Genomic DNA, 72,089 nt, shown 5'->3' with positions numbered 1-72,089 from the left:
GGTGGTATTGGGATGTGGTGGTGTTGGGATGTGGTGGTGTTGGAACGTGGTGGTATTGAAATGTGATGCTGTTGGGGTTTGGTGGTGTTGGGATGTGGTGGTGTTTGGATGTGATGTGTTTGGATGCTAAGGTGCTGGGGTGTGGTGGTGTTGGGGTTTGGTGGTGTTGGAGTGTGGTGGTGTTGGGATGTGATGTGTTTGGATGTTAAGGTGCTGGGGTGTTGTGGTGTTGGAGTGTGGTGGTGTTGGAGTGTGGTTGTGTTGGGATGTGATGTGTTTGGATGTTAAGGTGCTGGGGTGTGGTGGTGTTGGGGTGTGGTGGTGTTGGAATGTGGTGGTTTTGGGATGTGGTGTTTGGGTGTGATGTTGCTGGGATGTGGTGGTGTTGGGATGTGGTGGTTTTGGGATGTGGTGGTGTTGGAGTGTGGTGGTGTTGGGGTGTGGTTGTGTTGGATCGTGGTGGTGTTGGGATGTGGTGGTGTTGGAGTGTGGTGGTGTTGGAGTGTGGTGGTGTTGGGATGTGATGTGTTTGGATGCTAAGGTGCTGGGGTGTGGTGGTGTTGGGGTGTGGTTGTGTTGGAGTGTGGTGGTGTTGGAGTGTGGTGGTGTTGGAGTGTGGTGGTGTTGGAGTGTGGTGGTGTTGGGATGTGATGTGATGTGTTTGGATGCTAAGGTGCTGGGCTGTGGTGGTGTTGGGGTGTGGTTGTGTTGGAGTGTGGTGGTGTTGGGGTGTGGTGGTGTTGTGGTGTGGTGGTGTTGGAGTGTGGTGGTGTTGGGATGTGATGGTGTTGGGATGTGATGTGTTTGGATGTTAAGGTGCTGGGGTGTGGTGGTGTAGGAGTGTGGTGGTGTTGGAGTGTGGTGGTTTAGGATGTGGTGTTTGGGTGTGATGTTGCTGGGATGTGGTGGTGTTGGGATGTGGTGGTTTTGGGATGTGATGGTGTTGGGATGTGATGTGTTTGGATGTTAAGGTGCTGGGATGTGGTGGTGTTGGAGTGTGGTGGTGTTGAAGTGTGGTGGTGTTGGGATGTGATGTGTTTGGATGCTAAGGTGCTGGGGTGTGGTGGTGTTGGAGTGTGGTGGTGTTGGAGTGTTGTGGTGTTGGGATGTGATGTGTTTGGATGTTAAGGTGCTTGGGTGTGGTGGTGTTTGGGTGTGGTGGTGTTGGAGTGTGGTGGTGTTGGAGTGTGGTGGTGTTGGAGTGTGGTGGTGTTGGGATGTGATGTGTTTGGATGTTAAGGTGCTGGGGTGTGGTGGTGTTGGGGTGTGGTGGTGTTGGAGTGTGGTGGTGTTGGAGTGTGGTGGTGTTGGGATGTGATGTGTTTGGATGCTAAGGTGCTGGTGTGTGGTGGTGTTGGAGTGTGGTGGTGTTGGAGTGTGGTGGTGTTGGAGTGTGGTGGTGTTGGAGTGTGGTGGTGTTGGGATGTGATGGTGTTGGGATGTGATGTGTTTGGATGTTAAGGTGCTGGGGTGTGGTGGTGTTGGAGTGTGGTGGTGTTGGAGTGTGGTGGTGTTGGGATGTGATGTGTTTGGATGCTAAGGTGCTGGTGTGTCGTGGTGTTGGAGTGTGGTGGTGTTGGAGTGTGGTGGTTTTGGGATGTGGTGGTGTTGGAGTGTGGTGGTGTTGGGATGTGATGGTGTTGGGATGTGATGTGTTTGGATGTTAAGGTGCTGGGGTGTGGTGGTGTTGGGGTGTGGTGGTGTTGGAGTGTGGTGGTGTTGGGATGTGATGGTGTTGGGATGTGATGTGTTTGGATGTTAAGGTGCTGGGGTGTGGTGGTGTTGGAGTGTGGTGGTGTTGGAGTGTGGTGGTTTTGGGATGTAGTGTTTGGGTGTGATGTTGCTGGGATGTGGTGGTGTTGGGATGTGGTGGTTTTGGGATGTGATGGTGTTGGGATGTGATGTGTTTGGATGTTAAGGTGCTGGGATGTGGTGGTGTTGGAGTGTGGTGGTGTTGAAGTGTGGTGGTGTTGGGATGTGATGTATTTGGATGCTAAGGTGCTGGGGTGTGGTGGTGTTGGAGTGTGGTGGTGTTGGAGTGTTGTGGTGTTTGGATGTGATGTGTTTGGATGTTAAGGTGCTGGGGTGTGGTGGTGTTTGGGTGTGGTGGTGTTGGAGTGTGGTGGTTTTGGGATGTGGTGTTTGGGTGTGATGTTGCTCGGATGTGGTGGTATTGGGATGTGGTGGTGTTGGGATGTGGTGGTGTTGGAACGTGGTGGTATTGAAATGTGATGCTGTTGGGGTGTGGTGGTGTTGGGATGTGGTGGTGTTTGGATGTGATGTGTTTGGATGCTAAGGTGCTGGGGTGTGGTGGTGTTGGGGTTTGGTGGTGTTGGAGTGTGGTGGTGTTGGGATGTGATGTGTTTGGATGTTAAGGTGCTGGGGTGTGGTGGTGTTGGAGTGTGGTGGTGTTGGAGTGTGGTTGTGTTGGGATGTGATGTGTTTGGATGTTAAGGTGCTGGGGTGTGGTGGTGTTGGGGTGTGGTGGTGTTGGAATGTGGTGGTTTTGGGATGTGGTGTTTGGGTGTGATGTTGCTGGGATGTGGTGGTGTTGGGATGTGGTGGTTTTGGGATGTGGTGGTGTTGGAGTGTGGTGGTGTTGGGGTGTGGTTGTGTTGGATCGTGGTGGTGTTGGGATGTGGTGGTGTTGGAGTGTGGTGGTGTTGGAGTGTGGTGGTGTTGGGATGTGATGTGATGTGTTTGGATGCTAAGGTGCTGGGGTGTGGTGGTGTTGGGGTGTGGTTGTGTTGGAGTGTGGTGGTGTTGGAGTGTGGTGGTGTTGGAGTGTGGTGGTGTTGGGATGTGATGTGTTTGGATGCTAAGGTGCTGGGCTGTGGTGGTGTTGGGGTGTGGTTGTGTTGGAGTGTGGTGGTGTTGGGGTGTGGTGGTGTTGTGGTGTGGTGGTGTTGGAGTGTGGTGGTGTTGGGATGTGATGGTGTTGGGATGTGATGTGTTTTGATGTTAAGGTGCTGGGGTGTGGTGGTGTAGGAGTGTGGTGGTGTTTGAGTGTGGTGGTTTAGGATGTGGTGTTTGGGTGTGATGTTGCTGGGATGTGGTGGTGTTGGGATGTGGTGGTTTTGGGATGTGATGGTGTTGGGATGTGATGTGTTTGGATGTTAAGGTGCTGGGATGTGGTGGTGTTGGAGTGTGGTGGTGTTGAAGTGTGGTGGTGTTGGGATGTGATGTGTTTGGATGCTAAGGTGCTGGGGTGTGGTGGTGTTGGAGTGTGGTGGTGTTGGAGTGTTGTGGTGTTGGGATGTGATGTGTTTGGATGTTAAGGTGCTGGGGTGTGGTGGTGTTTGGGTGTGGTGGTGTTGGAGTGTGGTGGTGTTGGAGTGTGGTGGTGTTGGAGTGTGGTGGTGTTGGGATGTGATGTGTTTGGATGTTAAGGTGCTGGGGTGTGGTGGTGTTGGGGTGTGGTGGTGTTGGAGTGTGGTGGTGTTGGAGTGTGGTGGTGTTGGGATGTGATGTGTTTGGATGTTAAGGTGCTGGGGTGTGGTGGTGTTGGGGTGTGGTGGTGTTGGAATGTGGTGGTTTTGGGATGTGGTGTTTGGGTGTGATGTTGCTCGGATGTGGTGGTGTTGGGATGTGGTGGTGTTGGGATGTGGTGGTGTTGGAACGTGGTGGTATTGAAATGTGATGCTGTTGGGGTTTGGTGGTGTTGGGATGTGGTGGTGTTTGGATGTGATGTGTTTGGATGCTAAGGTGCTGGGGTGTGGTGGTGGTGGGGTTTGGTGGTGTTGGAGTGTGGTGGTGTTGGGATGTGATGTGTTTGGATGTTAAGGTGCTGGGGTGTGGTGGTGTTGGAGTGTGGTGGTGTTGGAGTGTGGTGGTGTTGGGATGTGATGTGTTTGGATGTTAAGGTGATGGGGTGTGGTGGTTTTGGGGTGTGGTGGTGTTGGAGTGTTGTGGTGTTGGAGTGTGGTGGTGTTGGAGTGTGGTGGTGTTGGAGCGTGGTGGTGTTGGGGTGTGGTGGTGTTGGAGTGTGGTGGTGTTGGGATGTGATGTGTTTGGATGCTAAGGTGCTGGGGTGTGGTGGTTTTCGGGTGTGGTGGTGTTGGAGTGTGGTGGTGTTGGAGTGTGGTGGTGTTGGACTGTGGTGGTGTTGGGATGTGATGTGTTTGGATGTTAAGGTGCTGGGGTGTGGTGGTTTTCGGGTGTGGTGGTGTTGGAGTGTGGTGGTGTTGGAGTGTGGTGGTGTTGGAGTGTGGTGGTGTTGGGAGGTGATGTGTTTGGATGCTAAGGTGCTGGGGTGTGGTGGTGTTGGGGTGTGGTTGTGTTGGAGTGTGGTGGTGTTGGGGTGTGGTGGTGTTGGAGTGTGGTGGTGTTGGAGTGTGGTGGTTTTGGGATGTGATGTGTTTGGATGCTAAGGTGCTGGGCTGTGGTGGTGTTTGGGTGTGGTTGTGTTGGAGTGTGGTGGTTTTGGGATGTGGTGGTGTTGGAGTGTGGTGGTGTTGGAGAGTGGTGGTGTTGGGATGTGATGTGTTTGGATGCTAAGGTGCTGGGATGTGGGGGTGTTGGGGTGTGGTGGTGTAGGAGTGTGGTTGTGTTGGGATGTGATGGTGTTGGAGTGTGGTGGTGTTGGGATTTGAAGGTGTTGGGATGAAATGTGTTTGGATGTTAAGGTCCTCGGGTGTGGTGGTGTTGGGGTGTGGTGGTGTTGGAGTGTGGTGGTTTTGGGATGTGGTGTTTGGGTGTGATGTTGCTCGGATGTGGTGGTGTTGGAACGTGGTGGTATGGAAATGTGATGCTGTTGGGGTTTGGTGGTGTTGGGATGTGGTGGTGTTTGGATGTGATGTGTTTGGATGCTAAGGTGCTGGGGTGTGGTGGTGTTGGGGTTTGGTGGTGTTGGGATGTGGTTGTGTTGGGATGTGATGTGTTTGGATGTTAAGGTGCTGGGGTGTGGTGGTGTTGGAGTCTGGTGGTGTTGGAGTGTGGTGGTGTCGGGATGTGATGTGTTTGGATGTTAAGGTGCCGGGTTGTGGTAGTGTTGGATTGTGGTGGTGTTGGAGTGTGGTGGTGTTGGGATGTGATGTGTTTGGATGCTAAGGTGCTGGGGTTTGGTAGTGTTGGAGTGTGGTGGTGTTGGAGTGTGGTGGTGTTGGGATGTGATGTGTTTGGATGCTAAGGTGCTGGGGTGTGGTGGTGTTGGAGTGTGATGGTGTTGGAGTGTGGTGGTGTTGGAGTGTGGTGGTGTTGGGGTGTGGTGGTGTTGGAGTGTGGTGGTGTTGGAGTGTGGTGGTTTTGGGATGTGGTGGTGTTGGAGTGTGATTACTGTGTACTGTCTGTGGTGTTATTGGCTGCTGATATTACCTTGCTTGCTGCAGCCCATCATCACTTCATGTCCATAGATGGTGGAGAGCTCAGTCTTTGCCCGGTAGATTATTTTTTTCTGTTATTTAGCAGAATCTCTTTTTTTTAAAGATTTGGGAATGGTTTTGTAGCTTTTATTTTGTTGCTGTTATTTTGAAGAGATTTGGATCATTCGTCACAACTCGCCCCTTTCCGTAACCCGCAAGAAGACTCACCCTATCGATGAATAGTATGTGCGAAAATAAGACAAACCAATCAGAATACGCGTATGATTTCAAGTTCTTTGGAAAAGAATCTCTCAGAAATAATTTTTGATTTTACATATCTTGCATCTAAAAATATACCCAAGACACAGTTAAATGTGTTCAAGCATACTGTATAATTCCGCATGTCCCGATGTGCTTTAAATTGCATGTGAAATATATATAATATATTGGGAAATATATATGAACCATTAGCAACGAGTTGACAATTGTTTTAGGTATGCCCGTTTGCGCTAAGACGGAACCCGGTCGCAAAAATGGCCATGAGAGGGGCACGAGTCGCTATTCGGCTTTGTCGTATTTTCGCACATAACATTCGTCGATAGGGGGACGAGTCTTCTTGCAGGTTACGGAAAGAGGCGAGTGGTGACGAATGCACACACGCATCTGAATAAAGTTACTTCCCGACGACTAATCACTGCCCAAATACAATGCAATGAGCGTCCACCGAATCTCAACAGAAACAATGTAACATTGTGAAAATAATTGTTCAACAGTAAAATACATTACCATATAACAACATTCAAATAGCAAATGTAGGATATATCCAGTTTCAGTAGTTCGATAAGAAGTGAGGAAGTGATAAATTAATACTTGTTCAAATCGTTATTTGTGGTCAGATTTCTATGAATAATACATTATTCGAACCATCTTAGTTTTGTGTTGTTTGTTGTTCTAAATGGTGAGTGAGTGAGTGAGTGAGTGAGTGAGTATGGTTTTATCCTGCTTTGAGCAAAATTCCAGGTATATCACGGCGGGGACACCATATATGGACTTCACACATTGTACACATGTTCTAAATGGTAAATAGTTGAGGGTTCTCCAAATGTCTTCCGATATTTCTGTGTTAATATAATGTTCCCATTTCAATTGACTCCGTATTTTTTTTCTGTTAATGCATATTCGTTTAATAACGTGGCACAGACTTATCTGCTTCCATTTTATTCTTTATATAGAGTTTTGAAATTACATGGAATAAATGGTTTTCAATTTTCCTATCTACAGATTTCGAACCCACATACTTTTTGTTTGGATTTAATCAGATTTTGGCAGACTAGTAATAGTGTCTGTTATGGGATTATGAAGTGTTGTAAAAGTATGATCTGGAGATGGTAAAATTAGACTTTTGAGGACGAAATTCTACCAAAAGGTGTGAGGTCTCGTAGGGACCACAGTGTCATTATTCTATCAATTTGTTTTAGTTTGTCTTTATAGTTCCGATCAACCATTTCTGCCTTGTTATGTTGAAACTGAATCCCCAGTAGAGTAAAGGGTCTTTCGGACCAGTCTAAATGTTGTGATTTACCGCACTGAGTGAATGAATATTGTTCCGAGCCTGTCAATATTATTTTATTCTTCTATGTTCATTTTCAGTCTAGAAAAAGATGCGTTTATTTCACAGAATGTCTATATTTGCCTGAAAGCATGATTCTGATCCGTCAAGTATGATTGTTTTTATCGTCTGCAAATTGTGCCAAGAGGTATTCTGTATCGAGCAGTTGTATAAATTTGACTTTTGTTGTTTTCTCGCAGCAGGAATTTCTGCACATATAAGACATATGTAGGGCGAGAGTGGGTCACCTTGTCTGCATCCTCTTTGGTAGGAATGATTAGAAAGAAACATACAGACATCACAAAGCCGAGATTTCCTCTAACACGGAATTTACTTTTCCAGGGGTCTGAAGAGTGGATCTCGGCCATGTAACACATCTCAACAGTTGAATTTCAAACTCAATGACCATCGTGGGTCACTCGGTCGCAGTAAAAACAAATACTCAAGGGAGCGTCTATTGTATCAGAATGGTGCAAAACAGTTAGTGTAAAGCCTCTATTGCTATGCACCTACAGTTACAGAAATTATACAAGTTAAAGTCAAATAATATTCCAGACAATTATGCCTCTGTACGTATTTTAGAAGAAAAAAACAATTTGCAAGTATTATGATTACATGACAGAGAATGTTAACACATCATCATCACGATCATAAGATTATTACTTATTCTCTAAAACCTATAAATGCCATCTAATAGGCATAATTATGTTTTCAAGTCTCAGTCGACATCAATGATATATGCATAATGAGATTTACAGTATTTGTATAACTATACAAGGAGTAATCACATTGCAGTCTGGTATCATAACATTGTGCAACACGATAAATAAAATACAGCTCTCTCCATAGATGGATCTATTAGCTCGATCATATAGCAGATAATAAATCAGGTGCAACCTAGTTCTTAGTTAACATCATATATTATTCCAAAAACTCTTGTAACTGTAAAGACATCAGACGTAAATCCATTAACCAAAACACCTGACCTTATATTAATGTCTTTATCCATTTTTTGATTGGAGGCCCAAAATTAAAGAAATCAAAGCAATTCAACTAAATCAAAGGTTTTTTCGAAGTCAATCTATATAAGTCAATATAAGTAAGCCCAGTATTTTCATGTTATATGTATAATGTCGTATATAAGTCTGGTAATTCACCGATGTATCTGCTTTAAAAACCCTTTTTGATCGTGACTAATGATAGTCGGGAGTACTATTTTAATTTGATTTGCTATTACGATCACCTTAGCGCTAAGAACGGCACCAAGGTGTATCAATCACTGGATTATCTGGTCTAGATTCAGTTATTTACAGGCCATCGTCATATAGCTGGGATATTGCTGAGTGTGGCTTTAAACTGCAGAAACAGACCAAAAACACCAAACAAACATGTCGCTATAAAACTTCACCTTGTATGTCTTGACGTAAAAAATATCTCTAACAAAATTTACATGATTTTTTCCTACCTATCAATTTTTTCTTCTTTAATAAATCTGTGAACATGTAAACAAAAGAAATACACAAGTCTGGCAAAACGATGAGTTAGTGTCTGTATGACCTAAAATATCTCTAAATAAATTATACATTATTTTTTCAATCTTATCAGCCAGAATGATTCATAAATAAATGTGCAAACCAAACAATACAGAAGTCTGGCTTAAAACACCTGGTGACGTCATTCTATTGTTTGAGCGCTCCATTATTTTTAGGGAACGGAGAGATGATAGTGTTCTCTGCTGCTGTTGCACATGCTCCGTCGCGAGCTGATCTTCACAGTGCATGTTTTATGACTCTTCCGAATGTGTTTTCAAAGTGTAGGAGTAGAGATGTGTTTTAAGTTGGGGAATATCCTCGTAACTCTCCATTCCTTAAAAATAATTGGCCTCTGTCCCTGCGGGTCCCCTGCTCCATTATGTTTGAGGAATGGGGAGTTACTCGGACATTCTCCTCTCCATAGTGATGTGAGGGTCTGTAGCAACCATGTTATCTTACAGCTCCAGATAACGTTCAAGCAGAACACCGACGCCATTAAGAAGAACTGCGAAAGTCTAGAAGGCCGAATAAAGACCCTGCAGAAATAATGGATTGCGGACCATGACATTGTCTTATTTATTGATGTGCAATCTTCTCCTTCATCTTTTATGCCACTGGTTTGGAAGGGGTTTGCTAGAGTTTGATACAGATATGTATGAAGAAGGCCGATTTCTTGGATCAGTTAAGGATGAATTAAGCCTATTTAAACTAGGCTAAAAAGAATAAAAGTATTGGTGCTCAAGCACCACCCGCATCATCATAAAGTCTGCTGCATGTTTCAATTTTATTTCCATTTTTAAAAAAATATAAAAATCCCATTACTTAAAAGGAATGCCATCAATTATAGCAATTATTTCCCTTCATATGTGCACTGCTTTACTGCACATCATGTATTATGGCCATGGTGACAATAGGAGTTTGTATGCTTGTTATTGTAGGAGGCCCTTTCCCAGGTTGATGGTACACAACTGTTTGTTTGGTTGCCCCCTCCCCCCCCCCCCCCCCACCCCACCCAAAAAAAACAACCCCAAAAACAAAAAATCAAACAAACAAAACCACTGCCTGCCCGCACTATATTTTCAAAAGTCATTGCCTGAGAACCAATTCTTTTATATTTTTTTGCCTTGCCTATTTTTCTTCATAAATTAAAGAACTGAAGAAGGGTATTTCAGTGATGGTATTTGTTTCGGTTACATTGTCTAGTTTTGTATATGTTCTGTTATTACAGTGTAACATATTGGTTTTATTCATCAAAAATTTCAAAAAGTTAGTGTGTGTATTTAACAAGGCAAATGAAGGACGTCAATATTTGTATCCCTGTCAAATTTACGTAGCCAATCATTGGTAAAGCACCTGACAAGAATGGGGGCCATGAGTTGGACATTGATCATACCACAAAATGAGTTCTCATTGATAAGGCTTAAAAAAATAAAAGAATTGGGTCTCAGACAATGACTTTGAAAATATAGGGTGGGCGGATGGGCAGTGTTATTTTCTTCTTTGTTTCTCCTAGTTCAAACTAGTATGTAGCCAAATAAGCAGCGAACCTGGGAAAGGGACACACATAAACAGGCACACAAACTCCTATAGCTGCCATGACCATAAAACGAGATGTACAGTAAAGCAGTGCCCATGTGAAAGGAAGTAACTGTGTGCTATATTGGATTGCAGGACTTTTTAAGTTTTACCTTACCTGACGCCACACAGTGCTTTAGCTTCCCTACCTTATACAAACAGACAGTGCTGGAACGAAGAGACAATTTAAGCAGACTACAGCCTATACCTAGGCATCCACGAGTTATCCCCATTTCTGATTAAATGCAATGTTTTTATACTTACCTGACGCTACACCTATAGGCCCACCCAGACTCCCTCCTCCTCCGCCTTACCGTTGGCGCCACTGTGTACTCTACGTCTGATGTCATCCAGTGAAGAATATGAGGAGTAGGGGCCAAGGGGGATAACTCGCGGATGCCTAGGCACGGGCTGTAGTCTGTTTAAACTGTCTCTTCGTTCCAGTACTGTCTGTTTGTATAAGGTAGGGAAGCTAAAGCACTGTGTAGCGTCAGGTAAGTATAAAAACATTGCATTTAATCAAAAATGCTCATTTTTGTTTGGAATGGAAATATAAACGAAACATGCTGCAGCTTAATGATGATGGGAACGGAGCCTGAGAACCAAGACTATTATTTTGTTTAACCTAAGAAAACAGGAGTGCTTGCTGCATTGCAAACATTGCCAAAATATGTCCTACATTTAACTTGTCTTGTATTTGAATATGTTAGTGTGTTCACGATGCCTCATGAATATACATTATGTCATGCATTTATCAGCAGTGGTTGAAAACATGTACTCAGTGACCTTCCCAGACCATGGTAAACTTGATCTGAATAAACGTGAGTACCGTATTCGATGTAAGCGCCCCGCTCTAATAAGCGCCCACGGCAATATTTGCTAATATATTGGCAAATGAACAATCCCAATTGGCACCCCTTCCGATTGATCAATGTACACAAGACTTATGTTTTCGCGAATAATACGCATTCGTGTGTTATATGCACCCTTAATTATGGGCAATAAAATTCTGGAAAAATATATCTGTCGTACATAAACATTTCAGGCTGTCAGCATAAACCGCGTTATTTATCTTTCCACCCTGTTTTTTTCACCAAAATAATATTCTAATAAGAACCCCCTATTCTAATTTTGAGAGCGCCCTGGGCACTTATTATGTCGAATACGGTATGTTAGAATGGTTAACTACATAACTTTTAACCTCGTATTTGTTTTGAAAAGCAGTTTATTATAAACATTATGATTAGTATAATATGAGTTATTTTGCTGTTCTATATGCCAGTATGTATGTTTCCTTTATTATGGCAAGGTATCTAATAGTTGTCTTGAATTGTTTGATAGGCATTACTTATACCTGTCTTGCTATCTGAATGGTAATGGTTTCTGTAATTTACCTAAAGAACAGCCTTTAGCTTATAATCCCTATTCCTTCTTAATATCTGCACATATTGATAAAATGTAATGTTTGTTTGTTTGTTGTTGAACGCCACACTCAGCAATATTACAGCTATTTGACGGCGGTCTGTACATAATCAAGTCTGGACCAGACAAACCAGTGATTGACAACATGAGCATCGATCCATGCAATTGGGATCAATGACATGCATCAACCAAGTCTGCGAGCCTGACCACCCGATTCCGTTAATCACCTCTTACGACAAGCATAGTTTCCATTTACGGCAAGCAGGGGCTGCTGAGGACTTATTCTACCCCGGATCTTCAGGGGCCTAAAATGTAATGGAATGTAATGTTGTACTTGGACAGTTATTACAATTTAAGGAGCTTCCAAAGCAAGTGGGGTCATGGATAGCCCAGTTGTCTAAGGTGCCTAGGTGGTTATGAAGAGTTGCATCCCTTTGAGACAGCAGAATCCCGATCTTGTTTTAAGGTTTGTCAGCACCATACCTGTGCTCGTGGGTATCGCCAAAGTCTGAGACCTGCATCACTTTAGGCTTTCTTTCCACATCAAGCTGACACGCTGTGATATAACTGGAATACTGTTCAAGGCGGCGTTAAACCCAACTCACTCACTCATTCCAAATCAAGTAATTGATATACATAACCGTTCCACTGTCACTAAGGAAGCATTGTAATTGTGCACTGAAGTCACCTTGTGAGTGTCTACTTAATGTGGGGGGCACGGGTGGCCCAGTCGTCTAAGGCGCAGCGATTCGCTGTGCAGAGTTGCGTCCCTTGGGCACGCCATAAACCTATGATTGTTGGTTCGAATCCCGGTTCGCCCACCGATTATGTTTCTAGGTTTGTCAGCACCATACCTGTGCTCGTGGGTTTCACCGAAGTGGTAAACGTCTGAGACCTGCATCACTTCGGGCTTTCCTTCCACATTAAGCTGACACGCCGCGATATAACTGGAATACTGTTAAAAGTGGTGTTAAACCCAACTCACTCACTCACTCTACTTAATGTATCATCAGCCAAGAAGAATGTCATTTATTGCAGCACACAAATTAAAAAATTTCTGTAGCCCAAGATCATAGGGGTATTATGATTGTTAGTGTTGGTATGTACATAAACTCCCAATGTGCAGGTCCCTGTAATATACATCTGTTGTGTTTCATGGTGCATTTCTGTGTCCTTGGTGAAGCCTCTATTGAATAAAGCTTTATTCTCATCGATGAGTGTATGTATTGCCTGAACTGATCGCACTGTGGAGATTTATGTATACCGACCCGCCCAAAGGTGATATGGATTTCATGGCTCAACGATGCAAAAGTTTGCTATCATGTTTTGTAGTAGAAGAAGTTGCGAACAACACACAAACAAATAAACAGACACTTCAGACAGGCAGATGAGGTGGATGGACTCAAAGAAGAAAACATTCGGTCAAGTGATCACCTTTGCCCTGAGAAGAAAACAGCTGTTGTCCAGTTGTCCAAGAGCTCGCCATGCTCATGACACTTTCCACCCCGACCTGCTGTTGCTAATGGCAAATGGACGACGGATTCTTCACACAGACTACATTTGGTCCCGAAACCAGAAACAATAAAAAACATAGCATATTTCACTTTCAGATAATTTTTATTTGTCATATTGCAGACAGCTGGGTTATATAAACATCGGGCATATGGAATGCAGCAAAAAGGACAATGTAACAATTGTCAAAATATAGTTTTTGAGTCATGTCATTGTTACGCATCATATGTCGATGCCGTATTAGGTATATGCAGTAAAAAGTAACAATGTGCGGTGGCAATAATAAAGTTAAGTTACCGTATTCGACGTAATAAGCGCCCCACTCTAATAAGCAGCCACGGCGGTATTTGCTAATATATTAGCTAGTAAACAATCCCGATTAGCACCCCTTCCGATTGATCAATGTTCACAAGACTTGTTTATTCGCGTACAATACGCACTTGTGTGTTATATGCACCCTTAATTATGAGCAATTAAATTCTAGAAAAATATATCTGTCGTACATAAACATTTCAGGCTGTCAGCATAAACCACGAAATTTATCTTTCAACTCTGTTTTTTTTACCAAAATAATATTCGAATAAGAGCCCTTATTTCTAATTTTGAGGGGCCAGTCAGGTAGCCTAGTGGTTAAAGCGTTCGCTCGTCACGCTAAGACCCGGGTTCGATTCCCGACATGGGTACAATGTGTGAAGCCCACTTCTGGTGTCCCCCCGCCGTGATATTGCTGGAATATTTCTTAAAGCGGCGTAAAATCAAACTCACTCACTCTAATTTTGAGAGCGCCCTGGGCGCTTATTACGTCGAATACGGTAATGCTAAATAAATGTGATCTGCTTGTGAAGCACAAATCAATACAATGTTATGGTTACAAACATTCCTGTACGACCACATTTGGTACATCAGCATCATTAAACTCTGTACCCAGATTCGACACCTCTCTCCGTCATCGATTAACGGTATCGGATCGGAGTGAAGTTTGAATGTTGCGGATGGATGGACAACGGATTGACAGATGGTATATCATAAGATCACTTGCACCTTTGCACCTTTGGATTCGGATCCACTCGGCTTATTCCGTTACCTACATAATATCTTGGACAGCACTGGAGTGGTGATATTGAATGGTTTCATTGTAAATTGCACACCCACTGGTATCAATAGTGAATACAAAATGAGGCCTGATATTGTAGTTGTTAGAATATATTATAAGACGCAAGTAATCTAGCGACGTTTATATGAGGGTCAGACTGCCACCAAATTGTGTAACATTGTTGTCACGTGAACAGTTGACCTTGTGAAATATGGATTCCCACCAATGCTGACCAAGATGTCCTATGGTGTTGAGGTGAGTCTTGATTATCTTGATTAGATGACAATGAAACTTTCTATGTATGATCGAAATTCCGGTGTTATTGTGTACAGTCCCGTATGAAATGAAAGTGAAATTGACTATTTATTAACACACTACACAAGACCCAAAGAACAACACTGGCTTACATCTGAGTGACGGGAAAGCGTAAGAATGATGGGATTGTTTTTTTACGCAATCTCATTAAAATCAGATCTAAGTTCTCGCTGCCGCTAAACAAGAACCGAGGACATCCCATTACGGGTCACGTCAGAACGACCTTTCGCGAACCTTGAACGACCACTGAAACGACATACAAGAAGTCGACATCAGCCAATTAGAAAGCAGCTTTCTTGAGCTTTACGACACTCGTTTCAACCTGGCGACTTTCATTTCAGACTACGCTTGAAAAATATGTTGACACAGTTCTCGATAAAAAAATTGAAAACTGAACAAACGAAAATTCCGGAATGTCATATATGTGGTTGAGATTGTGTGGCAGTGATTCCCACGTACTGTGCAACACCTCCTCCGTTCAAATGTTTATCCCATGGAAGCGAGAGATAGACGATAATTTTGACGGAATCGGTCGTACGGACCGCGACTGTCGTTCGGAATACCCCGTTTTAACGTTTTCGAGGTTGCATGATAAGAAAACACATTCCGACTGTCACTTTCATGTTCTGGTAAGCGACGCTTTGGTTGGTCGGATGAAAGGTCGTGACCCGTAATGGGATGTCCTCAGATCTTTGTTTGCGATAACGAGAACTAAGATCTTATTTCAATGAGATTGTTTTTTTACGTTAAGTGCTGAAAACTGATAATCATATCTTTACTTTATTTCATATTCACTTTAGAAATACACCACACAGACTATTTTGGGAACACTATTTTTAAATATAAAATTAGCAGCAACTCTCGACATCACTAGTGGTCTGCATTTTCTTACGATTGTACCTCGCTTTGTAAGTTTATACTTCACCGCATTCAGGGCATCCGGGTACTCTGGGTCATTTGTTCTGAGTGATGACCAACGAACACGAATGCATCCACGGGAATTCCAGTAGAAATTGAATCGACAAATTTGAGGAAGCAGTATGACGATATAAACACATATACAAGACCAGACATATAAACTTTCACACAACTAGAAAGGTGTTGCACAACATAAAACAAAATCAGACCCGCCTCCACACTTTCCCGAATGCAACGGAAATGTTCTATGCAATTAGGTACTTTCAGTGAAAAGTTATGAGCACTTTCGGTTTATTTACATCACTTCCGGTTTGAGAAAACATGTCTATTGTAAGACCACTTTAAAACATATAACAGAAACTACTGTGCCTTTTACAAGATTAATAAGAAAACGAAATGCACATTTTGGTGACATTATTTCCGGTTAGGGAAAACACATATCTGAGGCATGTCAATATTAATCAGAAAATTCTATTCCGTTTAAATGCTATCACTTCGGGTCAGAAGACACAACGCATACCCTAAGCAGTGCTACTCTAAAACAGAAAGTCCCATGCCTCTTTAGCTACACAATAAAACCTTCCATGTTCATAAGAAATCACTTCCCAATTAGGGTGGCTTTCTAATGATTATGGCAATGGTTTTGTCGTGTCTATTTACATGCTGGGTTCGAATCCCGGTTCGCCCCGATTATGTTTCTAGGTTTGTCAGCACCATACCCGTGCTCGTGGGTTTCACCGAAGTGGTAAACGTCTTAGACCTGCATCACTTCGGGCTTTCCTCCCACATTAAGCTGACACGCCGTGATATCACTGGAATAATGTTAAAAGCGGCGTTAAACCCAACTCACTCACTCACTATTTACATGCACTTCCGGTTTCATAACTTTACTCCCGGGTTAAGTAAAGGAATAACATTGCTCCTTCAGAAAAACGCTTTTGGAATTCAAGAAATATTTAAAACAGAAAGTACCAACCTCTAGATAACTGTAAGAAAGATGTATGCACTTCCGGTTGCACTGATCTTGATCCTCAATTTTTGCCAATCGCATCCTTGATTATTTTGTGATTAAAACATAGGTTCATGCTCTTACAAACATCTTGGACAAACACAGAGGGTTAAAACTTTGTTCAGTACACAAAGAAGCATCTCAATACCTTAGGAATGACAATTCCAGCGACTTTGAACTTCAATTACGGTCTCTCAAAACCTGGCCACTTCAATGCCCTCCCAATGGATGACATGTGTCAATCACAGTGAACGCTTGAATTATCACGAACATTAAACAGTTTTTGAGTGCATGACTTGGAAAGTAAATTTGAACGTCAATATCAGTTACATGTATTTCATGAACATTTCAAACGGCAATCCAGCATATGAATCAAATGTCCTTTGGTGGAATTAAACGTAACAACGAAAAATGAACAATTAAAAATAGGTGACAGTGACCTACCACTGATATCACAAGATCGTCATCACTTGTCATACTTAAGAAGTCAAACAATATAATCACCATATGCATAACTTAAAAAATGTCGGCAGAAAAGGGCATTTTAGTGAAATGTGATATTGATTTTTATCAATCTAGAATCCCGAGGATGACCTTGACCATTGACATGACTGGGGAATGTGCCGAAACGTAGATACGCATGAAAAGATATCAACGAGACGTCCAAGCTCCGCGTGGTTTCAAAAAGGAAAGTGGAGCGACAGCGGCGCGGCAACACTCAAAAAACAAAACATTAAAACATCCCCATTCACAAAGTGCTGAATACCAGTTCAAACAAACGACATTTTTCTTGATATTTAACAACAAACTACGTGTCAATCATGACGTTGACGGTACTGAATACATTCGAAGGCGTGGCCGTAAATTATGAAATGAAATCGTTTTATATCAAAATCTAAATACGTTTAAATGCCAAAGACATTTATTTTTGTAATTCTATTTTTATTTCAGGTACTTCAGTACATAAACTACCGGGCAAAAGAAAGTTTACACCCATGCTTGATGGTGACTAAAATGAAACAAACAAGAAATGGTTATTAGATGGATATGTATTTGATTCGAGTACCCTAGGCGATATTACATGCATCAGATCAATGACTATCTTACAACAGGTGACGTGCACACGACGTCTCAACGAAAATGGGCTTGAAATTTCACAGTACGCAGTAATGAGCAGAGTGAAGCAGGTATTTTTAGTGTACACTTTCTTATGTCCGGCAGTTTATACCAATGGTGTATATTTCATAGTATACGATAAAGCTATGTATAAGTGAGTGAGAATGGTTTAACGTCGCTTTGTGTTTCAGTTCGGTGTGGCAGCATGTTGTGAGAGAGAAGCAAGAAAAAAAACACTAAATACATCAACGAAGTGCGAAACAATAAACGGTGAATAATCAAGTATGACACTTTGCTATTAGTCAATTCCTATTAACAATAAAATAGCATGCCACACAGAAACAAAAGTATGTGTACGTCTAGTGCTTCAATCGCTTAGAGTTGAAAAAGCCAAGATAAAATATCAGAAACATCACTTATGGCTTATAACGCACGAATGGACCTAAATGTGAACATGTATACTTTGCCAGTATGTAAACACAGTGACATTTCTAAATCAATATATCAGTATCAGGGAACTCGTTCGCCTTGTTGTTTTCCAAGCGTCGGTGGGATGGTTAATCAGGCGGTGTGTGCGTTGATAAATGGTTATAGCCCTAGGTGGTACGTGGGTAGAGTGATGCTGGTGTGGGAGCAGTCTTAATCTTCAGGTGTACATGTTGTGTGGGAGGAGTTTCGAGCTTCAGGTGTACATGTTGTGTTGGAGGAGTCTCGAGCTTCAGGTGTACATGTTGTGTGGGTGGAGTCTCGAGCTTCAGATGCACATGTTGTGAGGGTGGAGTCTCGAGCTTTAGGTGTGGGAGGAGTCTCGAGCTTCAGGTGTACATGTTGTGTGGGAGGAGTCTCGAGCTTCAGGTGTACATGTTGTGTGGGTGGAGTCTCGAGCTTCAGGTGCACATGCATCTTCTCGAGGCAAGAGAGTTAACTGACTTTAAAAGTCCAGTTTCCACCCTTGCCGAGCTAGGCTGGAATTCCTGGGCTCGATCGTAGCGCCACCAGTGACTATTACGAGTTATGTCCTTTCTATGCCTCTCCTATTGACCAATCAGATTCAACCTCTCGTATCACTTGCATTTGCTTCAAATAAAACGGTGGCGCCCAGTCAAGACGATCTGACTGATAATCAAGATCTATATTGTGATAAAACGAGTCTTACATCGCGAAGTGCATCAAATCACGTGAGCACCTTGATTAAAAGCATGAAAAGATGTAGAAAATATCTGTTGACAACGAGTTAGCGGTGCACATGCTTTGCAAATCCTGCAATCGACCGAAATCTGCATGACACTTTACGAACCGGATTTCGATTTCAGTGCGCGATTTTGATTGGACTATGCATAGACTCGTTAGTCCAGAAAAAATGTAACTCTATAATACCAGCCTAGTTCGGCAAGGGTGGAAACTGGACTTTTATAGTCAGTAAACTCCCTTGCCTCGGGAAGATGGTGCACATGTTGTGAGGGTGGAGTCTCGAGCTTCAGGTGTACATGTTGTGAGGGTGGAGTCTCGAGCTTCAGGTGTGGGAGGAGTCTCGAGCTTCAGGTGTACATGTTGTGAGGGTGGAGTCTCGAGCTTCAGGTGTGGGAGGAGTCTCGAGCTTCAGGTGTACATGTTGTGAGGGTGGAGTATCGAGCTTCAGGTGTACATGTTGTGTGGGTGGAGTCTCGAGCTTCAGGTGCACATGTTGTGAGGGTGGAGTCTCGAGCTTCAGGTGCACATGTTGTGAGGGAGGAGTCTCGAGCTTCAGGTGCACATGTTGTGAGGGTGGAGTCTCGATCTTCAGGTGTACATGTTGTGTGGGTGGAGTCTCGAGCTTCAGGTGTACATGTTGTGTGTGAGGAGTCTCGAGCTTAGGGAGTATATGTTGTGTGGAAGGTGTCCTGAGCTTCAGGTGCACATGTTGTGAGGGAGGAGTCTGGAGCTTCAGGTGTACATGTTGTGTGGAAGCAAGGAGGCTGGAGTTTCTAGGGTTGTGTGGGAGGCTGTAGTTTCAGGTGTTGTGTTGGAGGCTGGAGGTAGCATTTGCAGGTATTGAGTTTGAGGTTTGAGGCTGGAGTTTCAGGTGTTGTGTGGGAGTGAGGAGGTTTGAGGCTGGGGTTTCAGGTGTTGCATTGGAGGGTTGAGGATTTTGGTAATGTGATGGAAGCCTGATAATCGATGATATCAGATTCCCGTATCTCTTCACGTATACATAAAGTTCAATTTCAGCTCAAAGATCTCGGAACCCCAAAGAACAAACCATAAACATAAGGCAGCTCAATGTCATATTCACCCATAACAAGCCAGCAAAACCACACGCGAGTATTTGCAACAATGAAGCTGGTTTTTGAAGTACATGTATCAGCCTTTCACAAGGATTAAGAATTAGTGTAACCGTTGCAGACATGTTAAAGGAGGACTACACTCATCGGTCTGTTGGTCATTTGTCTAGCTCCAGGCGTATTAATTATTGCCTGCAAGATTGATATATATAATAATCTTTGAGGAAGCAGAAAGACAAATTAGGGTTTGAACGAAGTGGACCACACTTTCTGGGACTGCCAATTTGCACGAGTCTAGTCCCAATTTGAGTATGATAAAACGGAATGTGTGTACAAACAGGTGTGTAAGCTTTATTTACTTCCCCGTCAGTATCAGCAGAAAGAGTCTGTCCAGAATGCAGTCCCCATGCAGTTGGAGACAGCTTGTTGGAGTGTAGCGCTGTTCATAGCAATTTAGGTGGCGACCTGTTAGAGAACAACAGATACAGGAAAATGTTCAGATGCAGCATACACATATGAAACGATGAGTTGAAAGGATGCTGTCGAGAGTCCGGTAATAAAAGAAGGAATGAACGTGTCAGTTTGACATCGAAATGGATTTGATTGTACATATATCAATATATTTTAATACTCTATTATTGTTTTACATGGGGAGTAAGAGAGTGTGTTTTACATCTTTTTTAGCAATGATACAACAATACGTGGAACGTTCCCTAAACCATTAGATAATGGTTTTCCTTTGAGTGAGTGCTTATGTAACCAACCATCGATGCAAATCATTTGGCACTATATAGTGAGTGAGTGAGTTTGATTTTACGCTGCTTTTAGCAATATTCCAGCAATATCACGGCGGGGGACACCAGAAATGGGCTTCACACATTGTACCCATGTCGGGAATCGAACCCGGGTCTTCGGCGTGACGACCTCACGCGTTAACCACTAGGCTACCCGACCGCCCCTGGCACTATATAAAAAAATGGGGCGATTCACTCAGGTGTTATATTCCTACGTCTTAAACTTCGATTATTTTAAGAATGATATCATATGATAAAGCGATGAGTATCCTCGTGTGCTTCCGTATCGAAAAATCTTATATTAGGATCACTCAGGCTTTATATTCCTACGCAGTTTCTGAAGTTTTTACAGTGAATTGCAATCTGACTTAAACTTCGATTATTTTAAGAATGACATCATATGATAAAGCGATTATTACCCTCGTGTGCTTTCTCAACCTAAACCCGCCTCCGTGGTCTAGTTGTAGAGCCTCCGCCCGGAGAGCGGAAGGATCCGGAGTTCGATCCCCGGGGGCATCATACCAAAAGACGTTATAATATGGTACTTGTTGTTTCCCTGGTCGGCTCGGAGTCAGTATACTGTGTCTGAGTGGGGTATTCATGTTAAGCCGCGGCACGGTATCTCAGTGGGCTGTCATTATATAACCGGCACACGCCAAGGTTAGTACAATCAGTCAATGATGTTATTATTAACATCCGAGTAAACTTCAGAACCACGGGAGGCAACGCACGCACGTAACTATAAGAGTGTAATATTCTTGGACGCGAAATTAAACCCTATTTCACCTCCGTATCATAAATATCATATATTAGAAATAAAACATATTTTTAAAGGCTCGCATAATACAATTCTTACTCCTGATATAGGATATTTACGATACAAAAACACACTCGGCTAATAATCCCTATTCAACAGACAATATGACTTAGAAGAGTATAACGTATCCGTAATACAACTAGAATCTCCGATTTATCAGGCAATCTACCAAGTTTATTTAAACTTTCAAACAAAATAAAGATAATGTCAACACAAAAGAAACATAAAAATAATAAGATTATTTATTTATTCCAGAATTAAATGTTTTCTGGAATCTAAACAAGTGAATTTTCTTGGATGCCACGAGGACTTTGTGATGAACCGAAAATTCAAAGAGAACCCCTTGTATGTCCGAATGTAAAATCCCAGTTTATGATATTACTTTGTTACACAGTGGCTTTTGCTTGGTAATATTATCTCCGTTAAATGTCTTCAAGATACGCCATCCCCAGCCCTCTCTGTATAAGGACCAGGACTGAGTCTGTTAATGGTATGTCAATTTGTAACTTGAAACTCCACAATCTCTGCTCAGATCCGAGCACACTCTGACCACTGGAGGATATAGTAATAAGGCCATATCAAAAGTTTTATAGCCATTGGACAGTGAGCTAATGTCAATGTCTGATACTTATTACCAATCATTTTGAATAAAAATTGGTATTGAGAGGGTCGTGACTTTGGAAGTTACATGCACATTGATGGCAGAGAGGGAAGTGTCTTTCCTTCAATAAATATATATAGCAATAGTCTACCCAAGGGGCAGTTACGTTCATATTGATGGTTGAGAGGGAAGTGACTTTTCTTCAATAAATATATATAGCAATAGTCTAGTCTAGGGGCAGTTACGTGCATATTGATGGTTGAGAGGGAAGTGACTTTTCTTCAATAACTATACATAGCAATAGTCTAGTCTAGGGGCAGTTACGTTCATATTGATGGTTGAGAGGGAAGTGACTTTTCTTCAATAAATATATATAGCAATAGTTTAGTGTAGGGGCAGTTACGTGCATATTGATGGTAGAGAGGGAAGTGACTTTTCTTCAATAAATATACATAGCAATAGTTTAGTCTAGGGGCATTCACGTGCATATTGATGGTTGAGAGGGAAGTGACTTTTCTTCAATAAATATATATAGCAATAGCCTAGTCTAGGTGCAGTCACGTGCATATTGATGGTAGAGAGGGAAGTGACTTTTCTTCAATAACTATACATAGCAATAGTCTAGTCTAGGGGCAGTTACGTTCATATTGATGGATGAGAGGGAAGTGACTTTTCTTCAATAAATATATATAGCAATAGTTTAGTGTAGGGGCAGTTACGTGCATATTGATGGTTGAGAGGGAAGAGACTTTTCTTCAATAAATATACATAGCAATAGTCTAGTCTAGGGGCAGTTACGTGCATATTGATGGTTGAGAGGGAAGTGACTTTTCTTCAATAAATATATATAGCAATAGTTTAGTGTAGGGGCAGTTACGTGCATATTGATGGTTGAGAGGGAAGAGACTTTTCTTCAATAAATATACATAGCAATAGTCTAGTCTAGGGGCAGTTACGTGCATATTGATGGTAGAAACTAATAGGAACCACATAGCAGTAGGTTGGAGCAGAAAGAAAAATGCAGAAGTAATTTGCAGTTTGTGACAGGATAACCCTACCTGTCCTCTTCGCACGAGACTTGACATAACATCATTGGTCTATTTGATGTAATTTGGAGCTGCATCCTGTCTTTTTTCAAAGCCAGGTACGCTTTTAGAACCATCGTTACGGACATTATCTTATCACAATTGTTATCAGTAGTAGTAATAATATTATATGTAATAATGCTAGAACAGCATGGTGTCTGCGAGTGCCATGCACGGCTCGCCGATCTTTCTAAAGAAGGTCTTTATAACAGGAACAACAGTAACACTTCATAAATGAATTTCCGTATAAGAAAAACAATTGATTACTTACCGGTCTCTTACTGACGTCATCGTTTGTATTGGAACTGACGTTATCGTTTGCACCGTTTGGTCTCGCCGTGTCGCCATGGTACAAAGAACAGGGGCTGGTGAAGCCATGGTTAACTCTTCCAATATTCCCCTTCATCTCGGTTGTCTCATCCATCTGTATCGGAGTAGATCTGGCAGCCTCTGAAGTTCGTTGGTGGCCAGTGTCATCAAGCCTGTGGTTGGTGTTTGTTGCAGTCTGGTATTTCTTTTGTGACAATTTGCCTCGAACGCCAGAGGGCCCTGATGAAGATCCCGATGCCAGGTGTTGACAGAAGATTTGGGAGGCAACTCGACGGTAGGATTTGAAGGCCAACAGAAACAGGGGTAGCTTGAAGACAAGGTACACATAGTTCAGGAAAATAACGCAGTTTCCAATAATGAAGAAAAGAATGCCATTGTCACTTTTAAAATTAATGTTGAAGGAGTCAAAAACCCACATAGGGATAAATGTTACTATGTAGGTGATATATACGACAAGGATGCCCTTTGCTTGACGGACATAAAGCTTGGTAGCGGAGGCGGATGTGATGGAAACGTTCTCTTTCTTGCGCATATGGAGGCATATGCGTGTGAAGGCGATGATGATAATTGCAAGTGGTAGAATGGTGGTAAGGAACACAGCAAGACATAGAAACCAGGCATTCTGTTTACTAACATTCATGAATATGATATAATCACGTTCTAGAACGAAGAGGTTGTCTGCTGCCAATGCTAAACCGCCACATCCAATGTTTACGAGCCAGGATACTACCATGAAGATAGTGATTAGTTTGGGTTTGTTGTGGACTCTGTAGAGAATAGGATTGCAGATGGCTATGTGGAGGGCGAAGAGTGTCATGGCCAATGACAGCGTAGACTCACTAGTAAAGATGCCAATGACGATCTGATGTACAAGGATGGCCGTCTGTAGGATATTTCTGTGAGGGTTGGTGTAAATGATCCCATACAGAACAAGCCAGGATAGTCCTACTCCTGCGTCAGCAACAGCTTGGTTCATGAGGAGGCGTCCTGAAGCTTCCATCTTTGTCGTGGCCTTGTAGATCAGCAACAACAAGACAGCGTTACCAACTACATTCAGAACATCACAGCACGCAAAAGTGGTTTCTATTATATGCTGAAGGCTATCAAACAAATGATTAGTTTGGTTGGCCCCATGACCGTCGCATCCAGATGACAGGTTAGTGGCGTTGCATTCTGTGGCTATTTCCTGAGGAGGTAAAATGTCAGAGATGTTAAAACTCACGGCTGATGTGTTGTCCATGTCCATGTTCAGTGAAGTGGCGTCAACATACGCCTGTACATGGTAGCGGGTGCAGCTGACCAATGACAGACCCTGCCTTGTGTAATCAATAACTGACCAACGATAGGCTAGAGTAATGTTACCGTGGAGGTCTCTGAAGTAAGCGACCCTGATAGATTAAAACATTTCTTAGCAATGATAAAGATAATTTATTTAAGTCATACCTCTTTGCGATAAGTTGAATATATTAAACTGTTAATCGTGCAATTGATCAAAAATTATTAACATTCTCTGATCATAGTTTTTACGACCTAATATTTATTTCTGATGGAATCGATGCAAACAATCGCAGTTAACTCAAAAATTAACCTACGGGCAAAAGAAACGTCCCCAAACAATTTTCTGGTCTAAAACAAAACAGACGGAAAATTTAGTAACAGTTGATGTTTTATTATAAAAAAGCAACTATTCAAAAACGGTATTTGAAAATGACAAGATCAAAACCCATGTACTTAAAGTTCTGCATATACGTTTATCATGCTGGGTGCACTGCCAAGTATCGACGTTGATCTCCTTTAAAGTCCCATGCTACACACGTGGCTCAGTATCGGACGTGACCCCCTCCAGCAACGATGCAGGCCCTAACACAACGTCGAACTGAGTACACGAGTCTCCTGACATCCTGATTAGGGATCCTACGCCATTCTCCCTGCAGGGCAATTGCCAAGGCATCCCACCTCAATTGCGGTTGTTGACGTTTCCGAATCCTGCGTCCAAGTTGGTCCCAGAGGTGCTCTATGGGTGACAGGTCCGGTGATCTGGCTGGCCACTGTAATAAGGTCACGTTGTTTGCGTTCAGAAAGTCGTTTGCGATTCAAGCAGTGTGAGGGGTGGCGTTGTTCTGCTGAAACAGCGTCCATGGGTGTCGTTGCAGGAAAGGCAGTACCACAGGCCGCAACACCTCCTCAATGTAACGACGTGCAGTGAGATTTCCGTCGATGATGATCAGATCCGTCTTCTGGTACCCGCAGATGCCACCCCAGACCATGACACTTCCACCTCCATGAGACTCCACTTCTTGGACGCTACAACGTGCCGTCCGTTCGCCACGTCGTCGGTAGATTCGGACCCGCCCATCAGACTTGAAGAGTTGGCACCTGCTCTCATCGCTGAAGAGCACTCTTCGCCAATTTCTCTGCTGCCACTGTCCTGGCCCATCTCAGTCTGTGACGTCGGTGTAGAAACGTTAACGTCATGCCCTTGAAAAGTCGATAGGCACGGAGACCATACAGGCGTCGTCTTCTAGCAACGGTCCTTCTGGTGACTGAATGTCCAAGACTGTTTTCGGATGATGACGTCACAGTTCGGAATCTAGACCACCCGTAAATACCGGTCTTCCTGTGGGATCGTGACCTTGGGTCTTCACTCCTCGGTCTGTCTGCAGTACTGTGAGGTGTGGCGTGTGGCGACGGTGCACTTGAAGCAGCCCATGATCCTGGCAACGTGCTCCTGCGTCGCTCCCATTTTCAACATACCAATGTCTCTCTCCCTCTGCTCTGCAGTTAGTCGAGGCATGTTCGTTGTTTTAAACGGTTTCATGTGATGAGAGAGTACAATCCTGCTCATGTTTGGTGGTGGTGGGATGTGGTGGTGTTGGAGTGTGGTGGTGTTGGGATGTGATGTGTTTGGATGCTAAGGTGCTGGAGTGTGGTGGTGTTGGAGTGTGGTGGTGTTTGGATGTGATGTGTTTGGATGTTATGGTGCTGGGGTGTGGTGGTGTTGGAGTGTGGTGGTGTTGGAGTATGGTGGTGTTGGGATGTGATGTGTTTGGATGTTATGGTGCTGGGGTGTGGTGGTGTTGGAGTGTGGTGGTGTTGGAGTGTGGTGGTGTTGGAGTGTGGTGGTGTTTGGATGTGATGTGTTTGGATGCTAAGGTGCTGGGGTGTGGTGGTGTTGGAGTGTGGTGGTGTTGGAGTGTGGTGGTGTTTGGATGTGATGTGTTTGGATGTTAAGGTGCTGGGGTGTGGTGGTGTTGGGGTTTGGTGGTGTTGGAGTGTGGTGGTGTTGGGATGTGATGTGTTTGGATGTTAAGGTGCTGGGGTGTGGTGGTGTTGGGGTGTGGTGTTGTTGGAGTGTGGTGGTGTTTGGATGTGATGTGTTTGGATGCTAAGGTGCTGGGGTGTGGTGGTGTTGGAGTGTGGTTGTGTTGGAGTGTGGTGGTGTTGGGATGTGATGTGTTTGGATGTTAAGGTGCTGGGGTGTGGTGGTGTTGGGGTTTGGTGGTGTTGGAGTGTGGTGGTGTTGGGATGTGATGTGTTTGGATGTTAAGGTGCTGGGGTGTGGTGGTGTTGGGGTGTGGTGGTGTTGGAGTGTGGTGGTGTTGGAGTGTGGTGGTGTTGGAGTGTGGTGGTGTTGGGGTGTGGTGGTGTTGGGGTGTGGTGGTGTTGGGATGTGATGTGTTTGGATGTTAAGGTGCTGGGGTGTGGTGGTGTTGGGGTTTGGTGGTGTTGGAGTGTGGTGGTGTTGGGATGTGATGTGTTTGGATGTTAAGGTGCTGGGGTGTGGTGGTGTTGGGGTTTGGTGGTGTTGGAGTGTGGTGGTGTTGGGATGTGATGTGTTTGGATGTTAAGGTGCTGGGGTGTGGTGGTGTTGGAGTGTGGTGATGTTGGAGTGTGGTGGTGTTTGGATGTGATGTGTTTGGATGCTAAGGTGCTGGGGTGTGGTGGTGTTGGGGTGTGGTTGTGTTGGAGTGTGGTGGTGTTGGAGTGTGGTGGTGTTGGGGTGTGGTGGTGTTGGGATGTGATGGTGTTGGGATGTGATGTGTTTGGATGTTAAGGTGCTGGGGTGTGGTGGTTTTGGGGTGTGGTGGTGTTGGAGTGTGGTGGTTTTGGGATGTGGTGTTTGGGTGTGATGTTGCTCGGATGTGTTGGTGTTGGGATGTGGTGGTGTTGGGATGTGGTGGTGTTTGGATGTGGTGGTGTTGGGATGTGGTGGTGTTAGAGTGTGGTGGTGTTGGGATGTGGTGGTGTTTGGATGTGATGTGTTTGGATGCTAAGGTGCTGGGGTGTGGTGGTGTTGGGGTGTGGTTGTGTTGGGATGTGATGGTGTTGGGATGTGATGTGTTTGGATGTTAAGGTGCTGGGGTGTGGTGGTGTTGGGGTGTGGTGGTGTTGGAGTGTGGTGGTGTTGGGGTGTGATGGTGTTGGGATGTGATGTGTTTGGATATTAAGGTGCTGGGATGTGGTGGTGTTGGGGTGTGGTGGTGTTGGAGTGTGGTGGTTTTGGGATGTGGTGTTTGGGTGTGATGTTGCTCGGATGTGGTGGTGTTGGGATGTGGTGGTGTTTGGATGTGGTGGTGTTGGGATGTGATGTGTTTGGATGCCAAGGTGCTTGGGTGTGGTGGTGTTGGGGTGTGGTTGTGTTGGAGTGTGGTGGTTTTGGGATGTGGTGGTGTTGGAGTGTGGTGGTGTTGGAGTGTGGTGGTGTTGGGGTGTGGTGGTGTTGGGGTGTGGTGGGGTCGGATGTGATGTGATGTGTTTGGATGTTAAGGTGCTGGGGTGTGGTGGTGTTGGGGTGTGGTGGTGTCGGAGTGTGGTGGTTTTGGGATGTGGTGTTTGGGTGTGATGTTGCTGGGATGTGATGGTGTTGGGATGTGATGTGTTTGGATGTTAAGGTGCTTGGGTGTGGTGGTGTTGGGGTGTGGTGGTGTTGGAGTGTGGTGGTTTTGGGATGTGGTGTTTGGGTGTGATGTTGCTCGGATGTGGTGGTGTTGGGATGTGATGTGTTTGGATGTTAAGGTGCTTGGGTGTGGTGGTGTTGGGATGTGGTGGTGTTGGGATGTGGTGGTGTTGGGATGTGATGTGTTTGGATGTTAAGGTGCTGGGGTGTGGTGGTGTTGGGATGTGGTGGTGTTGGGATGTGGTGGTGTTGGGATGTGATGTGTTTGGATGCTAAGGTGCTTGGGTGTGGTGGTGTTGGGGTGTGGTTGTGTTGGAGTGTGGTGGTGTTGGGATGTGGTGGTGTTGGAGCGTGGTGGTGTTGGAGTGTGGTGGTGTTGGGGTGTGGTGGTGTTGGGGTGTGGTGGTGTTGGGATGTGATGTGTTTGGATGTTAAGGTGCTGGGGTGTGGTGGTGTTGGGGTGTGGTGGTGTCGGAGTGTGGTGGTTTTGGGATGTGGTGTTTGGGTGTGATGTTGCTGGGATGTGGTGGTGTTGGGATGTGGTGGTGTTGGGGTTTGTTGGTGTTAGTGAGTGAGTGAGTGAGTTAAAGTTTAACGTCACATCGACAATATTTCAGCCATATCGTGACGAAACAAAATTTGACATTAACAAAATATATTAAATTGTATAAAATTCTGCTGACTGTTGGTGTTAGGGTGTGGTTGTGTTGGGTTGTGGGTTTGGGATGTTGTGGTGTTGTGTGGTGTCGGGGTGTGATGGCGTTGGGTTGTGGTGTTCTTTGGGTGCAGTTGTCTCGAGGTTAGGTGATGTTGAGGTTGTATCGGGGAGTGTTGGTGATGGGTTGTTGTGGTGTTGGGGTGCCGTGGGGATGCGTAAAGATGGTTTAGGGAGTGGTGGTGTTGGGGTTAATTTGTATCAAGGTGTGGTTGTTTTAGCGGTGTTGTTTCTGGGTGTTAGCATCAAATGTTAAAAGATACACATCATTACTAGTTTCTTTAAACCAAGAGGAGCTACATGTATCTATGAAGACAATCAACTTGGATGTGCTAATTAGTCTTCTCCCTGTACATGCTATACGGGAAATTATCTTGAATGATAGGGTCAGATACGGGAAGTACATGCTAATTAGATACAGGAGATATGTAGCAGGTAATAGGTCTAATACACATTAATTACGACTAGAAACAGAAAGATAAGGAGCACTTATGGCTGGCGACACCAAATCTACTAATTAGGAGGAGAATTTAGATCGTCTTACCATATAATTTGTATTGATTCTGTTTGACCGTAAAGTTTGACGTCTACATTAACAGAGAGGGATTTTTATAATAAGTCATTTAGTCATGTTTACCAAGTCCTTTCGAGTTCAGATGAATAACATGTGTTTAAGCTACAAATCAGGTTTGCTGTCCAGCAATTCACTGGTGCATGGACACGTTTGAATTTGTACAGAGGTAAAATGCTTCAAGCTGAAAAGGCTTTCTATACTAATGTAACGTGTTCTGTAAAGTTATTGTGTTTCATTCAAGATTCAGTTAATGGTTCACTTGGTGGAAAACAAGGATGCAAAATGTCACCGACTTTGTTCATATTTAATATGTGAACGATTTAGTGGCTGTAATGAACACTATACAATGTGGTGTAACTATTGATTACTGTGTACTGTCAGTGGTGTTATAGGCTGCTGCTATCACCTTGCTTGCCGCATCCCTTCACCACTTCATTGTCCATAGATGGTGGAGAGCTCAGTCTTTGCCCGGGAGATTATTTTTTCTGTTATTTAGCAGAAACTCTTTTTTTTAAAGATTTGGGAATGGTTTTGTCGCTTATATTTTGTTGCTGTTATTTTGCAGAGATTTGCATCATTCGTCACAACTCACCCCTTTCCGTAACCCGCAAGAAGACTCACCCTATCGATGAATGGTATGTGCGAAAATAAGACAAACCAATCAGAATACGCGTATGATTTCAAGTTCTTTGGAAAAGAATCTCTCAGAAATAATTTTTGATTTTACATATGTCTTGCATCTAAAAATATACCCAAGACACAGTTAAATGTGTTCAAGCATACTGTATAATTCCGCATGTCCCGATGTGCTTTAAATTGCATGGGAAATATATATAATATATTGGGAAATATATATGAACCATTAGCAACGAGTTGACAATTGTTTTAGGTATGCCCGTTTGCGCTAAGACGGAACCCGGTCGCAAAAATGGCCATGAGAGGGGCACGAGTCGCTATTCGGCTATGTCGTATTTTCGCACATAACATTCATCGATAGGGGGACGAGTCTTCTCGCAGGTTACGGAAAGAGGCGAGTGGTGACGAATGCACACATGCATCTGAATAAAGTAACTTCCCGACGACTAATCACTGCCCAAATACAATGCAATGAGCGTCCACCAGAAACAATGTAACACTGTTAAAATAATTGTAAAACAGTAATTGTAAAACAGTAAAATACATTACCATATAACAACATTCAAATAGCAAATGTAGGATATATCCAGTTTCAGTAGTTCGATAAGAAGTGAGGAAGTGATAAATTTATACTCGTTCAAATCGTTATTTGTGGTCAGATTTCTATGAATAATACGGTATTGGAACCATCTTAGCTTTGTGTTGTTTGTTGTTCTAAATGGTGACTGAGTGAGTGAGTATGGTTTTATCCTGCTTTGATCAAAATTCCAGGTATATCACGGCGGGGACACCATATATGGACTTCACACATTGTACACATGTTCTAAATGGTAAATAGTTGAGCGTTCTCCAAATGTCTTCCGATATTTCTGTGTTAATATAATTTTCCCATTTCAATTGACTCCGTATTTTTCGTTTTATATTCGTTTAATAACGTGGCACAGACTAATCTGCTTCCATTTTATTCTTTATATAGAGTTTTGAAATTACATGGAATAAATGGTTTTCAATTTTCCTATCTAATGATACAGATTTGGAACCCACATAATTTGTGTGTGGATTTAATCAGATTTTGGCAGACTAGTAATAGTGTCTGTTATGGTATTATTAAGAAATGTGGTAAAAGTATGATCTGGAGATGGTAAAATTAGACTTTTGAGGACGAAATTCTACCAAAAGGGGTGATGTCTCGTAGGGACCACAGTGTCATTATTCTATCAATTTGTTTTAGTTTGTCTTTATAGTTCCGATCAACCATTTCGGCCTTGTTATGTTGAAACTGAATCCCCAGTAGAGTAAAGGGTCGTTGGGACCAGTCTAAATGTTGTGATTTACTGCACTGAGTGAATGAATATTGTTCCGAGCCTGTCCATATTATTTTAGTTTTTCGATGTTCATTTTCAGTCTAGAAAAAGATGCGTTTATTTCACAGAATGTCTATAGTTGCCTGAAAGCATGATTCTGATCCGTCAAGTATGATTGTTTTTATCGTCTGCAAATTGTGCCAAGAGGTATTCTGTATCGAGCAGTTGTATGCCTTTTACTTTTGTTGTTTTCTCGCAGCAGGAATTTCTGTACATATAAGACATGTAGGGCGAGAGTGGGTCACCTTGTCTGCATCCTCTTTGGTAGGAATTATTAGAAAGAATCATACAGAGATCACAAAGCCGAGATTTCTTCTAACACGGAATTTACTTTTCCAGGGGTCTGAAGAGTGGATCTCAACAGTTGAATTTCAAACTCTCTGGCCATCGTGGGTCACTCGCTCCCAGTAAAAACAAATACTCAAGGGAGCGTCTATTGTATCAGAATGGTGCAAAACAGTTAGTGTAAAGCCTCTATGGCTATGCACCTACAGTCACAGAAATTATACAAGTTAAAGTCAAATAATATTCCCGACAATTAGTACACATGCAGCAAAATGCCTCTGTACGTATTTTAGAAGAAAAACCAATTTGCAAATATTATGATTACATTACAGAGAATGCTAACACATCATAAGATTATTACTTATTCTCTAAAGCCAATAAATGCTATCTAATTGGCATAATTATGTTTTCAAGTCTCAGTCTACATCAATGATATATCCATAATGAGATTTACAGTATTTGTATAAGTATACAAGGAGTAATCACATTGCTGTCTGGTATCATAACATTATGCAACACGATAAATGAAATACAGCTCTCTCCATAGATGGATCTATTAGCTCGATCATATAGCAGATAATAAATCAGGTGCAACCTAGTTCTTAGTTAACATCATATATTATTCCAAAAACTCTTGTAACTGTAAAGACATCAGACGTAAATCCATTAACCAAAACACCTGACCTTATATTAATGTCTTTATCCATTTTTTGATTGGAGGCCCAAAATTAAAGAAATCAAAGCAATTCAACTAAATCAAAGGCTTTTTCGAAGTCAATCTATATAAGTCAATATAAGTAAGCCCAGTAATTTCATGTAATATGTATAATGTCGTATATAAGTCTGGTACATTCACCGATGTATCTGCTTTAAAAACCCTTTTTGATCGTGACTAATGATAGTCGGGAGTACTATTTTAATTCGATTTGCTATTGCTGCTGAAAGAAATTTCAGGAGGGATATATGTCGGGAATATTTTATTTCCCGCCGACTTGCATAAAGGTGAGGTGAGGTGAAATTGGGTTTAACGTCGCGTCCAAGATTATTGCACTTATATAGCGACGTGCATGCACGTGTATGTGTGTGTGTGGCTGCTTGTACTAGTGCGGACTGATGCCGATTTATAGTGCTAGCTCACTGAGATACCATGTCGCAGTTTAACAGGAATACCCCACTCAGACACAGTATACTGACTCCGAGCCGACCAGTCCTTGTTTTAGCCCCTTAATGCCGAGCGCCAGACAGGGTAACAACAAGTACAATCTTTTAACGTCTTTTTGTATGATCGAACCCTGGACCTTCCACTCTCCGGGCGGACGCTCTACCACAAGACCACGGAGGCGGTACTTGCATAAAGAGGACAATTGTATATAACATGGCGTTCATCCTCAATAACATATGTTTTACGTCAGACGGCATTATCCTCAATAATTGATCATTGTAATTCCGTCAGTTTTAATTTTGTTAAGTTCCTTGTGTTGATTTCTAATTTCGTCCATTTCTTTTAAAATGTATTATTTCTTTCATAGTCATTTCCTTTTCTAATTCAACTTCTTTAATGTTCAAGCTTTTCAATATGTTCTGTTTCTATCAGGGGCGGTCGGGTAGCCTAGTGGTTAACGCGTTCGCTCGTCACGCCAAAGACTGGGGTTCGATTCCCGACATGGGTACAATGTGTGAAGCCTATTTCTGGTGTCCCCCGCCGTGATATTGCTGGAATATTGCTAAAAGCGGCGTAAAACCATACTCACTCACTCACTGTTTCTATCACGTTACTTGGTTGATGAATATTTTATCGTGCATCATCTGACTATAAAAGTCCAGTTTCCTCCCTTGCCGAACTATGCTGGAATTTTGGAGTAATATTTTGCCGTCTTAATATTAAGTATCAAATAATTGTTATTTTCTTTGTCACTCGAAGTTATCTCGCGTTCTCGCGTTCTCGGGTATTTGTGTCAATTGCTTATACAGTCATATGTAACTATTTTATCTCGCTTTTTTTCTGCCAATTACTCATGCAGTGATCTGGTTTCAGTCGTCTGATGCTACGCAATTTACTGTGTAGAGTTGCATCCCTTGGGCGTGCCAGGAACCTATGATGGGGGGTTTCGTCCTATTTCAAGCTGACAAGCCGGAATATAACTAAAATATAAATACTTTTCAAAGCGGTGTTAAGCTAAACTCTCTCACTTATTCAGAGGCATGCTGATCCCCCCGACTGTATATTGGGGGACATTTCCAGTATAAGCATGACTAGCATTTGGATGTTAAGGCCGCAATAAATTAATAGTTAGAATTTGATTGATTTTTTTTCAAACATGGGAGAAGGGAGGCATTTTTTTCTTTTTTTATCGAACTATATTAGGCATCTGTGTACAATTACTGTCGAAGGATGCGATTCACATGCATCATGCGTGTTCAGTTGGGCTACGTGTGTTGAGTACTTCATCAAGTAAGGAACGTGAGAACGCACATATTTCCATTTCTAGGAACTTGGAGCCAAAAGAATAATGCAAGGTGGAATGTTTTGTAGTCAGGCGGGAGCGGATGGAAATCTATTATTTAATTTTGTATGGCCTAAAGTAGCAGATATGCTGTCGTGTAAAAACATCTCATTTCAGCCGAATGTTATAAATTGGGTTGTGAGAAGTTTGTTTTAATGAATATACTAGCCATGTATAATATTGCCTCATGGAGAAACTCACTGGTGGCTCGAATTGTTTCTATAACTGCAAATAGCTGCAATACTGCTGATGCGGCATTAAGCAATATTTACTCACTCACTGACGGTGATAGTTTTGTTTCCAGCTTTCGGACACTTCTGTTTTCACTACCATTGGACATTACTGTACACAAGTTCTTTTATTTAATTATATTGAGCATGTTGAAGGTTTTTATTTATTGTACACAGGAAACTGTAACATCGGGAGAGGACTCTAATCTACCCTACATAGGACTTTGTGTATGTAAATTACATAGCATTTTCAAGCATAAGTCATAATTTTGCTAAATGCTACTTGGAGAATGAAGAGCATGAAAGAAGCATGACCACAGGACTGCTAACGAGCGCATGCGCCTTGTACTTATGACATGTTCGTCTGAAACGCGATAACGCGAGACCGTGAGATCGCGAGAAAATGAAATGTCGCATTCTCTCGTTCTCGCGATTTCGTGTTTTGTTTGTGGCCTAATTTGACAAGTCGACAGTGCGATATTGCGAGATTTTACATCATGTCCAAATGTCGCATGTTCGCGTTGTCTAATTTTTACAAAAAGAGCTATGTAACAAAAACACGTGAATGCGAGATCACGAGATTTTGGCCAAATGTCGCGTTCTCGCGATCTCGCATTCTCGTGTTATTGACAAATTAAACTCGTTTCAAAAGATCGAATCGGGAGAATGTTTGAGGCACAAATAAAACGTCAATCCTTATATTGACAGATACAGAAATCACAACAAAACAATTCATTAAACATCAAACTTTAATCATTTAAAGCGAACTATATCAACGCGGAGATTCGTGACGTCCATTTGGAGTGACATTCCTTGGTTTTACAAACGGCAGAAAATGGTGGCTCGGTTAAAATCTTAACACCGTAACAATTTACTTGTACATCAGTAGTTTGTTTGCAGAAATGTATTTAAAGAATTAGATTTCCTATTCAAGTATATTCACGTTTACCTTTCTTCAAACGTAAAATGCTAAAAAAGGTACTTTCAAGTTAATATTTGTCTGTTTATAAGCAAATACTTTCCTGGACTTATTTAAAACATGGCTGTCCCTCAGCTGGACCAGATTAAAACATAATACGTAAACTATATCAAAATATTACAAAAATGTAACAAATTTTGTTTTTCAGACTCTCGGATGAACATTAATTACATGTATCCTATCATTACTATCTAAAACCTAATTTTACAAAAATAAATTAGGAAAAAAAGATGTCACTCAAAAGCACTCAACTCCGTTACAACAAAACTCAAAAATAACTGCGCTATGGGAGATAACTCTCATACGCTTCCTCTTTTGGCAACATGTCTATGAAGATCATCTGCTGGTGATATATAGATGTCACATGTATGTACAATGTACAAGCCAATGACATCAAGATGTCTCTGGTAAGTACAGTATGTTTCCTAAGCCTCAACTCTGTTACACTGTCTGTATATCTATAGCTCATTCTAATTTACTACACTTTTCCAAGATAAATTTGGTTTGTAAGACCATGCTAGCAATGAGTATTTTAATTTCCACAAAAAGCAAAGCATCGTGGGATATGTGCCATATATAGTAAGGTTTCTCAACTCCGTTACACTCAACTCTGTAATGCTGTACAGCGCAACAGAGGGAAAAAAATTGTACATCTGCACAATTGCGATAGTTTTTGCCAGTACATAGATTTTTTAATTTTTTTTAACCCTATACCTATACCCTATACAAATAATTTGTCCACAGTCAGTTATAAGAATTTTTCTTTAAAATGGTCACTCACACTACTCTGAACTGTTGTTTTTCACATTGATGGGAGTGACTGGCTATGGTGTTTTGGCTGCAGAAAGCCTGTCATTATGCATGTATAAACAGCATATTTTGTGACAGTGTTAATGTAATGATTGATAGGGAATTTGATCATTACAATTGTGAATTTTGTAACTAAAATATAGTGATCTAAAATGGCATTATAAGCAGTTTTGTGCTTATTTATTTCAACGTCTATACAAAGGGTTGAACATCAACAGGGATGAAAAGGTTGCTATTGTATGCTATATAGCAATAACAAAATATATGAGTTACAACTCCGTTACAACAAACTCAACTCTGTTACGTCAGGATTTTTTTAATAGATGACTTCTTTTGACAATTGCCGAAAAACTTTGTTGTTTTTATGAGTTTTAACTTTAGATTAGGATTAATGATAATATATGTTGTGACAAAAGATGAAAAATACCATATTTTGGATACCGTCTTTAATGTAAATGACTTTGTTGTCTAAACAAACTTTTGAAATATTGAGGGAGCACTTACAACTGTCCAGTCATACATTTTATTTAGCCAGTTTCCATTTGTATTAACATTGAATTGTATTCACATTTAAAGTAATTGTTGAATATGATTTTATATTTAACGTAGCGCTATTTAAATTACTTTCCATTTTGTGACCCATAACGGAGTTGAATGTCCAAGCGGATAAGGCTAATTCATTAATTATTTTCTTATTAATTAAACACATCAATGCACTGCATTGATCTCGAAAGTACTTCTTAAGTATCATATTCTCTAATATCAAGAGAAAAATTATATAAAGGACACTCTTATTTTGGCAAGTTGATAATCAGAAATTTTGCCGGTTTTGAGATTTTTACCCGGCTACGGCAATGTCTTTCGCTTGAAATGAAAGTTGCACCTAGTAATGTTTGCGTTGGAAAGAAGTCCAGACCCGGCTGATGCTGAAAATGGATTGCTATTAACGTTCCGTGAACCTTGGGTGTGTGTTTGAGTCTTACTACGGCTGCTGATGACGGGGATTACCGCTTGAGGCGGTGCGGTTGGATTTCCCGAAGCAATACACGACAGTGTGGAGCTCAGTGATTTCTTTTGGTAAGTCGAGCATTCTCTGTTATAGCTTCGAATGTACGCTTCATTGCGGAGACCCGACATATACATGATCTGTCTGGCTTCAAAGCCTGCGCCATTCTTAGCCTGAAACGATTATGCATCAATTTCAAGCGAATTCAACTCATTATCGGAATTTCATAAGTCAATTACCATGTCTTGCTTATATGTGAAACGTATTCCCATTTAAGATATAAATTTCTCCCCATGTTGCAAGGTATTTTTAAAGACCGTCAGTTAATGATAAATCTGCTAAACTCTGAAAATCCTGATATGATCCATGCTGTTTCTGTATTCTTAAAATATGTCTTTAAAATGAGGAATGTGTAACTAGATTTAAAATCTAATCATGTACATCACGTGACAAATGTTAATATCCAATCTGCATTGTACTATGGGCCTTGATGCCTAAATTACTGAATAAACTGTCTGTCTGTCTGTCTGTCTGTCTGTCTGTCAGTCTGTCTGTCTGTTTCCGCTTCTGAAATGTCGTAATGAGCATATAGGTAATTTAGGTATACACACATCAAAGTGTTATTCTTACCACCTTGTCACTGGTAGGCCTAATAATGTAGACATGGAATCGGGGTCGGGTGACACATCAGGTGATGTGGGTCTTCTCTTGTTTCAACTTGATTTTCATCGTTTCCAAACCACGGAACTTGCTCTGTTGGTTCATAAGCGAATGGTTTTGCGATTTCTTGAAGGGTCAAGGGAACTTCTTCGGATCAGGCAATATATCGGATGCCATGTTGTATCACCATAAACTGGTACTTAATATCCTTTGCGTTGTGACAAGACAGGGACCAAGTTAAATTGGCACCAATTACATCATAATCTAAGGGGGATAACTCAGGCCTGTTTAGCTCGGAAACCGAAGGCCTCATAACGGCATGACATTTTCACACTTACCGTGAGCTTCCTACTTTCACTGTGAGAAAAATGAGGGTATATTTTTGAACTAACCCAGTCGTCCAAGGCGCCGCGATTTGCTGTGCAGATTTGCGTCCCTTGGGCACGCCAGAAACCTATGGTTGTGGGTTCGAATCCCGGTTCGCCCCGATTATGTTTCTAGGGTTGTCAGCATCATACCCGACCTCGTGGGTTTCAGCGAAGTGGTTAACGTCTGAGACCTGCATCACTTCGGGCTTTCCTCCCACATTAAGCTGACACATCGCGATATAACTGGAATACTGTTAAAAGCGGCGTTAACCCCAACTCACTCACTTGAACCCCGGACCTTCCGCTCTCCGGGCGGACGCTCTACCACTAGACTAGTCCACGGAGGCGGTCCGTTTTGTTCCATCAGTTGTTTCGAATCGCTGAACGGGATAAGGAGTGGAGATTACTGTTTGTCAAGATCTGCTTCAATAGAGTGGCTTTTGAGTTACCTGCTATGCCAACATGCGTTCTCGAAAATCTGCGCTTCGAAAGGTGATAGAAGATTGATGAAGATGAAAATTTGATGTTGGTACAGGGAAGGGTCCGAAAAGATAAAACAGCTGCTTCACATTTTAGATTAATGACTACAAGAAACATGATCTTGTATTATGAATGCCAAAACACTTCCACTACTTCCCGTGATGATTCTGTGTGAGAATTGGTCTTCAACAACCCATGCTTGTTATAAGAGACGACTAACTGGATCGTGTGGTCAGGTTTGCTGAATTGGTTGATGCATGACATACTATCACAATTGCGTAGATCGATGTCCATGATGCCAAGTACTGGACTGTCTGGTCCAGACTCGATTATTTACAGACCGCCGTCATATAGCTGGAATTTTGCTGACTGGGCGTTAAACAACAAACAAACAAAACCCCAAAATGTGAATCGCATTGTTGGTCAACACTTCGAAAGGAATATCAACTTGCTTACTTGCAGTGTTATATATACATAATATATCAGTATGTTAATAATAATATAAACGTTTAATAATTGTTTTATTGTAATGATAGCATACAAACGAGACTACATAAGGGTGAATGAATGTGTCAGCCACAGATGCTGATTGTTTTTTTGTTGTTATGTTTATTTATTATTACCACAAAGAAATTCAATGCTGGGTAATAAAAACTACTCGAAAACTAACTTGAAGACAAAAATGCTCGAACTGCGAAAGGCGTGACACATCAAGAAAGCTCACCTGGTTACATATCATAACATCATATATACATTTTGACAACAGAAACAAACGTGAACATAACCAACAATTAATAGTATTTAATACAGTTGTAAATATGTCTAGTTATGTAAACAATGCAAAACGTTAATGTCATGATTTAACGATATGAAACGATCCTGAAAGTGCCCACAGGGTGAAAGCGCCAGTGAAGATGTTTATCAGCCCATACAAGATCTTGCGAGGCTTGGTCGTACTTCACTTTATGAATTTGCAGAACCATTGTGAAGTGCCAATGAGCATGTGTACGTCCATTATACTATAGATTGATGATATTTAATGTGTTTTCTCAAATACCACTTTTATCTCATCAAGTGAAGTGGGGAGAGTCTCATATTTTCACGAGTGACGCAGTCACTCGTGAAAATATTAGACTCTCCCCACTTCACGAGATGAGATAAAAGTGGTATTTGAGAAAACACATTTAATTTTCTATTTATTATATACATGTTTTATTTTTATTACTTGCAATTTATATATTTTTTTCGAAAACAGTGTCTGATAAATTACTAAGTTCTCCCTGTCGCCCCTTTACCACCGCCGTATAAAGGGTTTTGCGAAAAGAATATACTTCGTGAATAAAACTAGCCCTGTTAATATATGTTATGCGAAATATATTATTTCATATCGAGCTCTGTTTACATGGCTCTGTTTACATGGGCTGCTGTGATTATATATAGGAACCGGAAGCCTGCAATGTGTCATTATGAGGCTCAGAAACAATTGGAGATACTACAAACTCTGACGGTGGCCTCCATCAATTAGTTAGACACCCATAAGTTAGACACTCATAAGTTAGACACCCATTAGTTAGACTCTCATTACATGGACACCCATAAGTTGGACACCCATAAGTTAGACTCTCATTCCATGGACACCCATAAGTTAGACACCCTTAAGTGTGATACCTATTAGTTAGACTCTCATTACATGGACACCCATAAGTTGGACACCCATAAGTTAGACTCTCATTACATGGACACCCATAAGTTAGACACCCTTAAGTTTGATACCCGTTAGTTAGACACCCATAAGTTTGATACCCATTAGTTAGACTCTCATTACATGGACACCCATAAGTTAGACACCCTTAAGTTTGATACCCATTAGTTAGACTCTCATTACATGGACATCCATAAGTTAGACACCCATAAGTTTGATACCCGTTAGTTAGACTCTCATTACATGGACACCCATAAGTTAGACACCCAATAGTTTGATACCCGTTAGTTAGACTCTCATTACATGGACATCCACAAGTTAGACACCCTTTAGTGTGATACCCATTAGTTAGACTCTCATTACATGGACACCCATAAGTTAGACACTCATAAGTTTGATACCCATTACATATAGACATCCATTAGTTGGACACCCATAAGTTATAGATTTCCATTAGTTATGCACCCATTAGTTGGACACCCATGATTTAGACACCCATTAGTTAGACACCCTTAAGTTCGACACCCATTAGTTAGACACCAATTAGTTATAGATTTCCATTAGTTATGCACCCATTAGTAAGACACCCATGTTTTAGACACCCATTAGTTAGACACCCTTAGGTTGGACACCCATTTGTTAGACACCAATTAGTTAAAGACACCCATCAGTTATAGACATCCATTAGTTATACACCCATTAGTTAGACACCCATGATTTAGACACCCATTAGTTGGACACACTTTAGTTGGACACCCATTTGTAAGACATCAAGTAGTTATAGACACCCATCAGTTATAGACATCCATTAGTTTTACACCCATTAGTTAGACACCCATTAGTTATACACCCATTAGTTAGACACCCTTTAGTTGGACACCCGTTTGTTAGACACCCATTAGTTAGACAGATTAAAACAACACAATTTATAGTTGAGTGCACAGCAATAAACTGATTGTTACCTCAGAATCCTATTGGGATAATCCAGTCAATGAAAAAAGTCCAATTTGAAGATTAAACTTATTCGTTTTCATGTTGTACAAATGACCGTTCCTACGGAGGACTATTATCATTTTATTATGTTGCATAGTGTACATTTGCAAGAAAACATACCTAAATATACTGTACATGAAGCATTAATGTTGTTCACTTTGTAAACTTGGTTTGTTCATGTTGTTCATTCTCAGTCGACCAAAGGCGAGGTAGGTGGCCAACAGCATCCAGGTACTCGAGTTGAGTCTTATGTGCCTTGTTGGAGAGGGTCTTTTAGTCGAGCAAGGCTGTTTTTAATTTCTAAGTAGATTATTTTGTGGTTCGGTGGTGCAGCTCTAAAGTTTGGTTTCGGCAAGGGAAATCTCGCTTCGTAATCAACCCATGGGTTCACGATGTAATCTCTGAAGTCCACGACGTAGTCAACATCTGGTGTTTTAGACAAGATGCTGGGGACGCAGTGCCAGAACATAAGCTCTTCTAACCCACTGCCTCACTCGTTTGTTTGTTTATTGCTTAACTCAGCAATATTCCAGCTATATGACGGCGGTCTGTAAATAATCGAGTCCAGACCAGAAAATCAAGTGATTGACATCATGAGTATCGATGTACTCAAATGGGATTCGATGACATGCATCAACCAACTCAGCGAGCCTGACCACCCGATCCCGTTAGTCGCTTCTTACGACAAGTATAGTCACCTGTTACAGCAAGCATGGGTTGCTGGAGACCTATTCGACCTATTCTTCACGGGTAGACTCACTTGTGGGTCTTTCTTGTTCAGACGCTTGTGTCCAAGGTTTAGAGTTTTTCTCCACAGGGTTTGACAGTGGTGGAAGAAGCAGGCCTTAATGAACTGTATAACTAATGAGATATGACCACTCTTACACACTGTTTGACAGCAATTAGTCATTGTTTGATATACCTACAGGAGGTTGATTTCACTGGTCATTGGGTCCATCATCTGCTCAGCTACCAACAGACGAGGGTGTTTGACTTGACCTTGACGTATTGAAGCTACTGCAACATCAATAGACCAGTTACTAATGTAAAGAAAAATCCAAGGTCATAGAAATACGTGACTTGCGCAATGCCACCATTTTGAGGTATGACTTCCACTTCTAAACTGCTGTTACATTTTCTAAGAAAGGTAACGTTCCTGGTCCTCCCTACCCCGTTTAGAGCTTGACACCCGCCTTCAGTGACGACCATGTTGTACACGAATGCGCGAACAACGGCGCTGCTTTTGTTGTTAAAGGCGTAGTCGTGGAGAGTGGTGATGGTGCTGTTGTAGAAGTTGAAGAAGGAGGCAGTTAAGTTCTCTCCAAAGCCGTGTGGCTGGATGGTGGTAATGTTGACACTGAAGATGTTGAGGAATGAGATGGTGAGATTGCTGAAGGCTTGAGACTGGATGGTGGTGATGTTAGCATTGTACAGTTTCATGTGAGAGACAGTCATGTTGTTGAAGGCATACGGTTGGATGGTAGTGATGGTCGCATTGTATATGTTCATGTGTGCGACAGTCATATTATGAAAGGCATAGGGCTGGATAGTGGTGATATTAACATTGAACATACTCATATGTGCTACAGTCACGTTGTTGAATGCTCGAAACTGAAGACTGTCAATGTAAGCATTGTTGATTGTCATGTGGGATGCAGACATGTTGTTGAAGGCATATTGCTGGATAGAGGTGATGTTAGCATTGTACAGTTTCATGTGAGAGACTGTCATGTTGTTGAAGGCATAAGGTTGGATAGAGATGATGCTTACGTTGTATATATTCAGGAAGGATGCTGTAAGGTTACCGAAAGAGTTTGAACCGATCGTCGCGATGTTTGAATTATAAATGTAAAAGTAGGATGCTGTGACATTCTGAAAGGCGTGAGGCTGAAGGGTCGTGATGTTGACATTGTGTATCTTCAGGAATGAAACATCCATACGGCTGAAGGCTTGTGACTGGACTGTTGTGACTCGTCCATGTGATAGAGAAAAGGAGGATGAGGACACATTGTGAAATGTTCTGGAGGGCAGCACGTCCACCTCAAAGTTAGAAATAACCACCCTTGTTCTATTCAAGTTGTAGAATGCTTCCTCTTCAATTGCCAAGATGGAGACAGTATTCAGCAGCACAGCACCTCCCGATATATCCTTGAAGGCACGTCTTTCTATTCTTGTGATGTTCACATTACCCAAACTAATCTGGGTCAGTTTTGGCAGTGTTCTGAAGGCGGTGGTTGGTAGTGGAAGGGTAGAGTTGGTGATTGTCACACTAACAGCAGAATCGGAGCGGATGTCTGGGAAGAGTGTGAGACCCGAACATGTGACAGTCGAAGCACTGCACGTGCATCTGTCTGGGCACTGTCTGCTACCATCATTTGTTTCATCAATACCACCACATTTTCTAAGAAAGGTAACGTTCCTGATCCTCCCTACCCCGTTTAGAGCTTGACACCCGCCTTCAGTGACGACCATGTTGTACACGAATGCGCGAACAACGGCGCTGCTTTTGTTGTTAAAGGCGTAGTCGTGGAGAGTGGTGATGGTGCTGTTGTAGAAGTTGAAGAAGGAGGCAGTTAAGTTCTCTCCAAAGCCGTGTGGCTGGATGGTGGTAATGTTGACACTGAAGATGTTGAGGAATGAGATGGTGAGATTGCTGAAGGCTTGAGACTGGATGGTGGTGATGTTTGCATTGTACAGTTTCATGTGAGAGACAGTCATGTTGTTGAAGGCATAGGGTTGGATGGTAGTGATGGTCGCATTGTATATGTTCATGTATGCGACAGTCATATTATGAAAGGCATAGGGCTGGATAGTGGTGATATTAACATTGAACATACTCATATGTGATACAGTCACGTTGTTGAAAGCTCGAAACTGAAGACTGTCAATGTAAGCATTGTTGATTGTCATGTGGGATGCAGACATGTTGTTGAAGGCATATTGCTGGATAGAGGTGATGTTAGCATTGTACAGTTTCACCTGAGAGACAGTCATGTTGTTGAAGGCATAAGGTTGGATAGAGATGATGCTTACGTTGTATATATTCAGGAAGGATGCTGTAAGATTACCGAAAGAGTTTGAACCGATCGTCGAGATGTTTGAATTATAAATGTAAAAGTAGGACGCTGTGACATTCTGAAAGGCGTGAGGCTGAAGGGTCGTGATGTTGACATTGTGTATCTTAAGGAATGAAACATCCATATTGCTGAAAGCTTGTGACTGGACTGTTGTGACTCGTCCATGTGATAAAGTAAAGGAGGATGAGGACACATTGTGAAATGTTCTGGAGGGCAGCACGTCCATCTCAAAGTTAGAAATATCAACCCTTGTTCTATTCAAGTTGTAGAATGCTTCCTCTTCAATTGCCAAGATGGAGACATTATTCAGCAGCACAGTACCTCCCGATATATCCTTGAAGGCACGTCTTTCTATTCTTGTGATGTTCACATTACCCAAACTAATCTGGGTCAGTTTTGGCAGTGTTCTGAAGGCGGTGGTTGGTAGTGGAAGGGTAGAGCTGGTGATTGTCACAGTAACAGCAGAATCGGAGCGGATGTCTGGGAAGAGTGTGAGACCCGAACATGTGATAGTCGAAGCACTGCACGTGCATCTGTCTGGACATAAATATGGTTCTGTATTTCCGGATACTATCCACATCAGGAGAGATACGCATGTAAATCTCATCATGCCTTGGGGAACGATCTGGAATGTGACATCAAGACATACAAGCAGGTTACAAATGATATACATGTTATGTTCAGTGAGGTGAAGTGACGTGGAATTATCGTCGCCCTCAAGATCCTTTCACTCACATGGCGACGTATATGTATGTGGCTGCTTGTACTAATTTAGACTTTTTCCGTACCATCTATTTTCCCATACCCAAAGTTTTTATTGAATCACCACACCCACAGTGTGTTCGTTATGAGTGAATTAAACGTACAATGTGAATGGAAGTTTCATTTTTAGAGCACAATGTCAATGTCATTTAAAAAAGTCAACAAACAAATTAACATTGTTCATATCCTTTATAAAGTAGTGGCCAGACCCTCAAACTGCCGACATACCCAACCCCAAAGTAGAACAAAGCAAACTTAGGTTTTCCTTATCTTTTTGTATCCAACAGACTAGAAAATGGTGGTTGTGGTCAAATGTTTTGGTGGCACATACTGTTTTGGGGTCAAAATGCAATTTTCTGTTTTTAAAATGGAGAAAATAGAGAAAATCAAATATAGTCCCCCAAACTTTTTAATAAATATTTTGTTCTGCTTTCTGCTGATATTCTGAATTTTAAGGGTCGTGTCTATAAGATGTTACCACATTTATAGATGTAATAATGTGTGATAGTATAAAGTTGGTTTTAAATATACTTAGCTGTAAACAGGCTTTGGATTTATGTCGCTGAAGGGAACAAAAGCTGTCTGTGTTTTAACTCTACACGTTAAGGACATGTAACACATGTCAGGGGCTCAATATCCAAAGATATCAACATGCTTTGAACATAACATGTTCATGAAAAATGTGGAATATAGTTATTGCAGTCATTCATTAATTACCCCTTCCCGCTCTCGAGTCAACACGAGGTACGTCTAGAAGAGTCAGAAGAGAAATGTCAACTGTTGGGCGATGTCCAATCAAAACACATTTAGACATTAAAAAAGTGATTATCTGAATATTTCATCACTTTACTTTGATATATACAGCATCAAGCAAGAGTCGAGCAATGATTGTAGAAATGTACAGAACGGACACGTCTAAGCTATTGCTTGGTGTTGATGTTGTCGTATTGTGAGCATCTCAGAGCAAGATGCACCAAGTACCAAAACTGTTTAAATGGTTAAGAGGGTAAGGGAGAGGGGTGGGTGGGTCGGTCGAGTGTGCCAACCTCTAATATCAAGTCAGATATCATATTAGATGGCTAAATATTAGCCGAGATAAAAGGATAAGATCTTATGACAATTATTTGAACTCACATTTTTGTGTAACTTAACGATATACTGCTTTGGACTCAAGCTTCAATACCGTAATTGCACTGAGCTGAGTTAATCTAGACTGGGTATTCTCTGTTATTTATTTGTAAGTGAATCGTGAAAGGCAGTTGCACGCTGGTAATTGTGATCTAGAAGAACATTGTGAAACGTGATATTCTTAAAGTGATGTCTGGTTATAAATTCAAAGAAGACAGCTTTCTCGACATTGCTGACACATGATGAGTTGTCATTTTGGATTGAGCCCCCTAGAAATGTCCCTTAACTCTGCTGGAGCATTCGACCTCCTGCTATACTTTTGAACACCCTGGATGACCAAGGCTATGTCCAGGCCTCCAACAATGACAAGGCAGCTACAATGTTCCACCTATATAAGATGTTTTCAAGCAACACATGTTGAGAGCCATGTTTCAGACGACACTATTGCTGCAGATATATTACTCATCTGATCTGCAGTGACAGATCATATGTCATATGAGTGAGTGAGTGAGTAAGGTTTTACGCCGCTTTTAGCAATATTCCAGCAATATCACGGCGGGGGACACCAGAAATGGGCTTCACACATTGTACCCATGTCGGGAATCGAACCCGGGTCTCCGACGTGACGAGCGCACGCTTTAACCACTAGGCTACCCGACCGCCCCATATGTCATATGAACCTGAAGGCTTTAATGACAGTGGCAGTGGTGGCAGAGACTAACTTTATCTTACTGCATTGGAGAAAAATAATGGATTTAGTAATAAGTTACTTACAATATTGAAGCAGTTGCACATAAGTGCTTCACATTGACACTTCAAAGTAAGTCAATATGATCAGCAATTATAGTACATAACATAGGCGATAATTATCTTATATATGACAATAACACGATAGATGGAGTTCCTGGTCGAAACCTAAATTTTGACATTTAACTTTCTCATACATTCCGAAGTGAAGATGAAATATTGTCATTTTCCTGTATTGGTGGCCATCTTGGAGGCCATTTTGTCCGCCATATTGGACACATACATTTACGTAAGATTCTAAAACGAATCATGCGTTCAAATAAAACAAACTGGTGTACGAGAACGTTAGTGTTCTCATACATGTAGTAATTTTACAAATATGTTTGTATGCATTTGTTGTTTCCTTAACAGGATTGGAGTGGGATCACAATTACTAAATTTTTAGACATCATGTTATACCTACATTAATTGTGGATTTTTTTGAAAGTTCCTAAAGCATTCAGGCAGATTTTGAGATATCAAACAACATGAATGTAAAAACGGAGATTACATTATCTTCAGTTTTGGAATAATTTGAAAATGAAAATTGAGTGATTTTGTCCTGTTTTTGACATATTTTGGCCCATAAGTCGACTTAAACAATTTTGCTTATTGTTCATTTGTTTTTTTTTGTAGGTTTCCTAAGTCAGCACACAGATTTTGTTTATAAAATGAGCATTGCAATATGCAAACTGACTTCTTTACATTTATTTGATTTACTTAATATTTACACACAAATGTGCATTTTACCACCAAAAACATGTCTGCCACCAAAATAAAACACCACAACCATCGTTTTCTTGTGCTTTGCTCTACTGTGGGGATGGGCTACTCCTTATCTAAGCCTCTTTTTAAGAGTTACCTCATTGTGATACACGTGAGAGAAAAAGGTCGCCCTACATGTTACATCACTGTAATACACGTGAGAGAACAAGGTCAAGCTACATGTTACCTCACTGTGGTACACGTGACAGAACAAGTTCACTCTATATGTTACCTCACTTTGATACACGTGACAGAACAAGGCCACTCTACATGTTACCTCACTGTGATAGACGTGACAGAACAAGGTCAAGCTACATGTTAACTCACTGTGATACACGTGAGAAAACAAGGTCACTCTACATGTTACCTCACTGTGATACACGTGAGAGAACAAGGTCACTCTACATGTTAAATCACTGTGATACACGTGAGAGAACAAGGTCAAGCTACATGTTAACTCACTGTGATACATGTGACAGAACAAGGCCACTCTACATTTTACCTCACTGTGGTACACGTGACAGAACAAGGTCACTCTATATGTTACCTCACTTTGATACACGTGAGAGAACAAGGTCACTCTAAATGTTACCTCACTGTGATACACGTGAGAGAACAAGGCCATTCTACATGTTACCTCACTGTGATACACGTGAGAGAATAATGCCACTCTACATGTTACCTCGCTGTGATACACGTGAGAGAACAAGGTCACTCTAAATGTTACCTCATTGTGATACACGTGAGAGAACAAGGTCACTCTACATATTACCTCACTGTGATACACGTGACAGTACAAGGCCATTCTACATGTTACCTCACTGTGATACACTTGAGAGAACAAGGTCACTCTACATCTTACCTTACTGTGATACACGTGAGAGAACAAGATCACTCTACATGTTACCTCGCTGTGATACACGTGAGGGAACAAGGCCACTCTACATGTTACCTCACTGTGATACACCTGACAGAACAAGGTCATCCTACATGTCACCTCACTGTGATGCACGTGACAGTACAAGGTCACTCTAAATGTTACCTCACTGTGATACACGTGAGAGAACAAGGTCACTCTACATGTTACATCACTTTGATACACGTGAGAGAACAAGGCCACTCTACACGTTACCTCACTGTGATGCATGTGACAGAACAAGGCCACTCTACACGTTACCTCACTGTGATACATGTGAGAGAACAAGGTCACTCTACATGTTACCTCATTGTGATACATGTGACAGAACAAGGCCACTCTACACGTTACCTCACTGTGATACATGTGACAAAACAAGGTCATCCTACATGTTACCTCACTGTGATACACGTGACAGAACAAGGCCACTCTACACGTTACCTCACTGTGATACACTTGAGAGAACAAGGTCACTCTACATCTTACCTTACTGTGATACACGTGAGAGAACAAGATCACTCTACATGTTACCTCGCTGTGATACACGTGAGGGAACAAGGCCACTCTACATGTTACCTCACTGTGATACACCTGACAGAACAAGGTCATCCTACATGTCACCTCACTGTGATGCACGTGACAGTACAAGGTCACTCTAAATGTTACCTCACTGTGATACACGTGAGAGAACAAGGTCACTCTACATGTTACATCACTTTGATACACGTGAGAGAACAAGGCCACTCTACACGTTACCTCACTGTGATGCATGTGACAGAACAAGGCCACTCTACACGTTACCTCACTGTGATACATGTGAGAGAACAAGGTCACTCTACATGTTACCTCATTGTGATACATGTGACAGAACAAGGCCACTCTACACGTTACCTCACTGTGATACATGTGACAAAACAAGGTCATCCTACATGTTACCTCACTGTGATACACGTGACAGAACAAGGCCACTCTACACGTTACCTCTCTGTGATACACGTGAGAGAACAAGGTCACTCTACATGTTACCTCACTGTGATACACGTAAGAGAACAGGACACTACACGTTCCCTCACTATGATACACATAAGAGAAGAAGGCCACTCTACGCGTTACCCCCCCCCCCCCCCCCCCCCCCTGTGATGCACGTGACAGTACAAGGCCACCCTACATGTTACCTCACTGTGATACATGTGACAGAACAAGGTCCCTCTACATGTTACCTCACTGTGGTACACGTGACAGAACAAGGTCACTCTTCATGTTACCTCACTGTGATACACGTGAGAGAACAACGTCACTCTACATGTTAACTCAGTGTGATAAACGTGACAGAACAAGGTCACTCAACATGTTACCTCACTTTGATACACGTGCCAGAACAAGATCACTCTACATGTTACCTCACTGTGATACACGTGAGAGAATAAGGTCACTCTACACGTTACCTCGCTGAGATACACGTGAGAGAACAAGGTCACTCTACATGTTACCTCGCTGTGATACACGTGATAGAACAAGGCCATTATACATGTTACCTCACTGTGATACATGTGAGAGAATAAGGTCACTCTAAATGTTACCTCGCTGTGATACACGTGACAGAAAAAGGTGACTCTACATGTTACCTCACTGTGATACACGTTAGAGAACAAGGTCATCCTACAAGTAACCTCTCTGTGATACACGTGAGAGAACAAGGTAACTCTACATGTTACCTCACTGTGATACACGTGAGAGAACAAGGCCACTATACAAGTTACCTCACTGTGATATTTGTGACAGAACAAGGCTACTCTACACGTTACCTCACTGTGATACATGTGAGAGAACAAGGTCACTCTACATGTTACCTCACTTTGATACATGTGACAGAAGAAGGCCACTCTACACGTTACCTCACTGTGATAAATGTGACAAAACAAGGCCACCCTACATGTTACCTCACTGTGATACACGTGAGAGAACAAGGTCACTCTACATGTTACCTCACTGTCATACATGTGACAGAACAAGGTCATCCTACATGTTACCTCACTGTGATACACGTGACAGTAGAAGGCCATTCTACATGTTACCTCACTGTGATACACGTGACGGAACAAGGTCATCCTACATGTTACCTCACTTTGATACACGTGAGAGAACAAGGTCACTCTACATGTTACCTCACTGTGATACATGTGACAGAACAAGGCTACTCTACACGTTACCTCACTGTCGATACACGTGAGAGAACAAGGTCATCCTACATGTTACCTCACTGTGATACACGTGACAGAACAAGGTCATCCTACATGTTACCTCACTGTGATACACGTAACAGAACAAGGCCACTCTACATGTTACCTCACTGTGATACACGTGACAGAACAAGGCCACTCTACACGTAACCTCACTGTGATACATGTGACAGAACAAGATCACTCTACATGTTACCTCACTGTGATACATGTGAGAGAACAAGGTCACTCTACATGTTACCTCACTGTCATACATGTGACAGAACAAGGTCATCCTACATGTTACCTCACTGTGATACATTTGACAGAAGAAGGTCATCCTACATGTTACCTCACTGTGATACACGTGACAGAACAAAGTCATCCTACATGTTACCTCACTGTGATACACGTGACAGAACAAGGTCATCCTACATGTTACCTCACTTTGATACACGTGAGAGAACAAGGTCACTCTACATGTTACCTCACTGTGATACATGTGACAGAACAAGGCTACTCTACACGTTACCTCACTGTCGATACACGTGAGAGAACAAGGTCATCCTACATGTTACCTCACTGTGATACACGTGACAGAACAAGGTCATCCTACATGTTACCTCACTGTGATACACGTAACAGAACAAGGCCACTCTACATGTTACCTCACTGTGATACACGTGACAGAACAAGGCCACTCTACACGTAACCTCACTGTGATACATGTGACAGAACAAGATCACTCTACATGTTACCTCACTGTGATACATGTGACAGAACAAGGCCACTCTACATGTTACCTCACTGTGATGCACGTGACAGAACAAGGTATCTCTACATGTTACCTCACTGTGATACACGTGACAGAACAAGGTCACTCTACATGTTACCTCACTGTGATGCACGTGAGAGAACAAGGTCATCCTACATGCTACCTCACTGTGATACACGTGACAGAACAAGGTCATCCTACATGTTACCTCACTGTGATACACGTGACAGAACAAGGTCATCCTACATGTTACCTCACTGTGATACATGTGACAGAACAAGACCACTCTACATGTTACCTCACTGTTGATGCACGTGACAGAACAAGATCATCCTACATGTTACCTCACTGTGATACATTTGAGAGAACAAGACCACTCTACATGTTACCTCACTGTGATACACGTGACAGTACAAAGGCCACTCTACACGTAACCTCACTGTGATACACGTGACAGTAGAAGGCCATTCTACATGTTTCCTCACTGTGATACAGTGAGAGAACAAGGCCACTCTACACTTTACCTCACTGTGATACACGTGACAGAACAAGGTCATCCTACATGTTACCTCACTGTGATACATGTGACAGAACAAGACCACTCTACATGTTACCTCACTGTTGATGCACGTGACAGAACAAGATCATCCTACATGTTACCTCACTGTGATACATTTGAGAGAACAAGACCACTCTACATGTTACCTCACTGTGATACACGTGACAGTACAAAGGCCACTCTACACGTAACCTCACTGTGATACACGTGACAGTAGAAGGCCATTCTACATGTTACCTCACTGTGATACACGTGACAGAAAAAGGCCACTCTACATGTTACCTCACTGTGATACACGTGACAGAAGAAGGTCATCCTACATGTTACCTCACTGTGATACACGTGACAGAACAAGGTATCTCTACATGTTTCCTCACTGTGATGCATGTGAGAGAACAAGGTCATCCTACACGTTACCTCACTGTGATACACGTGACAGAACAAGGTCATCCTACATGTTACCTCTTTGTGATACATGTGACAGAACAAGGTCACTCTACACGTTACCTCACTGTGATACACGTGACAGAACAAGGTCATCCTACATGTTACCTCACTGTGATACATTTGACAGAACAAGGCCACTCTACATGTTACCTCACTGTGATACACGTGACAGAACAAGGCCACTCTACACGTTACCTCACTGTGATAACTTGACGGAACAAGGTCATCCTACATGCTACCTCACTGTGATACACGTGACAGTAGAAGGCCACTCTACATGTTACCTCACTGTGATACAGTGAGAGAACAAGGCCACTCTACACTTTACCTCACTGTGATACACGTGACAGAACAAGGTCTCTCTACATGTTACCTCACTGTGATACACGTGACAGAAGAAGGTCATCCTACATGTTACCTCACTGTGATACACGTGACAGAACAAGGTATCTCTACATGTTACCTCACTGTGATACACGTTACCTCACTGTGATACACGTGACAGAACAAGGCCACTCTACACGTTACCTCAATGTGATACACGTGAGAGAACAATGTCACTCTACATGTTACCTCACTGTGATACACGTGACAGAACAAGGCAACTCTACATGTTACCTCGCTGTGATACACGTGAGAGAACAATGTCACTCTACATGTTACCTCACTGTGATACACGTGACAGAATAAGGCCGCTCTACATGTTGCCTCACTGTGATACACGTGACAGAACAAGGTCACTCTACATGTTACCTCACTTTGATACATGTGACAGAACAAGGTCACTCTATATGTTACCTCACTGTGATACACGTGAGAGAACAAAGTCATCCTACATGTTACCTCACTGTGATACACGTGGCAGAACAAGGCCACTCTACATGTTACCTCACTGTGATACATGTGACAGAACAAGGCCACTATACACGTTACCTCACCGTGATACACGTGACAGAACAAGGCCACTCTACACGTTACCTCACTGTGATACACGTGACAGAACAAGGTCATCCTACATGTTACCTCACTGTGATACACGTGACAGAACAAGGCCACTCTACATGCTACCTCACTGTGATGCACGTGACAGAACAAGGTCTCTCTACATGTAACCTCACTGTGATACATGTGACAGAACAAGGCCACTCTAACTGTTATCTCACTGTTGACACACGTGACAGAACAAGGTCATCCTACATGTTACCTCACTGTGATACATTTGACAGAACAAGGTCATCCTACATGTTACCTCACTGTGATACATGTGAGAGAACAAGGTCATCCTACATGTTACCTCACTGTGATACACGTGACAGAACAAGGTCATCCTTCATGTTACCTCACTGTGATACACGTGACAGAAGAAGGTCATCCTACATGTTACCTCACTGTGATACACGTGACAGAACAAGGTCATCCTACATGTTACCTCACTGTGATATATGTGACAGAACAAGGTCACTCTATATGTTACCTCACTGTGATACATGTGAGATAACAAGGCTACTCTACACGTTACCTCACTGTCGATACACGTGAGAGAACAAGGTCATCCTACATGTTACCTCACTGTGATACACGTGACAGAACAAGGTCATCCTACATGTTACCTCACTGTGATACACATGACAGAACAAGGCCGCTCTACATGTTACCTCACTGTGATACACGTGACATAACAAGGCCACTCTACACGTTACCTCACTGTGATAATGTGACAGAACAAGACCACTCTACATGTTACCTCACTGTGATACACGTGACAGAACAAGGCCACTCTACATGTTACCTCACTGTGATACATGTGACAGAACAAGGTCACTCTACATGTTACCTCACTTTGATACACGTGACAGAACAAGGTCACTCTACATGTTACCTCACTGTGATACATGTGACAGAACAAGGTCACTCTACATGTTACCTCACTGTGATACATGTGACAGAACAAGGTCACTCTACATGCTACCTCACTGTGATACACGTGACAGAACAAGGCCACTCTACATGTTACCTCAATGTGATACATGTGACAGAACAAGGCCACTCTACACGTTACCTCACTGTGATACACGTGACAGAAGAAGGTCATCCTACATGTTACCTCACTGTGATACACGTGACAGAACAAGGTCTCTCTACATGTTACCTCACTGTGATGCACGTGAGAGAACAAGGTCATCCTACACGTTACCTCACTGTGATACACGTGACAGAACAAGGTCATCCTACATGTTACCTCACTGTGGTACACGTGACAGAACAAGGTCATCCTACATGTTACCTCACTGTGATACACGTGACAGAACAAGGCCACTCTAAATGTTATCTCACTGTTGATACACGTGAGAGAACAAGGTCATCCTACATGTTACCTCACTGTGATACACGTGACAGAACAAGGTCATCCTACATGTTACCTCACTGTGATACACGTAACAGAACAAGGTCATCCTACATGTTACCTCACTGTGATACATTTGACAGAACAAGGTCATCCTACATGTTACCTCACTGTGGTACACGTGAGAGAACAAGGCCACTCTACACGTAACCTCACTGTGATACACGTGACAGAACAAGGTCTCTCTACATGTTACCTCACTGTGATGCACGTGAGAGAACATGGTCATCCTACATGTTACCTCACTGTGATACACGTGACAGAACAAGGTCACTCTACATGTTACCTCACTGTGATACACGTGACATAACAAGGCCACTCTACACGTAACCTCACTGTGATACATGTGACAGAACAAGACCACTCTACATGTTACCTCACTGTGATATACGTGACAGAACAAGGCTACTCTACATGTTACCTCACTTTGATACACGTGACAGAACAAGGCCACTCACATGTTACATCACTGTGATACATGTGACAGAACAAGGTCACTCTACATGTTACCTCACTGTGATACATGTGACAGAACAAGGTCACTCTACATGTTACCTCACTATCATACACGTGACAGAAGAAGGTCATCCTACATGTTACCTCACTGTGATATACGTGACAGAACAAGGCCACTCTACATGTTACCTCACTGTGATACACGTGACAGAAGAAGGTCATCCTACATGTTACCTCACTGTGGTACACGTGACAGAACAAGGCCACTCACATGTTACATCACTGTGATACATGTGACAGAACAAGGTCACTCTACATGTTACCTCACTGTGATACATGTGACAGAACAAGGTCACTCTACATGTTACCTCACTATCATACACGTGACAGAAGAAGGTCATCCTACATGTTACCTCACTGTGATATACGTGACAGAACAAGGCCACTCTACATGTTACCTCACTGTGATACACGTGACAGAACAAGGTCATCCTACATGTTACCTCACTGTGATACACGTGACAGAAGAAGGTCATCCTACATGTTACCTCACTGTGAAACATTTGACAGAACAAGACCACTCTAGATGTTATCTCACTGTGATACACGTGACAGTACACGGCCACCCTACATGTTACCTCACTGTGATACACGTGACAGAACAAGGCAACTCTACATGTTACCTCGCTGTGATACACGTGAGAGAACAATGTCACTCTACATGTTACCTCACTGTGATACACGTGACAGAATAAGGCCGCTCTACATGTTGCCTCACTGTGATACACGTGACAGAACAAGGTCACTCTACATGTTACCTCACTTTGATACACGTGACAGAACAAGGTCACTCTATATGTTACCTCACTGTGATACACGTGAGAGAACAAAGTCATCCTACATGTTACCTCACTGTGATACACGTGGCAGAACAAGGCCACTCTACATGTTACCTCACTGTGATACATGTGACAGAACAAGGCCACTATACACGTTACCTCACCGTGATACACGTGACAGAACAAGGCCACTCTACACGTTACCTCTCTGTGATACACGTGACAGAACAAGGTCATCCTACATGTTACCTCACTGTGATACACGTGACAGAACAAGGCCACTCTACATGCTACCTCACTGTGATGCACGTGACAGGACAAGGTCTCTCTACATGTAACCTCACTGTGATACATGTGACATAACAAGGGCACTCTAACTGTTATCTCACTGTTGACACACGTGACAGAACAAGGTTATCCTACATGTTACCTCACTGTGATACATTTGACAGAACAAGGTCATCCTACATGTTACCTCACTGTGATACATGTGACAGAACATGGTCATCCTACATGTTACCTCACTGTGATACACGTGATAGAACAAGGTCATCCTTCATGTTACCTCACTGTGATACACGTGACAGAAGAAGGTCATCCTACATGTTACCTCACTGTGATACACGTGACAGAACAAGGTCATCCTACATGTTACCTCACTGTGATATATGTGACAGAACAAGGTCACTCTACATGTTACCTCACTGTGATACATGTGAGAGAACAAGGCTACTCTACACGTTAACTCACTGTCGATACACGTGAGAGAACAAGGTCATCCTACATGTTACCTCACTGTGATACACGTGACAGAACAAGGTCATCCTACATGTTACCTCACTGTGATACACATGACAGAACAAGGCCGCTCTACATGTTACCTCACTGTGATACACGTGACATAACAAGGCCACTCTACACGTTACCTCACTGTGATAATGTGACAGAACAAGACCACTCTACATGTTACCTCACTGTGATACATGTGACAGAACAAGGTCACTCTACATGTTACCTCACTTTGATACACGTGACAGAACAAGGTCACTCTACATGTTACCTCACTGTGATACATGTGACAGAACAAGGTCACTCTACATGTTACCTCACTGTGATACATGTGACAGAACAAGGTCACTCTACATGTTACCTCACTGTGATACACGTGACAGAACAAGGCCACTCTACATGTTACCTCAATGTGATACATGTGACAGAACAAGGCCACTCTACACGTTACCTCACTGTGATACACGTGACAGAACAAGGTCATCCTACATGTTACCTCACTGTGATACACGTGACAGAACAAGGTCTCTCTACATGTTACCTCACTGTGATGCACGTGAGAGAACAAGGTCATCCTACACGTTACCTCACTGTGATACACGTGACAGAAGAAGGTCATCCTACATGTTACCTCACTGTGGTACACGTGACAGAACAAGGTCATCCTACATGTTACCTCACTGTGATACACGTGACAGAACAAGGCCACTCTAAATGTTATCTCACTGTTGATACACGTGAGAGAACAAGGTCATCCTACATGTTACCTCACTGTGATACACGTGACAGAACAAGGTCATCCTACATGTTACCTCACTGTGATACACGTAACAGAACAAGGTCATCCTACATGTTACCTCACTGTGATACATTTGACAGAACAAGGTCATCCTACATGTTACCTCACTGTGGTACACGTGACAGAACAAGGTCATCCTACATGTTACCTCACTGTGATACATGTGACAGAACAAGGTCACTCTACATGTTACCTCACTGTGATACACGTAACAGAACAAGGCCACTCTATATGTTACCTCACTGTGATACACGTGAGAGAACAAGGCCAATCTACACGTAACCTGACTGTGACACACGTGACAGAACAAGGTCTCTCTACATGTTACCTCACTGTGATGCACGTGAGAGAACAAGGCCACTCTACATGTTACCTCACTGTGATACACGTGACAGAACAAGGTCACTCTACATGTTACCTCACTGTGATACACGTGACATAACAAGGCCACTCTACACGTAACCTCACTGTGATACATGTGACAGAACAAGACCACTCTACATGTTACCTCACTGTGATATACGTGACAGAACAAGGCTACTCTACATGTTACCTCACTTTGATACACGTGACAGAACAAGGCCACTCACATGTTACATCACTGTGATACATGTGACAGAACAAGGTCACTCTACATGTTACCTCACTGTGATACATGTGACAGAACAAGGTCACTCTACATGTTACCTCACTATCATACACGTGACAGAAGAAGGTCATCCTACATGTTACCTCACTGTGATATACGTGACAGAACAAGGCCACTCTACATGTTACCTCACTGTGATACACGTGACAGAAGAAGGTCATCCTACATGTTACCTCACTGTGGTACACGTGACAGAACAAGGCCACTCACATGTTACATCACTGTGATACATGTGACAGAACAAGGTCACTCTACATGTTACCTCACTGTGATACATGTGACAGAACAAGGTCACTCTACATGTTACCTCACTATCATACACGTGACAGAAGAAGGTCATCCTACATGTTACCTCACTGTGATATACGTGACAGAACAAGGCCACTCTACATGTTACCTCACTGTGATACACGTGACAGTACACGGCCACCCTACATGTTACCTCACTGTGATACACGTGACAGAACAAGGTCATCCTACATGTTACCTCACTGTGATACATTTGACAGAACGAGGTCATCCTACATGTTACCTCACTGTGATACATGTGACAGAACAAGGTCATCCTACATGTTACCTCACTGTGATACATGTGACAGAACAAGGTCACTCTACATGTTATCTCACTGTGATACACGTGACAGAACAAGGCGTCTGTACAAGTTACCTCACAGTGATACACGTGACAGAACAAGGTCAATCTAAATGTTACACCACTATGATACACGTTAAACAAAGTCATCCTACATATTACCTTACTGATACACGTGACAGAACAAGGTCACTCTATATGTTACCTCACTGTGATACACGTGACAGAACAAAGTCATCCTACATGTTACCTCACTGTGATACACGTGGCAGAACAAGGCCACTCTACATGTTACCTCACTGTGATGCACGTGAGAGAACAAGGTCTCTCTACATGTTACCTCACTTTGATACACGTGACAGAACAAGGTCACTCTACATGTTACCTCACTGTGATGCACGTGAGAGAACAAGGTCATCCTACATGTTACCTCACTGTGATACACGTAACAGAACAAGGCCACTCTACATGTTACCTCACTGTGATACATGTGACAGAACTAGGCCACTATACATATTACCTCACTGTGATACACGTGACAGAACAAGGCCACTCTACACGTTACCTCACTGTGATACACGTGACAGAACAAGGTCATCGTACATGTTACCTCACTGTGATACACGTGACAAAACAAGGCCACTCTACATGTTACCTCACTATCATACACGTGACAGAACAAGGTCTCTCTACATGTAACCTCACTGTGATACACGTGACAGAACAAGGCCACTCTAAATGTTATCTCACTGTTGATACACGTGACAGAACAAGGTTATCCTACATGTTACCTCACTGTGATACATTTGACAGAACAAGGTCATCCTACATGTTACCTCACTGTGATACATGTGAGAGAACAAGGTCATCCTACATGTTACCTCACTGTGATACACGTGATAGAACAAGGTCATCCTTCATGTTACCTCACTGTGATACACGTGACAGAAGAAGGTCATCCTACATGTTACCTCACTGTGATACACGTGACAGAACAAGGTCATCCTACATGTTACCTCACTGTGATATATGTCACAGAACAAGGTCACTCTACATGTTACCTCACTGTGATACATGTGAGAGAACAAGGCTACTCTACACGTTACCTCACTGTCGATACACGTGAGAGAACAAGGTCATCCTACATGTTACCTCACTGTGATACACGTGACAGAACAAGGTCATCCTACATGTTACCTCACTGTGATACACATGACAGAACAAGGCCGCTCTACATGTTACCTCACTGTGATACACGTGACATAACAAGGCCACTCTACACGTTACCTCACTGTGATAATGTGACAGAACAAGACCACTCTACATGTTACCTCACTGTGATACATGTGACAGAACAAGGTCACTCTACATGTTACCTCACTTTGATACACGTGACAGAACAAGGTCACTCTACATGTTACCTCACTGTGATACATGTGACAGAACAAGGTCACTCTACATGTTACCTCACTGTGATACATGTGACAGAACAAGGTCACTCTACATGTTACCTCACTGTGATACACGTGACAGAACAAGGCCACTCTACATGTTACCTGAATGTGATACATGTGACAGAACAAGGCCACTCTACACGTTACCTCACTGTGATACACGTGACAGAACAAGGTCATCCTACATGTTACCTCACTGTGATACACGTGACAGAACAAGGTCTCTCTACATGTTACCTCACTGTGATGCACGTGAGAGAACAAGGTCATCCTACACGTTACCTCACTGTGATACACGTGACAGAAGAAGGTCATCCTACATGTTACCTCACTGTGGTACACGTGACAGAACAAGGTCATCCTACATGTTACCTCACTGTGATACACGTGACAGAACAAGGCCACTCTAAATGTTATCTCACTGTTGATACACGTGAGAGAACAAGGTCATCCTACATGTTACCTCACTGTGATACATTTGACAGAACAAGGTCATCCTACATGTTACCTCACTGTGGTACACGTGACAGAACAAGGTCATCCTACATGTTACCTCACTGTGATACATGTGACAGAACAAGGTCACTCTACATGTTACCTCACTGTGATACACGTAACAGAACAAGGCCACTCTATATGTTACCTCACTGTGATACACGTGAGAGAACAAGGCCACTCTACACGTAACCTGACTGTGACACACGTGACAGAACAAGGTCTCTCTACATGTTACCTCACTGTGATGCACGTGAGAGAACAAGGCCACTCTACATGTTACCTCACTGTGATACACGTGACAGAACAAGGTCACTCTACATGTTACCTCACTGTGATACACGTGACATAACAAGGCCACTCTACACGTAACCTCACTGTGATACATGTGACAGAACAAGACCACTCTACATGTTACCTCACTGTGATACACGTGACAGAACAAGGCTACTCTACATGTTACCTCACTTTGATACACGTGACAGAACAAGGCCACTCACATGTTACATCACTGTGATACATGTGACAGAACAAGGTCACTCTACATGTTACCTCACTGTGATACATGTGACAGAACAAGGTCACTCTACATGTTACCTCACTATCATACACGTGACAGAAGAAGGTCATCCTACATGTTACCTCACTGTGATATACGTGACAGAACAAGGCCACTCTACATGTTACCTCACTGTGATACACGTGACAGAAGAAGGTCATCCTACATGTTACCTCACTGTGGTACACGTGACAGAACAAGGCCACTCACATGTTACATCACTGTGATACATGTGACAGAACAAGGTCACTCTACATGTTACCTCACTGTGATACATGTGACAGAACAAGGTCACTCTACATGTTACCTCACTATCATACACGTGACAGAAGAAGGTCATCCTACATGTTACCTCACTGTGATATACGTGACAGAACAAGGCCACTCTACATGTTACCTCACTGTGATACACGTGACAGTACACGGCCACCCTACATGTTACCTCACTGTGATACACGTGACAGAACAAGGTCATCCTACATGTTACCTCACTGTGATACATTTGACAGAACGAGGTCATCCTACATGTTACCTCACTGTGATACATGTGACAGAACAAGGTCATCCTACATGTTACCTCACTGTGATACATGTGACAGAACAAGGTCACTCTACATGTTATCTCACTGTGATACACGTGACAGAACAAGGCGTCTGTACAAGTTACCTCACAGTGATACACGTGACAGAACAAGGTCAATCTAAATGTTACACCACTATGATACACGTTAAACAAAGTCATCCTACATATTACCTTACTGATACACGTGACAGAACAAGGTCACTCTATATGTTACCTCACTGTGATACACGTGACAGAACAAAGTCATCCTACATGTTACCTCACTGTGATACACGTGGCAGAACAAGGCCACTCTACATGTTACCTCACTGTGATGCACGTGAGAGAACAAGGTCTCTCTACATGTTACCTCACTTTGATACACGTGACAGAACAAGGTCACTCTACATGTTACCTCACTGTGATGCACGTGAGAGAACAAGGTCATCCTACATGTTACCTCACTGTGATACACGTAACAGAACAAGGCCACTCTACATGTTACCTCACTGTGATACATGTGACAGAACAAGGCCACTATACATATTACCTCACTGTGATACACGTGACAGAACAAGGCCACTCTACACGTTACCTCACTGTGATACACGTGACAGAACAAGGTCATCGTACATGTTACCTCACTGTGATACACGTGACAAAACAAGGCCACTCTACATGTTACCTCACTATCATACACGTGACAGAACAAGGTCTCTCTACATGTAACCTCACTGTGATACACGTGACAGAACAAGGCCACTCTAAATGTTATCTCACTGTTGATACACGTGACAGAACAAGGTCATCCTACATGTTACCTCACTGTGATACATTTGACAGAACAAGGTCATCCTACATGTTACCTCACTGTGATACATGTGAGAGAACAAGGCCACTCTACATGTTACCTCACTGTGATACACGTGACAGAACAAGGTCATCCTTCATGTTACCTCACTGTGATACACGTGAGAGAACAAGGTCATCCTTCATGTTACCTCACTGTGGTACACGTGACAGAACAAGGTCATCCTACATGTTACCTCACTGTGATACACGTGACAGAACAAGGTCACTCTACATGTTACCTCACTGTGATACATGTGAGAGAACAAGGCCACTCTACGCGTTACCTCACTGTGATACACGTGACAGAACAAGGTCATCGTACATGTTACCTCACTGTGATACACGTGACAAAACAAGGCCACTCTACATGTTACCTCACTGTGATGCACGTGACAGAACAAGGTCTCTCTACATGTAACCTCACTGTGATACACGTGAGAGAACAAGGCCACTCTAAATGTTATCTCACTGTTGATACACGTGACAGAACAAGGTCATCCTACATGTTACCTCACTGTGATACATTTGACAGAACAAGGTCATCCTACATGTTACCTCACTGTGATACATGTGACAGAACAAGGCCACTCTACATGTTACCTTACTGTGATACACGTGACAGAACAAGGTCATCCTTCATGTTACCTCACTGTGATACACGTGATAGAACAAGGTCATCCTTCATGTTACCTCACTGTGGTACACGTGACAGAACAAGGTCATCCTACATGTTACCTCACTGTGATACACGTGACAGAACAAGGTCACTCTACATGTTACCTCACTGTGATACACGTGACAGAACAAGGTCACTCTACATGTTACCTCACTGTGATACACGTGACAGAACAAGGTCATCCTACATGTTACCTCACTGTGATACACGTGACAGAACAAGGTCACTCTACATGTTACCTCACTGTGATACATGTGAGAGAACAAGGCTACTCTACACGATACCTCACTGTCGATACACGTGACAGAACAAGGTCATCCTACATGTTACCTCACTGTGATACACGTGACAGAACAAGGCCGTTCTACATGTTACCTCACTGTGATACACGTGACATAACAAGGCCACTCTACACGTAACCTCACTGTGATACATGTGACAGAACAAGACCACTCTACATGTTACCTCACTGTGATATGGGTGACAGAACAAGGCTACTCTACATGTTACCTCACTTTGATACACGTGACAGAACAAGGCCACTCACATGTTACATCACTGTGATACATGTGACAGAACAAGGTCACTCTACATGTTACCTCACTGTGATACATGTGACAGAACAAGGTCACTCTACATGTTACCTCACTTTCATACACGTGACAGAAGAAGGTCATCCTACATGTTACCTCACTGTGATACATGTGACAGAACAAGGCCACTCTACATGTTACCTCACTGTGATACACGTGACAGAACAAGGTCATCCTACATGTTACCTCACTGTGATACACGTGACAGAAGAAGGTCATCCTACATGTTACCTCACTGTGATACATTTGACAGAACAAGACCACTCTACATATTACCTCACTGATACACGTGACAGTACACGGCCACCCTACATGTTACCTCACTGTGATACACGTGACAGAACAAAGTCATCCTACATGTTACCTCACTGTGATACATGTGACAGAACAAGGTCACTCTACATGTTACCTCACTGTGATACACGTAACAGAACAAGGCCACTCTATATGTTACCTCACTGTGATACACGTGAGAGAACAAGGCCACTCTACACGTAACCTCACTGTGATACACGTGACAGAACAAGGTCTCTCTACATGTTACCTCACTGTGATGCACGTGAGAGAACAAGGCCACTCTACATGTTACCTCACTGTGATACACGTGACAGAACAAGGTCACTCTACATGTTACCTCACTGTGATACACGTGACATAACAAGGCCACTCTACACGTAACCTCACTGTGATACATGTGACAGAACAAGACCACTCTACATGTTACCTCACTGTGATATAGGTGACAGAACAAGGCTACTCTACATGTTACCTCACTTTGATACACGTGACAGAACAAGGCCACTCACATGTTACATCACTGTGATACATGTGACAGAACAAGGTCACTCTACATGTTACCTCACTGTGATACATGTGACAGAACAAGGTCACTCTACATGTTACCTCACTATCATACACGTGACAGAAGAAGGTCATCCTACATGTTACCTCACTGTGATATACGTGACAGAACAAGGCCACTCTACATGTTACCTCACTGTGATACACGTGACAGAAGAAGGTCATCCTACATGTTACCTCACTGTGGTACACGTGACAGAACAAGGCCACTCACATGTTACATCACTGTGATACATGTGACAGAACAAGGTCACTCTACATGTTACCTCACTGTGATACATGTGACAGAACAAGGTCACTCTACATGTTACCTCACTATCATACACGTGACAGAAGAAGGTCATCCTACATGTTACCTCACTGTGATATACGTGACAGAACAAGGCCACTCTACATGTTACCTCACTGTGATACACGTGACAGTACACGGCCACCCTACATGTTACCTCACTGTGATACACGTGACAGAACAAGGTCATCCTACATGTTACCTCACTGTGATACATTTGACAGAACAAGGTCATCCTACATGTTACCTCACTGTGATACATGTGACAGAAGAAGGTCATCCTACATGTTACCTCACTGTGATACATGTGACAGAACAAGGTCACTCTACATGTTATCTCACTGTGATACACGTGACAGAACAAGGCGTCTCTACAAGTTACCTCACAGTGATACACGTGACAGAACAAGGTCAATCTAAATGTTACACCACTATGATACACGTTAAACAAAGTCATCCTACATATTACCTTACTGATACACGTGACAGAACAAGGTCACTCTATATGTTACCTCACTGTGATACACGTGACAGAACAAAGTCATCCTACATGTTACCTCACTGTGATACACGTGGCAGAACAAGGCCACTCTACATGTTACCTCACTGTGATGCACGTGACAGAACAAGGTCTCTCTACATGTTACCTCACTTTGATACACGTGACAGAACAAGGTCACTCTACATGTTACCTCACTGTGATGCACGTGAGAGAACAAGGTCATCCTACATGTTACCTCACTGTGATACACGTAACAGAACAAGGCCACTCTACATGTTACCTCACTGTGATACATGTGACAGAACAAGGCCACTATACATATTACCTCACTGTGATACACGTGACAGAACAAGGCCACTCTACACGTTACCTCACTGTGATACACGTGACAGAACAAGGTCATCGTACATGTTACCTCACTGTGATACACGTGACAAAACAAGGCCACTCTACATGTTACCTCACTATCATACACGTGACAGAACAAGGTCTCTCTACATGTAACCTCACTGTGATACACGTGACAGAACAAGGCCACTCTAAATGTTATCTCACTGTTGATACACGTGACAGAACAAGGTCATCCTACATGTTACCTCACTGTGATACATTTGACAGAACAAGGTCATCCTACATGTTACCTCACTGTGATACATGTGAGAGAACAAGGCCACTCTACATGTTACCTCACTGTGATACACGTGACAGAACAAGGTCATCCTTCATGTTACCTCACTGTGATACACGTGACAGAACAAGGTCATCCTTCATGTTACCTCACTGTGGTACACGTGACAGAACAAGGTCATCCTACATGTTACCTCACTGTGATACACGTGACAGAACAAGGTCACTCTACATGTTACCTCACTGTGATACATGTGAGAGAACAAGGCCACTCTACGCGTTACCTCACTGTGATACACGTGACAGAACAAGGTCATCGTACATGTTACCTCACTGTGATACACGTGACAAAACAAGGCCACTCTACATGTTACCTCACTGTGATGCACGTGACAGAACAAGGTCTCTCTACATGTAACCTCACTGTGATACACGTGACAGAACAAGGCCACTCTAAATGTTATCTCACTGTTGATACACGTGACAGAACAAGGTCATCCTACATGTTACCTCACTGTGATACATTTGACAGAACAAGGTCATCCTACATGTTACCTCACTGTGATACATGTGACAGAACAAGGCCACTCTACATGTTACCTTACTGTGATACACGTGACAGAACAAGGTCATCCTTCATGTTACCTCACTGTGATACACGTGATAGAACAAGGTCATCCTTCATGTTACCTCACTGTGGTACACGTGACAGAACAAGGTCATCCTACATGTTACCTCACTGTGATACACGTGATAGAACAAGGTCACTCTACATGTTACCTCACTGTGATACACGTGACAGAACAAGGTCACTCTACATGTTACCTCACTGTGATACACGTGACAGAACAAGGTCATCCTACATGTTACCTCACTGTGATACACGTGACAGAACAAGGTCACTCTACATGTTACCTCACTGTGATACATGTGAGAGAACAAGGCTACTCTACACGATACCTCACTGTCGATACACGTGACAGAACAAGGTCATCCTACATGTTACCTCACTGTGATACACGTGACAGAACAAGGCCGTTCTACATGTTACCTCACTGTGATACACGTGACATAACAAGGCCACTCTACACGTAACCTCACTGTGATACATGTGACAGAACAAGACCACTCTACATGTTACCTCACTGTGATATAGGTGACAGAACAAGGCTACTCTACATGTTACCTCACTTTGATACACGTGACAGAACAATGCCACTCACATGTTACATCACTGTGATACATGTGACAGAACAAGGCCACTCTACATGTTACCTCACTGTGATACATGTGACAGAACAAGGTCACTCTACATGTTACGTCACTTTCATACACGTGACAGAAGAAGGTCATCCTACATGTTACCTCACTGTGATACATGTGACAGAACAAGGCCACTCTACATGTTACCTCACTGTGATACACGTGACAGAACAAGGTCATCCTACATGTTACCTCACTGTGATACATTTGACAGAACAAGACCACTCTACATATTACCTCACTGATACACGTGACAGTACACGGCCACCCTACATGTTACCTCACTGTGATACACGTGACAGAACAAAGTCATCCTACATGTTACCTCACTGTGATACACGTGACAGAACAAGGTCTCTCTACATGTTACCTCACTGTGATGCACGTGAGAGAACAAGGTCACTCTACACGTTACCTCACTGTGATACAAGTGACAGAACAAGGTCATCCTACATGTTATCTGAATGTGATAAACGTGACAGTACAAGGCGTCTCTACACGTTACCTCACAGTGATACACGTGACAGAACAAGGTCAATCTACATGTTACACCACTATGATACACGTTAAACAAAGTCATCCTTCATATTACCTCACTGATACACGTGACAGAACAAGGTCAATCTAAATGTTACACCACTGTGATACACGTTAAACAAAGTCATCCTACATATTACCTCACTGATACACGAGACAGAACAAGGTCAATCTAAATGTTACACCACTATGATACACGTTAAACAACGTCGTCCTTCATATTATCTCACTGATACACGTGCCAAAACGAGCTTGCACCTGACAGGAAACATACATGTTCTGGGTAAGATTCAGCACCGGCGACAGGACACTAGTAATGATACAATGATAAGATTAAACACAAATGATAAAAATACGATTGTCGGATTATACGGAATAAAAGTCTAGATATTCTAACGAGGGTATTGAAAAACCTCACCATCGTTGGAACTGCCGTTGGAACACACAAGCACTTGAACTTGTATGAACACCTTGTAACAACTGTCTTTGAGACCAACAAACACCATGTATTTTGTATGGACACGATGGGATAGGTTGAACGCTGCCTGTCTGCATGTAGTGTCTCACATAAACAAACGAATGAATGAATAACACCGAGATGACACATGATGCATGACATAGCTAGCCGTGTGCGTTGGGCAAACATAAAAAATGAAGTGCTCCGTGATACTTTCCGAATTCCGGGTGCAATCTGATACCCGGACACAGAGGTTGGAATTAAGGTGATGGGGTTTTGGGGGCAGGGAGAGGGTGAGGGAGTAGGAGAGGGAGAGGAGAGCTTGTGGGGTATGCACCTCACACGGTTTCTATATACTATACAGTCACACATAGTGGACGTGAGCCTGTGGCTATAACTACTAGTAACTACTAGTACTAATGTAGGTTACAGGGTGGCGTTTGATGGGAGTCTATGTACACATTAAACCCCACCCCCTCACCTACATGTACTTGTATACTTGTACATAGCCTCCATTTACACCCCACCCTCTCACCTACTTGTATACTTGTACACAATCTTCCTTTACAACCCCACCCTGTCACCTACTTGTATACTTGTACATATAGTCTCCCTTTACCACCCCACCCTGTCACCTACTTGTATACTTGTACACAGTCTCCCTTTACCATCCAACCCTCTCACCTACTTGTATACTTGTACATAGTCGGCCTTTACACCCCACCCTGTCACCTTCTTGTATACTTGTACATGGTCTCCCTTTACCACTCCACCCTCTCACCTATTTGTATACTTGTACATGGTCGGCCTTTACCACTCCACCCTCTCAACTACTTGTATACTTGTACATAGTCTCCCTTTACCACCCCACCCTCTCACCTATTTGTATACTGTACATAGTCTTCCTTTACCAACCCACCCTCTCACCTATTTGTATACTTGTACATAGTCCCCCTTTACCACACCACCCTCTCACCTACTTGTATACTTGTACATAGTCGGCCTTTACCACACCACCCTCTCACCTACTTGTATACGTGTACATTGTCTCCCTTTATCAACCCACCCTCTCACCTATTTGTATACTTGTACATAGTCTCCCTTTACCATCCCACCCTCTCACCTATTTGTATACGTGTACATAGTCTCCATTTACCACCCCACCCTCTCACCTACTTGTATACTTGTACATAGCCTCCCTTTACCACCCCACCCTCTCACCTATTTGTATACTTGTACATAGTCGGCCTTTACACCCCGGCCTCTCACCTACTTGTATACTTGTACATAGTCTCCCTTTACACCCCACCCTCTCACCTACTTGTATACTTGTACATAGTCTCCCTTTACCACCCCACCCTCTCACCTACTTGTATACTTGTACATAGTCTCCCTTTACAACCCCACCCTCTCACCTATTTGTATACTTGTACATAGTCTCCCTTTACAACCCCACCCTCTCACCTATTTGTATACTTGTACATAGTCTCCCTTTACCACCCCACCCTCTCACCTACTTGTATACTTGTACATAGTCGGCCTTTACACCCCACCCTCTCACCTATTTGTATACGTGTACATAGTCTCCCTTTACCACCCCACCCTCTCACCTATTTGTATACTTGTACATAGTCTCCCTTTACCACCCCACCCTCTCACCTACTTGTATACTTGTACATAGTCGGCCTTTACACTTCACCCTCTCACCTACTTGTATACTTGTACATTGGCTCCCTTTACCACCCCACCCTCTCACCTACTTGTATACTTGTACATTGGCTCCCTTTACCACCCCACCCTCTCACCTATTTGTATACTTGTACATAGTCTCCCTTTACCACCCCACCCTCTCACCTACTTGTATACTTGTACATAGTCGGCCTTTACACCCCACCCTCTCACCTACTTGTATACTTGTACATAGTCGGCCTTTACACTTCACCCTCTCACCTACTTGTATACTTGTACATTGGCTCCCTTTACCACCCCACCCTCTCACCTACTTGTATACTTGTACATTGGCTCCCTTTACCACCCCACCCTCTCACCTACTTGTATACTTGTACATTGGCTCCCTTTACCACCCCACCCTCTCACCTACTTGTATACTTGTACATAGTCTCCATTTACCACCCCACCCTCTCACCTATTTGTATACTTGTACATAGTCTCCCTTTACCACCCCACCCTCTCACCTACTTGTATACTTGTACATAGTCTCCCTTTACCACCCCACCCTCTCACCTATTTGTATACTTGTACATAGTCTCCATTTACCACCCCACCCTCTCACCTATTTGTATACTTGTACATAGTCTCCATTTACCACCCCACCCTCTCACCTATTTGTATACGTGTACATAGTCTCCCTTTACCACCCCACCCTCTCACCTATTTGTATACTTGTACATAGTCTCCATTTACCACCCCACCCTCTCACCTATTTGTATACTTGTACATAGTCGGCCTTTACACCCCACCCTCTCACCTACTTGTATACTTGTACATAGTCTCCCTTTACAACCCAACCCTCTCACCTACTTGTATACTTGTACATAGTCGGCCTTTACACCCCACCCTCTCACCTACTTGTATACTTGTACATAGTCTCCCTTTACCACCCCACCCTCTCACCTATTTGTATACTTGTACATAGTCGGCCTTTACACCCCACCCTCTCACCTATTTGTATACTTGTACATAGGCTCCCTTTACACCCCACCCTCTCACCTACTTGTATACTTGTACACAGTCTCCCTTTACCATCCAACCCTCTCACCTACTTGTATACTTGTACATAGTCGGCCTTTACACCCCACCCTCTCACCTATTTGTATACGTGTACATAGTCTCCATTTACCACCCCACCCTCTCACCTATTTGTATACTTGTACATAGTCTCCATTTA

At 42.6% G+C, this 72,089-nt stretch overlaps 1 protein-coding gene across 2 annotated transcripts; it reads right to left on the bottom strand.

Moving 5' to 3' along the window:
- Positions 1-39,301: 39,301 nt before the first annotated feature.
- Positions 39,302-69,307, bottom strand: LOC124120010 (slit homolog 2 protein-like). 2 transcript variants are annotated; one of them, XR_007219765.1, is made up of 3 exons: positions 69,143-69,307; positions 40,751-45,194; positions 39,302-40,465 (listed from the first exon to the last, which is right to left on the bottom strand). XR_007219765.1 is itself a non-coding variant. In XM_046482733.2 (2 exons), exons 1-2 carry the CDS (start codon positions 69,143-69,145, stop codon positions 42,507-42,509), a joined length of 2,691 nt encoding a protein of 896 aa, XP_046338689.2. In that variant the 5' UTR covers positions 69,146-69,307; the 3' UTR covers positions 39,302-42,506. The 2 variants fall into 2 exon arrangements, 1 of the variants encoding a protein (XP_046338689.2); XM_046482733.2 differs by having other exon boundaries at positions 39,302-45,194.
- Positions 69,308-72,089: the final 2,782 nt, after the last annotated feature.

The sequence above is a fragment of the Haliotis rufescens genome, unplaced genomic scaffold (assembly GCF_023055435.1).
Source record: "Haliotis rufescens isolate VD_foot unplaced genomic scaffold, xgHalRufe1.0.p SCAF_91, whole genome shotgun sequence".
NCBI lineage: Eukaryota > Metazoa > Mollusca > Gastropoda > Lepetellida > Haliotidae > Haliotis > Haliotis rufescens.
Note: the sequence above shows the minus strand (reverse complement) of the source record. Positions and strands in the feature narration are given on the sequence as shown.